Below are 72,089 nucleotides of genomic sequence, written 5' to 3' on the forward strand. Positions count from 1 at the left end.
GAATGGTTACTTAATTTCTCATGAGCGTTTTATTTCATATTTGTTTGGGACGACCAGATACGCCGTCCATTGACTCATGAGTGCATTTATATTTGTTTGATTTCTGGATTTTCGTATATATTGATATGCGAGTTATATATTTTCATTTTACTCATACGAGCTGTAAAGCTTACCGGGTTTGTGTTTACAATCCCGGTGCACCAATTTAATGGTGTAGGGGATACTTCCGCAGGTGCAGATTAGTGGTGGTTGGGGGACGACTCCGGAGACCTCGAAGTCGTTCGTATCCTGCTTGTGGTGAGGTTTCTAGCGTAGATTTGTGTGTGTGAGAATTTGAGTGGAGTTATTTGTGAGTTTTGTGAGAATTTGTGAAGATTATTATCATTCCGTCTTATGTAATGTTTAATTATAAATTTGGGTTGTAATAATTGGTTTTTCTGAGTTGTATTGAGAACTCAGTAATGATCTGTTGTGCATTTTAAATGATTTCGATTTCATTGAAATTATTTAGTGTTTAACGACTTTAAAATTTTGAGTTTTTATACTCGAAATTTTAGGGTGGTTACACAACATCAATTTATACTCCGGCTGGATTGAAGAGCTTAAGTACTATTTAAATTAATTAATTTATCATATCATGATTATCTCACTTCAATGAGTTCAATCAATTTGTCAGCAAATGTTAAGACCTCTGCAGTCTCACTGCCTCTATACTGGGTCAACTAGTATGATTGACACAGTGGCCCCGGCCGGCCGTACTAATCAGTAATCAGCGACCTATGGCCTGCATGCAGAAAGTTCTTCAATCTTCTTTGGCCAAGTCAGGATTGTTCAATACAGCTAGTTTAACTAGTACTCAGCATCTACTTGAATATTCGGTAATTAACAAGATATTAATTAAGTTGTAATTGGATGAGGAAGTTAATAAATATATTAGCTTTCCAGTTAATTATCATGGAAAACCCAAGAAACAAAATCCAAGCAGTATTTACGAATCAACTCAATCAAGTACTAAAAGGATCGATCACTGTGCCAGAGCCAGCTCCTCCTTCAATTCCTTAATTGGCACCTTGCAGTGAAACTCACTCTGCTAGTCGATCTCACCACGTACCCAATATGACGATCAAGCTAGCTCTAGCTATCTCATGTCATGCCATATATTTGGTATGATCGAATGACTTCAGTTGATCGATCCACTAGAAACACCCGCCACACTCATACTTCTACATTTCACAACGTACGTACAAATGTACAGTTATTGATATCACAGTTCACAGACTGACATACATATGCACTGAACACGAATAATTCATGCACTGTGACAGACATATTCACAGTTCACAACAAGGCTACCTACAACGATCACCGAAGTGCATGCATGCATGAATATTAATACTCAAGTTCTTAACACAAGCAAGAAAATTAAAGATAGAAAACTAAGACACCCAAAAAGCTAGGTACGTATGACAGATTAATAAGGCGCTAGCAACAGGAAGAAGGCAGCTAATTAATAAACCCAGCTGGGGTGCGCGCAGATGCTTAATTATTCACAAGTAAACCTCATGCTCGGAGAAAACCAACGCGTACAGCACCCCAGCTAACCTAATTATGGATCGCTACTGCATCAGATTACTAGACCTAAGTTTCTCCGAACGGCTGGGACATGTGCGAACAATAGTTAGCTTGCTAGTCAAGAAAGGCTTATTCTAAATTTTTTATGCATATATGTTGCTTCTCGAGTTTCTGTCTACTTTAGCTATATATTCATAAGTGAACATTTAAGATCAACAATTCTATCCCCATTAAACAAAAAACAAACAATTAGCTCCAACTTACAATTCAAGGGAAAATTACGCGCGCAATTAATGGCATCGACTATGTATATATAATATATAATGGCATAGTGTGCCCATGCATTTTTTTTTTTGAAATGGATTATCGGCTGCTCTCACGCCGTATCTATTAATGAAACCGCATAATATAAAAGGGAAGGGACATTGAGCCTAAACCCCATACTGTAAGAACATTCCGAAATAATATCAGATATCACTACATAACCTATGCATACTAGCAAGCACCAGTTACCAAGGGTTGCAACATTGACAACTCCATTTGCTTTATTATATCGGCGACATACCGGAAAGACAATGCTCATGCGGAGCCATAAAGTATTATGTCTATCAGCTTTCCCACTATGTTGCCATTGGAAACTAATACCAGTGACACCAAGTTTCATTATACCACTAGGAGGCTGCGACCATTTGACAAAGTAAGGAACTCGCAATCTCACTAGGGTAATCATGGCACGTTGAGTGCACCACAAGGACAAAACCCACTTCTCCCTATCAAACAATAACATGGAATTATTGCAACAATAGCTAGATAACAAAAATATCAAGCAAAAAACGAACAATAACCAATGAGCCCAGGACAAGCTCAAAACCAGAGCCCAATCCCAAACATCAATGCGGGAAGAAAGGGAGACACACGCCGCCAGCCAAGCCAGGTATATCCCGTCGCCGGTCTTTGTCCCCAATCTGTCACCAACTCCGTCAAACCAGCATCGCCGATCCACCACCCCCAACACACCATCCTCCTAAGCAACACCGCTACCAATCGGCGACAGCTCTAGATCCGAACGAACTGCCGTGATCCAGATGGGAACCACCAGATCAGAGGAGTGCAGCACCACCATGAAACAATCACCTCCAAACAGCCACCATATCTCCTAAATATATACCCATCGCCGACCCAACCAACTTCGATCAGACCAATCCCAAACCACCATCGCCGCATCACCCTTCCTCAATCCACACACCTCCACCGAAAACACTCCGCAAACCGCAGCTCGGCACATCACAAGGCCACATGAGGATGACGATCCCTGCCCGACGACGACATTAGGCACGCCTCCGAACATGAACACTAACCCTAACTTTCTCTCTCTAAAACTATTACAACAGAAGTAGGTAATTTGTATATCAAAAGAAACATGTGTGCCCATGCATATATAATTGCAAGTAGTATCTCTATATTCTCTCAGCGTGTTTTTCCTCATCTACGTACCATCCTTAGTTTATGGACATATTTAACAGTTATGATTTAGATGCATTTTGTTCTTACTGAGGTTCACATTCCTGCTTAGGAACACTTGTTTGGACCTGTCATAATAATGTCATAGTTTAACCGACTTTCTATTGAGATAGTACATACCTAGATACCAAATATTCTTGAGAATATCTAATTGATTAATAAGAATCCATATCTTTTTTAAAGGAGAAATTCATTTAATGAAAACGCACGCGCATGCCAAGATGATCATTACATATCCACCTACTAGGCAGGATAGATAATGATTTATGGTGAACACACCAAAGTGATACATATGATAGATTATCTATCTAAAAACAAAGCCCGATGCAAGGAGAAAATGAAAAGCTAACCCCAAACCAAACAAGGAAAGAGGTTAACCAAACACACAACTGACACAACCAAAAACTAAAAAAACAAGAAGAAAAAACAAACAAATAAAAAGACTCCTCCACAACCAAAAATAGGGATTAAGCATATTAAAAACCCAAAAAATATTTATACTTTTTCCTTGCCCTTAGAACTAGGGCTTAGAATCATCACTGACACCTGAAAGCTCAACTCTGAAGGCGTTGGCTTCTTCTTATCGGTTTAAGGCTTCTTATTTTGATTGCCAGGAGGGCGCTCCAGGTTAACAGTCTCAGGGCTCTTCACATGCTCCCCCACAGATGGTGAAGTCGCCCTCTCTCTTTTCAGGCTCAGGGGTGTCACCATCCCACCAAATGACTTCAAGAGCCTAGGGAAAGACTCAATTGTAGAAGCTTCATTTGATTTCATAAGCAGCCTAACTACCACCAGACCAGCACTAGTGATTGTCCCAGAAGTTGCCACTGACCTAGTAGCCATCCATTCCACTCCAAGCCCCAGTCAAATTCGGCTCGCCTTGACCCGCATTCAACACTGTTGATATGAGCATATAATGCGACAATTTTAATATGTTATATCTCTCATGTAGTTTAGTTATTCTCTTAATAATGTATATTTTAACTTAGTTTATTGTTTTTAGGTATATTGGAGCAAAATAAGAAGAATATATGTTTAAAGGACCAAAATCAGCAATAAAACCCGAAATTAGGATCCTACCTCTGTAAAATAGTCAACTTCGACAAGTCATAGCGGATAATCTACATAGAGGAAAATTACGAGTAATATATCGATAGAAAGCCCTGTATATAAGTCTAGTTTTTGGAGCAGTTGGAATCGCATCAATATTAATTTTCTTGAGAAAGTTATGCTGGATTTACTAAGTAGAGATTAAACTGTCCGAGAATGAAGAGAAAACCAATCATAATCAAAGAATGAAAGAAGGTGTCAACCACGAATTAGACTTATACTAGGGTTTTTCTGAGCATCAATTAAGGACAAAAAAATGAGTTATTTAAAGCCTTTGGATCAGTCTAACATCGTCTCAAAGAAGGGCCAAGATTAGTTCAACTTTGTAGGGTTTTCCCCCTATATATAGAAGACTTAATTAAGGAGTTGAGCACCTCATTTTTGCCGCACCAGTTACATCTTCTGTCTTTCCTTCTCTACTCCATAATAGTTTGTTTTAGGTTTTTCTTCTCCTTGTCTGTTGCCCTCTCTAGTAATCATAGTAACAAAGTATAACTCTATGAATTCTTTTTATTTTAATTCAATCTTTATGTCTTTCATCATCTTATTCTTCTTCTTTCTGTTTTGTTTTGATTATTAATCTATGTGTATGTATGTTTTATTGTTCTTACGTTATCATATGATGTTCTAGTTATTTGATTCATGCTTGCTTATTGGTTTTAAATCTATGATTCTTGTTCTTCATTCATATATACCTTGTTTGTGTTTGGATTGCGTTGATTAACATAAGTGGGTAGAGGAATCATAGATTGCATGTTAATATGGGGTATTGGGCTGCGTCGGCTATACTTTTGTATTAATGTATTCGACTTCATATTCTTTATGCTTAATGATTCATATAATTATTTGGCTGCATCGGTTGTTTTTATATGAAATATCTTTTGTATCTTGGCTGCGTCGGCTTATATTTAGGAGAGTTTAGAAGGGCTTAGATATTGACTTGGTTGTGTTGGTTGTCTTTATCTAATGAGTTGATTCAACGTTAAACTTGCATGTCTTTAGGTTGCTAGGATTGAGATAGCGTAATTCTGTTTCGTGTTCATGATGTGTGTGTGTGTACGCAATAAAGATGGTCGCATGTATATAATTATATTTTGTTCTCGTAGGAATTTAGAAACAAACTTCAACTCACTTAAACCTCTTGTATATATGTGAATATTGTAGATATTATTTATTAATGCTCTATCTTATAGAGTACTCTCAATTCCCGACCTATAACGATATCATTTCTTACTACTATTCTATCTTCTGCATGGTTTTATTAATGGCCTTAAAACGCCTCATCAAGAGTCAAACCCAACCTTGAAATATGGTTTCCCGCCAGAAATTTCGGAGAAGGATCCAATCCCAAAACTGGCGCCGTCGACTACACGGAACCTCATACCTTTGCTTCCGGCCATGTAATCTCTACAACCATCGTAGTCTTCACCCCCACAGTTGGGTTATCCTTCAAAATCCATGACTCCACTGTCACCGAACTCCTAGCCACCATCACACCACACATGGCTTGATCACAAACGCCTCCCACCATGTCCAAACAATCTGCACTTTTTGCATAAACCTTTGCATTTTTCATACAAAAGCTCCAGATCCACTGCTACCACCAATGCAAAATTGAAAGATCGCCGAAACAAGACCCGACGACGAACATCATGCAACAATCAAATACGTTGAACATGAGCCTGGTGCTTTAGAGCTGTGTGATCCGGCTTCATAAACTGACCGAGCACATTTCCGATACGGGTCAAAGATCATTCATTTCGCATACCCAGCCTCAATCATAAAATAGCAACGCACACCTCAAGAAAATTCATAGATATATCCTTCAAATCCCGAACTCCATCGTAATCTTCTAACAAATAGCATGCCATTGTTGAAAACCATGGCCCATCTCGAAGAACCCTATTCTTCTCCTCCGGATCTTTGAACTCGAACACATACACACCCTTCTCCTCCTCGTGAATCACCACCCTCTCCTTCAAACATCACACATCCGAAATAGCCATAGCTAGAGATGGAACCACCATCGGTTTGTTGTTTAGGAAGCGGCCACACAAAAAGAGCCTGGAGTCGATGAGATTTGCACCATCATTGAAAGTCACTACCGCCTCCTCCCCCAATGATAGACGACGCCATTGCCTTTCCACCAAAGTGCTCGAACAGGTTGACGGCTAGAAAACCCTAGAGCCAAGAGTTGACTATTTCTGTTTTTGCACTTACACTGAGATTAACCTACGTACTGCGGCATATAAGAATCCATATCTGGTAAATAGTGATACAAGAATTGTGACAAGGAAAACCTTTATAAGAGTATTATTAGGATAGTGATAATACTATAAATAAGGTATATTGCATGGCGCCTGCGCTCTCTACAACAAGCCATTCAACATCCATAAGCTCCTTCTTCCTCTCCAAAATCCAAGTATTCACAGCTCGATCGAGACGCGTAACAATTTCCGACAACACAAACTGAGTGGCATCATCAGCAATCAAAGCAAATCATAATATTGTGATGGAGGAGGTGACACTGGTAGACATTGCCTCTTTTCATCCTAGTAAGAAGAAGAAGAAAAAGCCAATTGAAACCAGTATTTTGAATGAGGACGAAGATGTAATAACCCGATTTTTCGGGACAATTTATTAGATTATTTCTAAAGTTATAAAGTTGTGAAAATTATAAATCGTGTTTGTTCCGTTTTGTGACGTCTGAAATCGAAAACGGAAATGTTATCGGAACGTTTATTTAGAAAAAACGTTACGTTACGCGACGTGAGAATCGATTTTTATTCCGTCGCTCGTTTGTGAAAACTTTCTTCATGAAAGGTGTAGAGCTCGTCGATACGAGTTTGTGGACGCATCACGCGTTCAAATCGAACGTCTGATGTGAAAGTTATTAATGTATTCGTTTCCGATTTCAGAAACGAGTATAAATAGAACATTTTAGGGCTTAGGGTTTCCATTTCAAGAAACCCTTCATCCGCCTCCCCCTTTTCTCTCTCTCCCCACGCGATTCTCTCTCTCCCGGATCTCACCTCTCCCTCAAATCGCCTCTGGGGATCTCCTCAGTTGGAGCGACGTGGTCCTCACCGCCACGCCCTACGGCCTCGCAAGGTCATCCGCAAGCGACCCCAAGCTCGCCGGACCGCGCCTCGCCGCCGTGAGCTTCCTCGAGACAACACGAAGATTAGAGGCTACCTCCGCCGCTCCACGCGTCTTCGAGGAATGATTGAGGTAAAGGATTGATTAATTGAGGATGTGTGATTAAAATTTGTTGGTTTTGAGTGATTTTTGTGGAGATCGGAGGAGGAGGGTGGATTACCGCCGCCTTAGGCGGCGCGTGTGAGAGTGTGAGGTGGCGTAGGGGCCGCCTTGGGCCGTGCAGGGTGGAGGAGGAAGAAAGGGAGAGGATTTGGGCGGCGGTGGCGTGCTACGCGCCGGCCTTAGGCTCGGCGTGTGGGCCCCAGGCGCTGCCACAGTGAGTGGCGCATGAGCGCCACGCGCGGTCTATCGGAGGTGGCGCGTGTACCCCATGCGCCGCCACGTGTGGCGGCGCGTGAATAGTGATTTCGAAAACAGAAATTTTGTAAAATTTATTTTTACGACGGTGATTGTAAAAAGGTGATTTACGTACTGTAAATGTAAATTTATTTTAAGTACGGTAAATGTAAATATAAATTACATTCTGTAAATGTAAAAAGTAAATTCAGAAGGGTAATTCAGTAATAATTATTTATGGAGACAATATTTACATTTGAATAGTATTCATACGTACAGAAATATATAAACAGTATGTACTCGTACATGAATACATAATGGATGTGTATTTGTACAGTAATACACGAATAGTAAATACGTGAATAGTAAATTCGTAAAACCAGAAATTGCTGAACAGTAACAGATTATTACTGTTTCGGCATTTAAGGTTTACGTAACGATTCTAAATTATTTTCTTATTTTTTCAAGGTGATCGCTAAATCAAGAAATTGATATACTTTCGGAATCGTGGAATTACGCTCGAAATTCTAAGGTGAGTAAAAATCTCACATATTTACGAATCTACCCTTGCGGAGATTCAAGATTATGCATAATTTTAAAGAATGAAATATGACATGTATATGATATAGTGGAATATATATATTTGTATAAATAGTAAATAGGTATATATATATATAGTTTGCTATATTATATACTGTTATGATTTCGTTGTGACTATGCCATTTTGATGGATGAGATTTATATATCGAGCATGTGATTTGTTTTGTACAATATGACATGATGATTATTGTACGTGGTTTTAACATGGAGATTGTTAAAACGTTTTTATCTTCGGACGTGATTTTGTCTACGGACGTGTGATGTCTTCGGACGTGATTGATGTCTTCGGACGAGTTTTTTTCTACGGACGTGTGATGTCTTCGGACGAGTTTTGTCTTTGGACGTGATTTATGTCTTCGGACGTGATTTATGTCTTCGGACGAGTTTTGTCTTCGAACGTGATTGATGTCTTCGAACGAGTTTTTGTCTTCGGACGTGTTTGGCATGTCGGAACCGATTTTTTGGCCAGGCGAAAGTTACGATACAGTTAGAGCTCTAGTCTGTCTGCCGGAGTACTGCATGTGAGGTAACAGATGGGTTATCGGCTCATGAGTACTCATATTTTTGGATGTTGGGTAGCAGGAGGTTGCCCAATGTCGGCGGTGTACTACATGAGGGGTAACAGAGGTGTACCAGCGCTCATGAGTACCCGTGTTATAAATGCATTTGGGTAAACAGAGGGGTTGCCCAATTTCTCATGATCACTTTCATTTTCATATTTTTGGACAACCAGATGGGCCGTCCATTGACTCATGAGTGCATTTATAATTGATATTTTGTGATTTTCGTATATATTGATATGCAGATGGTATTTGTTATTTTACTCATACGAGCTGCAAAGCTTACCGGGTTTGTGTTTACAATCCCGGTGCACCAATTCGATGGTGTATGGGATAACTTCGCAGGTGTGGATTAGCGGGAATCGACGGACCACTCAGAAGACTTGGAGTTATTTATTTACATCCTGTGATGAGGATTTTGTGTGGATTTCTTTGTGAGGATTATACATTTCTATTTGTTATAATGTCAAATTATAAATTTGGTTTGTAATAATCGGTTGACTGAGTTGTATTTTGAACTCAGAGATGATCCGATGTGGCATTTAAAATGGTTTCGATTCATTGAGAATTTTTTAGTGTTTTTCATGACTTCGAAATTTGAGTTTTTATGGTCGAAATTTTAGGGTCGTGACAAAAGAAGGAAAATGAAAAATACTGGAGGCCCCCAATCCCTGGGAGGCTAGCAATAGTAATTACGAATATGAGGTTCTTCTTGAAAGGGTGTACAACATCCTTAGCGAGAATAATCCGGAGCGAGTTGCAGACAAGCGTAATCTAACTTTAAGGCCTCCTCAAGTTCTACGTGAGGGGAAAAAAACTGTCTTGATGAATTTCATGGATTATTGCAAGACGATGCATAGGCAACAAGAGCATCTCCAGAATTTCTTGTTGGTCGAACTGGGGACAAGTGGATCACTCGATGGACAGCATAGGTTAGTTGTTAAGGGAAGATTTGCCTCCAAGAACTTTGAAAAAATTCTGCGGCAGTATGCCAATGAATATGTGATTTGTCTTGGGTGCAAAAGTGATGATAAAGGAAAATCGCCTGCATTTTCTCAGATGCGAGAAGTGTGGTTCTGGGCGCTCAGTTTCTCAGATCAAACAGGGTTTTGTTGCTCTTGTTGGGTGGAGGAATGCTAAGGCATTATCATATTCTTCATTTATCTTTTGGTAATGTATGCTAATATATCCTCTGTGTTATGAGAACCTTATTTTACAAATAGTTAATGAGTTTTGGATTGTCTATTTATTTCTATACCTAGAAGTTTAGTTAACCACAGAATAGTCAAGGGCAAGGTGATTAGGTTAAGGAGGGGATGAAATTAAATGTAGTTTCCTTTTGGCATTTTTGTTAAAATGTAGGTTGTTCTCTTCAAGTATCTGGTGGGATTTGATGGGCTTAAGCCTACAAATAATATATTATTTGTTAGGGTTTATGATTCAGCATACAAAGACCGTATCCTAATCCAGTTAATTTGTAAGTGAAAACTGAAAATTACTCAGGAATTTCTATTCATACCTCCTAAAACAACATTTGGAACTCTCTCTTTTCCCAAGTTAGTATTGACTTTTTCAATATATATGAAATTACCAAAAGGATATATAAGAGTGAACAAAAGAAAGAAAAAAAAGAATTCTAAACATACCTATTTTGCAGTAGTAAATATAAATGAATTTTTCTTTTTTCGTCAATTCTTTATTTATTACAAGAAAACTTCAATTTGGAAATTGGAATAAGATGACTTAGTTAATTACTTTTTTATTATTAAAAAATTACAATAAATAATATTATCAATTTTCATATATCAATTAAAAAACTATATGAGTTTTGATAAACTTCGTTTAGGATATGAGGGAAACAATTGTTCAATTGATGTTTGAATTGATGTTTGAATTTTTCATGTTGATTTTAATATTTGGTGAGTTCCAAATCAATGAATGAAAAAACAACAACATTATTAATTATAAATTTAGGAGTGAAAGTGAAAACAAATTTGAGATGGATTGTGTAATTATTAAGAATTTTTCGAGTTGTCTCTAATAATTGAATATTAGAATTTTAAAGAAATTAATGGATAGTAATTTGATTGGATTATGGGTATTTTCGGAAAACTAAGGATGTCTAAATAGCATTTTGAGCATTTATAAAAGTGAAATGGAAGTTTATTAAGTAAGAAGGTTCAAATACCATTTATGTCCTATATATGCAAAATTATACTTCTCGTAACCTGATGACAAATGAGCACAATATTCTCTTGCATAAGCATGTCGACGATCAACTTCACGCATTGCACCTAATATGATATAAATTGAAACTCATGTAAAACAAAGATATTTGTCGATGATTATTCCCTATGTGTATGTGAGTATAATTATGTTCCCTATACCTTAATTAAGGGAAATTACGCAATTAATGGTGATCGACTATGTATAACATATAGCTAGATGGTTATCGCCCGGCCATGCACAGGTACTGATGTACATGTATAGTTTATGTTTATGTACATATAGAGAAGATCGAGCAAGCTAATAATACACATATACATGTACCTACACACAAACACACGCGCACACATTAAAGGTGAATTAGAGCTGCTTGATTGTGTGTTTAACATTATTCACATACCTTGTACCGGGGTGGTGAGACAGGTGAGTTATGCATGTACTTTAAAAGTAAATTATGGATGAAGACAGTTAATGAAGTAATGCATGTACTATAAGTAGAAATTAATATTAATTCCCTCATAGCTCATACAATAGGAAATGTACGGGCTTAAATCCGAGCTGGCTAGGGTACTGAAAGGAGACGTTCAAAGGAGGAAAGAAAAAAACATGGATTGAAGAGTACGTTTCAGGCATAACCAAGAATACATGCATGATCAGTATAATCGATGATCGATCGCTAGTGTACGTAGAATGATAAACAAAAGTTAGGGCTGTATTCATGGATAAAACCAGTACCTTCTGAATTTGTAAATTCCTCGATCAGTCCTCACCGAAGTGGAAGCGAGCTAGCAAGGATAGTTATTCGATCTTCTCCCCTCCTCTTTGAATTCCTTGCCTTCAAACTATCGTAGCTAGTACAATCGCTATGAAAGAAGGCTTGAAAATCAGCAGTACCAATATTTATTATAATCGGGATTCAGAGTTTTCTAATAACTCTCTTCTTTCCCACAAAATTAGACAAATAACATGAGCAAAATGTACACGGAAAAGGATGTATATATATGAACAAAATGTATATGATGAACACTCCAATTAATATTCGGCAAAATAAATAAATACTACGGATCATGACCGAGTCGAAGCTCCAAATCCAATCCATCCCCTTCACTACTGCAGGCACCATTAACTCGTTCAGTTTCTTTTTTAAGATGATCACGACGTACATGATCTTCATCATCATCCTGAGCTGATGGCCCAATCCCCAAGCTCAGACCACTCCCCGATCTCCTATTCCGACAATCATCATCTGTAGCAAACAAATCCTGATGAAGTCGTAATGGATAATTCCTTGCACATAACTCCTCATGATCACCGTGAGCTTGTCCCACAACCCACATAGGTGCAGGAATAAACGTCCGGTAGTTCAGATCCACCTCCGGAGCTGTAGAAAAATGTGGACGCGTGTAGCTTTGCAACGAACGGTGGGATCTCATTAGATCACTCACATGTTCATCAGCTGCTTTGCTTGCAATTGAAGTAGGAGCAGAAGTAGGCCTTGGTTTTGCTCTCTCCTTGCGGTGAATATTCATGTGTCCACCCAAGGCCTGTGCTGTTGTAAATCCTCTCTTGCAAAACACACACTCATACGATCTCCCTGTTCCCAAGTCATCGTTGAGATCCTCGGCTTCTTCATCGCTAGAGCTCTTCGAAACGTCTTCGTCTTGACGATGGTTGGATTGAGATTGCATTAGAACTTTTTTTGATATGGAGTCTGAAAAAGAGAGTAGTAGTACGGTGTATTATAGAGAAGTAAGGGACAGGAGACAAAGAGGAGACATAGGTATTGTCTATGAACACTATGTGATCGAGGGTTTGAAAAGGAAGGTGGTGTGGGGAAGACGGATCTTAGAAGCTTGCGAAGAGCACTTATTCTGTTAGCCGGCTGAACTGGATTCGATCTTCTTGTTTAGCAGCGATCAACACGCTTTCGGTTTATGTTTTTATCTATTTTATATCCATCATTTGTCTCCCATTAATTTAGAGCTAGCGGTCTTCCTTTGTCTCTACGATTCCTTATACGATAAATATACCAAACTATATTTAAATACGAATACGTATGCTTGTAGCCCATTTGGTACACATAAATTTTCGTAATGCATGATGCTGATGCGCACTCGTTTTCATTTAACCATAACTTTTGTATGATCGGTGTTGCGGCTTTCCATATTTATTGTACTTTTCGAGTAGCTTATGATCTATTCTCAAAAAAAGGGAAAAAAACACAAAAAAGGAGCTTATGACCTTAATTATGTACAGGTTCTTGTTAAATTAGAGTAAAACCATCTCAAAATAAATACAATTTCAGCAACCATTTGAAATTACTCTAAGGTAAGCACGTTAAATTTTCAATATTCCTATATGTTCTTTCTCTACGAAATATATACCAAATGTAGGAGATACTGTTGTAATGTTGATTAGTTCGATCTTTGGTTGTTATATATATCTACATTAGCGTTCTTATTCAAGAGACAGCACCTGTTGTAGATAGATCATTTTCATCACATATATGAAAAGTTTATATTGAATAGACCTCTTCTTAAGTATCTTGGAACTCTGTCTTACCGGCCAGCTCTTCAATTTAGAATCTTCAGAAATTAAAGAAAATTAAAGATGAAAATGATGCCATGTCTTCAATCTTTCTAATGCCTTCTTTTTCTCCCCTTTAGTGTCTTCTATAAATATAAAATTGATCGAACAGTAACAGATTTCAGTTCTTCACACGTACTCAGTACTCTTGTTTATCATCTGCTTTGGGAGGAAATACGTAGGAACTTTCGCATATGATATGCAAGTAGAGCAAGAAAACAGTTCAGTTTTGGATCTTATAGTTGTAAGCGAGTGAACATTTTAATACCACATATATAAATAATTACAAATAACATATTAATCAGATTTGTGTCATCAATCAACATCATGCTAATTGCTAATTAAAGATATGGTCATCGATCTGATTGCATTCAATCAATTGTGAATAGGGGATATATAAATGAAGAACTAGATCTGCAAAAAATAAAAAATAAACATAGAAAACCCGGCCATCACATGCCAATTTCCTGAGCAAGCTTTTCATAATTTTCGTAGACAAGAAAACGATGATGCTACAGATACATAAAGAAGCTAGCTTTGAATGAAATTGTTATCTAATTTTGTCTCGGTCTATCATCTTATATCTAGCTTCTATATATAGTTTATGTATGCATACTCATCAGCTACTTAAGTAATTATATAATTAGTTAGATTAGCTCCAGCTTGTTAAATAGTTTGAAATATATTAGGTTATTGGTGCCGTTTGTACGAGAGATTTTACATGAAAATTGACTGGACTGATCGAGATATCGTTATGATCGATCACCAATTAACTCTTATTTTGTAATTAGGAGTTAATTAAATAGGACTTGGACGTCGGTGCGTCCTAATTAACGAGTGCTGAGTGCTCGTTATATTCTATGTGCCATATTGCAAAACCAACTCTTAAAACATCTTTGGGGTGGCATGTGTATGAGAAAAAAAATAGTATCAGAGTACCCTATTCGATCAATATTATTCCCCGCTCTTTTCTTGGTGTATGAATCAATGAACTAACATCCTTAAAAAGAATCAGTAAAATCAGTTAATAAGATAATTTTCCATATGAAAAGTAAAGCATATTTCTTATTGGGGCTAATTTGTATCAATTTTCTTTATGTAAAGATTCATACGTACTGCATATAACGTTATAATTTCATAGCCGTTAATTAATGAGTGAGCAACCCCGTTTGATCATACTTAATTACTTAAGTGTTGAATTCTGTCTTCAGGTAAATCAAATGAGCCGAGGAATTATAAAGAAAAAAATGATGACCAAGTCTGCAAGAAAACTCTAAGAGGAAAATATAGGAATTATGACACACGAGGACAATGGGAATGATCGATAATCAAACATGAAATGGGGTCAACAACAATAGCGATAACAATAACAATGTGATTCGAGCAGCTGCAACAACTTCCATTTTCCTCCAAATTTGTTATTTTTTCTAATGATTCTTTTGCTGCCTTTGATTTCTTAACCCGTGCTAGAACAATGAAGAGACGCCCAAAAAACTAAATCCAAAGTCACGATACGGCCTGCATGCAAGTCAAGACATACAAACAAGAAGTTGGAATTTTCTGATGAAGAAATTCATTTTTAGTACGTAAAAGCCCTTTCTTTCATCAATTAGCTAGTATCTGATAGAGTGATAGGACCAAAGTATTAATAGGACCTTGATGTTTGTAGTTTGGGGCATTCTAAGACAGTAGTGCGTTCATATTATAATATCTTCGTTTCCAAGTTCAAACTGAATCTTAAGAAAAGATCGAGAGCAACTTTTCTCGAGAAAATTATCAAGGAACTTGAGCTAATTAATATTTATTAAATTTTTGGATCGTGCTAATTACATTGAAACGTTATATAGGGTATACATACGTCTGAAACTCTGAATGTCAGGGCAAACTGATATAGACGTCTGAGTAGTTTAAGATAAGAAAGGTTGTGGCAAACTAAGGTGTTAACAATGTCAGGACGACTGCTTGAGTATTCACTACGCCAGATCCACTCTTGAGCGACGACATCTGACGACATTGGACAACGTCCGTCGCCCAAAACACTTTAAGCGACAGATAACTGAGTTCGTCACTTAAGGAAGATCTGGAGCGACGGACAGTGAACACTGCCGTCGCTTAAACTCTATAGAGACGAACATTGATTTATTCCGTCGCTTTAACGTTTTTAAATCTATTTAGGCAGTTGGCCTTAAAGACAAACAGAAACTGGATCTGAAATTGAAAAATGATGCTGCAGCTGCGATTTTGAAGAGATTTGGGAGAAAATTTGAAGTAAGTGGTGTAAACCTTCTTCTAGCTCTCTTCTCATTGATTTGTGAGGTTAGCATGAACTCTATATCATTTCTTCATCTTTTTTTACCATATTTTGTGTTTATTTGAGCATGAATTTAGTGTTTTATAGTTTAGTTTTAATGTACTCATGCAATTGGAGGTTTATTGTAGAGTTTAGTGTTAGGATATTACCCAATTTTAGACCTTGAATTTGGTGTTTTAGAGCTTGAATTTGGTTCATTTTAGAGCTTCAATTTAGTGTTTAAGAGTTTAGTATTAATTTACTCAATTTATGATAAAATCAGTGGATACATCCACCAGTTGGTATGATGATGACCCTTTTATTCTAGCGACACAAGCAAAACGAGTTTTCTACCTAGAAGATATGAAGGCCGGTGAGACTTGGAAGGTCGTCAATGAGATGTCACACAGAAATGTCTATAATGCAAGTACACTTGCAATATATGAGGAGATGAGACCTCTGATAGGAAATAATATTGAAGAACCCTATCAAGAACCTACAGTAGAAGCATTCACGGGACACAGTCTGATTGCTGGTTTTACCATTGATTTGGGTTTTCTTGTTCAAGATGAAGAAGTGGGGGATGATGATGATGTCGGCATGGGCGAAGAAGAGGAAGAAAGTGAAGAAGAAGATGAAAAAAGTGAAGAAGAAAGTGAAGAAGAAAGTGAAGAAGAAGAAGAAGAAGAAAGTGATGATGATAATGATGAAGAATACGACGGGCTTGGTTGGTCTCCATGATAATCGATAACAAACATGATTTCTATTTTCAAACTATGAAATCAAAACTTATGTTTTATGATATCGGAACATACCGAATGAATGTATGAATTTCTCTATTTTAATCTTGTGACTTGTAACTTATATCAATGCATCATGTTGTGTAAAACATATAATTGGAAGAAAATGGTCTGAAAACATTAGTTCTGTAACACCCCTTTAAGCGACGGCCTTTGCTTAATTCGTCACTAGAATTTTTCGCCTAAGGCGACGAGATATTAGTTTTACCGTCGCCTTAAGCTAAATAATTGGCGCGTTACTATCTCCCCCAAAAATTCACCAAAAGTTTGAACGAAATTCTAAAATGTACTTAGACGACGAGCGTTGATTAAGTTCGTCGAGAATGTGGGGGTGTATAAAAGTAAAGAACAGAACCTAAATCGATCTCTACAGAAGCCCTCGACCTCTCTCGCCGCCCTCAACCTCTCTCACCTAAATCGATCTCTAAATAAACCCTCGACCTCTCTCGCCGCCCTCAACCTCTCTCACCAAATCGCTCTCTCTCTGTCTCTTTCTCCACCCTCACTCTCTCTCTCTCTCTCTATCTCGATCTCTCTCTCTTTCTCTCTCACCAGCACAATCCTTGAATTCGATGGCTCCGGGTAAGCCCAGAGGGAAGCGCGGGCAAATCTTCGCGGCTCGTCGAGCAGCCTTGGCCGCCGCAACATCTGAGGCCGCCACCTCCGCGACCACAACCACTCCGACCACTCTGTCCTCTGCTCCTCCGCCGCCTCCCCCATTTGAAGACTTTGAAGACGAAGTCAATGAATCATCCCCGTCCATCAACTCCACCATGGAGGGTGGCTCCACCTCCTCTGAGCCGGTTTTGAGCATTAGGTGTAGACTGAGCATGGTGCCACTAAGTATATCATCGAATCTTTTGAGTTGATTTGTTTTGATTTTGTTTGGTTTATAGTGATTTGGATTTCTATGAATGCTTAATTGTTTAGATTTGGATTTCTGTGATTATCCTCCAGACTGCTTAACATTGATTATTGCTTTCTCTTGTTCAGTTATCGTGGATTGCTTCTGATTCGATGTGTTTCTCAATGTTTGATGCAGCTCCGCAGGAGCGGAGACGGGGTATTGTGGTCGGCCACAAAACGGGATACATCGTCAAGGCTATGGGACACAAGATCTTACTGCAATGGTCTGATTTCCACCAGGGCCCCTATTCAAAGGAAAACTGCAGCTTGTTGTCGAGGGACATCGGCAGTTGTGTCCGGTCCAATGTGCCGATGAAGAAGCATTCATATTTTCATCTGGACGATGTAGACAGGGCTGTAGTGCCTAATTTTCTGAAGGTAAGTGATTTTTCCCCAATCGTGTTTTTTTTCTGTGTTTTGATCCAAAAAATCAGCCAGTACTAATGTTACAAAATTTGTTTTTGTAGACAAACTATGAATTACCGAAAGACGAATTACAAATGTTGGAGTGGATTGACACTGAGGCAGGAGCAATATTCAAAGATTGGAAGTATGACTGCCGGAAACACTTCTTGGCTAACAAAGAGCACTATTTGGACAAGGGACCTGATGTTGTTCCTCTTGAGTTTTTGCAACGGCCAGAGCAGTGGCAGTGGTTGGTAAAAGAGTGGCAAAGGCCAGCATATGTTGTAAGTCATCTCACCTTATTGCTTTAAACTGTTCTATATTTTGATGTATTAACATTGTCAACTAGTGACTAACTCTTTGTTTTTCTTGTTTTGAGGCCGTGTGTGAGCGCAACAAAGCCAATCGAAACAACAAGGCGGATCCTATCAATCACCACTCCGGTTCACGGGCTATAAGCTACAGAGCTGAGGAGCATCTCAAGAAAGGGCATCTGGCGCCCTTTTGTGCTGCTGTGATGGACGTGTACGGACCAGAACCAAATGCAAGGGAAGCGTTGGTGAGCTTTTTCAACAGAATACTGCTAGTTGGTTGTATCATTGACTACTTGACTTGTTGAATTAATATTTTTGTTGCTTCAATATTAATCAATGTGCATGTATGGCAGGAAAAAATGAAAACAAAGTTTGACGAGAAAAAGAGAAAGCGAGATGAGTCAAATCCGGGAGCAGTGGAACCCATGTCACATCCAGATGAGATTGAAATCATTGAGGAGGGTTTCGGACAGAGGAGGGGCACAGCAGTAATATGTGAATTCCTATCTTATAAATGTCTATGAGATTATTATTAAACTGCTTCTGTATTTTGTAAAAGTCAATTTGCAGTTTTGTGCCATTACTTACTGCTAGGCTGCTATCTATATAATGATTAACATATTGCAAATATGTTTGTCAATCTTGTTATTAGTAATACTCATTGGGTTTGTGCCTAATGGTTGTTTCTTATTTGCACTTTGTTGTTCATTTAGGCTAATATAGGAGCAGTGGAAATGATAGGTAAATGCAGAAAATGTATCTATTGCTTTAAGGTTTCGCATTGTTTAAACTTGTTCTTGTTTACAGTTACTTGTATTGCCCAAATTAATTTACTGCATTGTTTACAATCTATTATTGTGTTGTTTTAATGACAGGTGCGGGAAGAGCCCTTAGAAGGCCTGCAAAGAAGAGTGGAGGACCACGCCAGTTTGGAAGCTACAATCAAGATACGCTGGAGGAATTGAGGATTGTAAGAGAGGAGTCTCAGGGCCACAAAGAAAGAGCCGATCGTCTATTTGCAGAATTGGCGGAGTGTAAGGCAACATTTGAAGCGCGTTTTGCACTCTTGGAGGCATTTTTGCCTGCTACACAAGCGCCGGGTCTGGTAGGTAGTACTTTATAGGTTCTAGACTGTTGTGTTTAGGGTGTCAAAGTACATATTTTTTGAACAAATGTGTATGGTTGTTAGTTTGTGGAAGTAAAGTACATATTTTGCACATTTGCGCTAGTTTTGTACTTCAAGCTTTGAACAAATGTGTTGAAATTCATGGTTCTATTTTCTTATTAAATTCATGCACACTTGGTAAATTGGTTGTGTAGACAGGGCTGCTGGGGCTGGGCACACTTGGTTGGTCAATTTTTTTTTATATAACAAAAAATGCTAAAGCGACGGAGTAACAACTTAGCCTCAATCCCAACTAAGCGACGGCCTTAGTACAGAAAAGGTCTGTCGCCTAAACACTCTACCGACACAGGGTCGTCGCCTAAACAAGGCAAGGGTCTCGTGGCCTAAAAGTTTCGCGCCATGAAATGTCGTCGCCTAGGATAGATATATTCGTCATGAGAACAAATGTGCGACGGATACTGGTGGCGTCGCCTGTGTCTATTAGGGCGACGAACAGTGGTCCTGTCGTCGCTTTAGATATGGAAGGACGGACTTTAGGCGACGGTCGTTAGGCGACGGAGATGGCGTCGCTGTAAGAGTCTAGCGACGCATATCGACTATAGGCGACGTCAATTGATCGTCACTTAAACGTATTATGGGCGTAGTGATTCTAACTTACAGAAAATCCACAATATTTTTAATTAAAGAAAGAAGATAATTAGGCCGAATAAAGGGACAGTCTGATTGCTCTTCAAATTTCTATAATGCTGATTATAAATCTAATCTGAAAGAATTAAGAAGAAATTAAAAGAAGCCTGAAAACAGGAATCATGCAAAATCTAGTTCGCAAAGACTTGTTGGACAACAACCCTCACCATTTTTGTCTATAACAAATAAAATTGATGTAATATTGCAACAAAGTGCATGCATACATAATATTGCAATTAGATCAAGAAAAGGAAACTAATTGATGTAAAACCATTAATTGCGCGCAGACACAATATATGCTTCTTTGGTCTATTCTTGCCGCCGGAAAGGTGTGAAGTAATTTAAGGAAGGCAAAAAAAAAAGTAGCAGATTATCACACCCCCGAAATTCGAATGATAAAAATTCGAATTCGAAGCCATGAAACTCTAAAACAATCTCAAATATATTGAAATCATCTTATCATAACAGTGTATCGAAACTGAGTCCACAACATGACTCAGTTGACTTGAATAATACACAACCAATAGAAATGTAAAATTTACTCAATTCTCACCACAAACAATAGAAAGAAATTTCGACAATCTTTAGAGAAAGCCCTCTAATTATGCTAATCCACACCTGCAAAACTATCCCCTACACCATCGAATAGGTGCACCGGGATTGTAAACACAAACCTGGTAAGCTTTGCAGCTCGTATGAGTAAACCAACAATATACAAGAGAAAATACTGAAAATATTTAATTATAAATGCACTCATCAGTCACAAGACGGCCCATCTGGATGTCTAATAATATCTAAAAATATAAGTGCTCATGAGACATTCGGCAACCCATATGTTTACCCAAATTACATTTATAATATGGGTACTCATGAGACCGAGGTACTCATCTATTACCACTCATGCAGTACGTCGTCAGACACTGGGCAACCCATCTGTTACCCAATATCCAAAAAATATGGGTACTCATAAGCAGGTAACTCATCTGTTACCCCTCATGCAGTACACCAGCAGACAGACTAGAGCTCTAACTGAATCGTAACTGTAACCCGACCAAGGCTTGGTTCTGATACTGCCAACAGGTCCGAATATAGGTGCGAAGACAGAAAAACATGTCCGAAAAAAGAAAAACATGTCCGAAGACAGAAAATGTTTTAACAAGACTCAATGTTAAAACCACGTATAATAACAATCTACCCATGTTAGTGTACTACAACAAAACTACTCTTGCTCAAATAAAATAAATATAGTTGCCACAGTGTAATTCATTTGAAAATAAGAACGTAACAATATATAATATAACAACTCATATATATGTATCGTATTTACCATTTTATACACATACACAACCCACCATATTATATACATGTCATAGTTCGATATTTTTAAGAAAATGTAAATATGAGTCACCGCCAATGGTAGACTCGTCATAGTGAGATTTACTCACATTCACCATAGTCAATAATCACTAAAACGTTTTTAAAATCATTTATTAAAATAGCGTTTCACTTACCCATGAACCGTAGACGATCAAGTTCACGTAATTTAAACCAAAACATATTTTTAAAATAATTTTTACAAACTAGTGATGCAACGACTATGGTGACAACTCAAACTAAATTCAATAATTATAATACTACTTCGATCATGATGATCATTGTGAGGTTTACTCACCTTAATTCCCACGTGAAACTTCCATGACACCGAAAGCGATTTTCTCACTCGTTTCGTCGGTCACCTAATAGCATGATAAAATGCTTAGAAAACGATACGTAAAATATCATGTGACAATTTCTGTCACGACCTCAAAATTTCGAGTATGAAACTCAAATTTCGAAGTCATGAAAAACACTAAAACAATCTCAATGAATCGAAAATCATTTAAATGTCACAACAGATCATCTCTGAGTTCAAAATACAACTCAGTCAAACCGATTATTACAAACCAAAATTTATAATTCAACATTATAACAAATGGAAATGAATAATCCTCACAATGAAATCCACACAAAGTACTCACCATAAGATGAAAATAAATAACTTCAAGTCCTCTGAGCGGTCCGTCGATTTCCGCTAATCCACACCTGCGGAGTTATCCCCTATACCATCGAATAAGTGCACCGGGATTGTAAACACAAACCCGGTAAGTTTTGCAGCTCGTATGAGTAAAACAACAATATAACTCGCATATCAATATATACGAAAATCCACAAATCAACAAATATAAATGTACTCATGACTCATTAGACGGCCCATCTGGTTGTCTAATAATGTGAAAATATATGTACTCATGAGAATTGGGCAACCCTTCTGTTTACCCAAATGCATTTATAATACGAGTACTCATGAGCGCTGGTACCCCTCTGTTACCCCTCATGTAATACGCCGCCGACATTGGACAACCATTTGTCATCCAATATCAAAAATATATTGGTACTCATAAGCCGATAACCCATCTGATACCTCATATGCAATACCTTGGCAGACAGACTAGAGCTCTAACTGTATCGTAACTTTCGCCCGGCCAAAAGCTAGGTTCCGACATGCCAACACGTCTGAAGAATGGTCCGAAAACATAAACATGTCCGAAGACAAAACACGTCCGAAGACATACACGTCCGAAGACAAACACGTCCGAATACATACACGTCCGAATACAAACACGTCCGAAGGCAAAACACGTCCGAAGACATAAACACGTTTTAACAAAACTCAATGTTAAAATAACGTACAATAACCATCACGTTATATTGTAGAATCAAATCAACAAGCTCAATATATACATCTCATCATCAAAATGATCTTATTCGCAACGAAATCATGACAGTATATAATATAGCAAACTATATATGTGTACATATTTACCATTTATACAAATATATATTCCACTATATCATATACATGTCATATTTCATTCTTTAAAATTCTGCATAATCTTGAATCTCCGTGATAGAGCGTTTTATTAAAACGTCTATAATAAACCCTGTAAAACATCATCGTTAGTATAGAATAAGCAGGGATCGTTCTTTCCGGTGAATTGAAAGGAACTCTAAACTTTTAGTGTTAACAAATAATGGGGGGTTTGAGATTGATTATTAACTACTAAAATAAAACATAAATTACTATTTACATGATCGACTTCTCTTTAACAAACTTAAATCAAATTTACCATTACACCACATAATTACAAGTTCGAACCTATCATGCATTCTAATTCGACCAATTACATACTTTTTAGACACCAATACAATTAGAGCCTTAGGGGATCATCTAATCGTGCAAGATTTCACTTAACATTTAGATTGACTTAGGGCCTAATCTAAATTTGCATGCAATCGAATTCAATAACACTTAGAGTAGAAATCAAACAAGATTACATTTAAGCACCAAATCTTTGTTGGAGACATGTTTCATGTGTGGCGTCACCCACCATGGTTTCACATGCAAATTTCCAGAATTTTTTACCACTTTTAATCAACACAAAACCGAACCTACTTAGGGCATGATTCGATTTGTGTCAATATGGTTGATGAATCTAGCACTCAAACACAATCTTAGGGATTGCATCCAACCACTAAATTCATATGCACATATCTGAAAATTATCTAAAAGTATGAGAAAGATGATTAGAACACAACAATAGAAATACAAACTCATTAATTATAAGAACATAGATTCGGCATAGTCTCAAAAAAATATCAAATACAATCTGAAAATTTTAAAACAAATACAAAACCAATATTTCCACATAAACAACAACTTACAATCTTCATAGACAAAGAATTGTAGATTAACACAAATAGACGAAGCCATGGAGATGAGTTGCGAGAATCACACGTTGTAGGAACCTTGGAGGTGTGTCTTCAATGGTGAAACTCGGTGGAGATGATGATGGTTTTGGGGTGGACGGCTTGGCTAATTTGTGAGGGAAGTTTATGGTGGTGTTTTGGTAGAGTTTTGGCTCTTGAATGCTAATGAGAAGTGATCCTATTTGAGAGGTGAAGCCATGTATATATAGAGGAAAGATGGAGGGTTTGAAATTGCTTCTTTCTTCCTATAAACATGCCATGCTTTAATCCCTAAAACATGGAAAGTCTTATTCCCTAAAACATGCCATGCTTTAATCCATAAAACATGGAAAGTTTTATTCCCTAAAACATGCCATGCTTTAATCCCTAAAACATGTCATGTTTTATTCCCTAAAACATGCCATGCTTTAATCCATAAAACATGGAAAGTTTTATTCCCTAAAACATGCCATGCTTTAATCCCTAAAACATGTCATGTTTTATTCCCTAAAACATGCCATGTTTTATGCCTTTAATGATCATCTTCTATTTAATTGTTGCATGACTTAGCTCCATCTTTTTTTTCTTTAATTATCTCTTCAATCCAATCTGAAAATAAGAAAATAAAATCATAAGTAAGAGATAATTAGTTTCAAAACCTAACAAGGATTCCTAGTCAAACTAGGACTCTAAACTAATTATGCGTTTTAACTCATATAAGCACAAAAATGCATCCAATACCGCTCAAGACTCTTACTACAACTCAATGACTCAATAGTACAACAATAAGGGCTAAGCAAAGTACAAATTGAGGTAAAAACATGTTAAAAACGTCGCACAAAGTGCTCCTATCACTCCGCAAGGGTAGATTCGTAAATGTGAGATTTTACTCACCTTATAATCTCGAGCGTAATTCCACGATTCCGAAAATAATTCTTTTACTTGAATTATCAATCACCTTAAAAAGATAAGAAAAGAATTTAGAATCGTTACGTAAACCTTAAATGCCGAAACAGTAATAATATGTTACTGTTCAGCAATTTCTGAGTTAACGAAATTACTGTTCACGGAGTTACTATTTACGTATGTACTATTCATGTATTTCTGTACAAATACACATCAATTACGTATTCATGTACGTGTACATACTGTTTACGTATTTTTTTATGTATGCATACTATTCAAATATAAATATTGTCTCAGTAAATAATAATTACCGATTTACCCTTCCGAAATTACTTTTATATTTACTTAAAGTAATTTACATTTACCATACGTAAATAAAATTTACATTTACTGTACGTAAATTACTTTTTACATTCACCGTACGTAAAAATAAATTTTACAAATTACTGTTTCGAAAATACTATTCACGCGCCGCAGTACGTGGCGTCGCGTGGGGTTCACGCGCCACCTCCGGCGACCGCGCGTGGGGCCCACGCACCAAGCCTAAGACCGGCGCGTAGGACGCCACCGCCGCCCCATTTCTCCTCCTCTCCTTCTCCTCTACCTTCCCACGGCCTCACGCCGCCCCTAGCCTCCTCCACGTTATCCCACGCGCCGCCTAAGGCGGCGGTATCCTCCCTCCTCTATTCCTCCTCCAATCTCCACAATTTCAAACCCAATTCATCCAAAAATCCACACCAAGCATCACAACTATCAAAATATGCAAACCCTCACCTCAATCGAAGCTTTGGACCGTCAGATTCGCCGGTGAAGCTCAAGAAATCACCGGCGTCGGGTTGGATTGAATAGTGTTGTGATTTGGCCCCCAATTCGCTTGTAGATGGTTCCAAGGGTGAGGATCGGAGTCGATGTACTCTCCTCCGAGCCCTTGCGTTGCCAGAGATGGTGGTTCGAGCGCGGCGAGTTGCAGGAGCTTGGTGACATCGTGCGGCAAGGCACGGTGCGGCGAGCTCAAGGGTTGCAGCGGAGGGTCGCGCGATGCTCTAGGGACCGGCGGTGAGAGGCACGGCGGCCTGGAGACGGAGATCGCCGGTGAAGATTCCAGAGGGAGAGAGAGAGGGCTCGGGGGAAAAAGAGAGAGGGAGGGAGGCGGGTGCGAGTGAGGAGAGAGAGGGGTTTCCAAAAATGGAAATCTTAATCTGAAAAATTCTCTTATTATACTCGTTTCCAGAATCGGAAACTAACTTCCAACGTTAATAACTTTCACGTCCAACGTCCGATTCGAACGCGTGACGCGTCCACGAACTTATATCGACTAGCTCTTCAACTTTCGTAAAGGGAGTTTTCGCAAACGAGCGACGAAATAAAAGTTGATTCCCACGTCGCGGAAACGTAACGTTTTCCTAGATAAACGTTCCGATAACATTTTCGTTTTCGATTTATCCGTCGTCGCAAGGTGACACAAACACGTTTAATGACTTTCACAAATTTTATAAATTTAAAAGCAATCCAAAAATCGTTTCGAAAAATCGGGTTATTACAATTTCAGTACAGCTAAATGTTGTTCATAAAACATTATTCACAGAACACTGTTCATATTTTAATGTTTCACTAAACACTGTTCGGTTTTACTGTTTCACAGTTACTGTTCATGAACACTGTTTATCGTACATGTTCATGAACATTGTTCACAGTACTGTTTATGTGTCGTCACTGTTCACCGACCGCCACCAATGACCACCAAATTTCATCAGCACAATCTAAATGTCATTCTTAACAAATTTCTAGTTCACCACAAAGTCTAATTCTGAGCCTACACACTTCAATTTAATAAAAACTAAAAAACCCCAATTTAAAACCTATGATTTCTTTCCTTCGATTCTCTTAGACACAATGATTTGGGTTAAATCTTTTGGAGGGTTTGTAGTATGGAAGGAGACATTCAAAATGAGACAAGAATCTTACCGATTGGTTGCCAGAGGAGGAAGATCCGACGAGTTGAATTACGGCGAAATATGCATTTTCAGGGGAACTTCTGGGCTTCACCGCTTCCAAACGGCGGCGAGATGGCGGGTAGCGCTGCCACCAATCGACAGGGGACGCAGCAACCTTTCAAACGTGACCAGTGCGCCACTCTATGGTGGCCGGGCGGCGGAGATCCGGCGGCCCAAAGTCAGCCGCTCGGGGAGAGAAAATCTGGGATTTTCGGGTGTGAACAGTACCCATGAACAGTACCGATCCAGATTTTTCTCCCCCTTTTTCTCTTTAATTCCCCTATTTATACTATTTTCTAAAAATGTCCAAATATCTTTTGATTCGTAACTTCTTCATACGAACTTCGATTTAGGCGTGCCGCGTGTTCACTAATTCGTATCGACGAGCTCTACGACTTTCATGTAAGAAGTTTTATATAAAACCCAGTGAGTTAAAAGTCAACTCTTAGATTCGTCAAATTGAACGTTCCCGTACAATTAATTTTTCGAACCCTTTCGTTTTCACCCTCATAAAATAAAATTGGACAATGACCAACTTAATAATATCAGGAAACTTATTGGAAATTAGATGTGAATTTTTGGTGTATTACATAGGTCGAATGCCACTATGCTAAGATTATTGCTATTTCGAATTGGCGACCCTGATATATGTCATCACCTTATTATCCATCATAATATGCATCATAATTTCCACTACAAGATTCATGTGTCATGTTCTTCTCCAAGTATTTGTTTAATTTGTTTATTTCAATTCAAATACATTACGACTATATAAATAGCTACCTACGTTAAGTATCGGTAGAGCCATAGAGGTGGCGGCAATGGTGGTGGAAGCGGCAAAGGCAGTTGCGTGAGGAAGAGACAAATAGGGTGAGTAGAGAGACGACGGAGATAGAGAGAAGCGGAAGTCATGGCTGGATAAAGTGAGAGAGAAAAATTGTTACACGGGTATATCAGACACTTCATTTTAAATGAGGGGATAAATTTGAACATTGGGGTCCCTGTCTCCTCCACATTCGGTTTTGACGTCATCATTAGAGAGCATTTGAAAATTTGTCTAATTTTGATCGATTTTGATACTACAAGCTACATCTGATAAAAATAAAAATAAAGACATATAACTACTGTGACCGAAAGTTTAAAGTAGTAATCTCTAATATTATAAAGTGAGTAAGAGAATAACATCAAATTACAAACTGATAAATTTATCATTTTGTCATCAGTTTCTCATAAACAAATATAGAGGCTATAAAATAAAAATAAAAATTGTGGAAAACAAACATGGGTAGTGAGGAGTCGGAAGTTATGATAAAAATTAACTTCCATGAAAATATTCACGGGTAAATACTAGTAAATTAAAATTAATCATATATATATAATTTGCCACATGAGTTAAAATTTTAAAAGCGTTTTCTCTAAAATTATCAGAAGCCCTAAAACGTTTTCTCTTGTAATCAAACCGGGACAACAATCTTGGACAATTAGCTTGTGCATGGGAAATTGGGGATCACTATTCATCAAACGAGACTAGTTAGCTACAATGAAACAAGTATATTTGAGCGAGCATCGGAAAATTACATTGCATTAAAGAGTATCCAAAAGGACCACTTGAGGATATGATTTTGCCATTTAGGATTTTAGGTGAGTGAACAGAGGCAAAGAGTGGAAAATTGGGGTGGGTGAATGGGTGATGGTGACATTCGCCGACTCAGACTAGCTAGGTTAACTTTACCCCATACCTTCATCTTTCTGCTTTCACGAAAACTATTATTCTGGCAGGTTCTGCTTTGGAGACTCAGACGTCAATTTTCCTTTTGCGCTAGAATTCGCTTCCTGGCTCCATAGTTTAATTTGCAATTCTCACAAGGAATCCCATACATTCATTTGATCATTTCAAAAATCTAGCTAGCTAGAGAGAGTGTGAGACTGACCAAGCAAGCAAGTGCAAGTGTATGTACGTATGGGTTTCGCTTATATCGTTTGGGAATGCAGTGACCGAATTATGTGTTTCTTAATGCCTTTCTTAATAAGGAAAGACCATCATGCTCCTGATTAATGAGAGAAAGAGAGAGATCTGAATCCATCATAATGATTAGGTACTATTATGATTTGCATTTTGGATTCTTCTTCTGATATAAATGTTTGCATGTTCCCAAGAATCTGCAGTAGTTCTCATGATCTCTCTCTCTCTCTCTCTCAGGATAGTCTCTGCATCATTGGACAAGGCAACACAAGACATCGAGTAGTACTATAGTACTCTGCATAGATGATGTAATAAAGAATGTATGTCAAACGAAAATGAGTCCTTGACTTCAGTAGTGTAATATTTTGCTAAGCTGCAGGAAACCTTTGATAGAAAACAGATGCATTTCTTTTTTAGTTCGTTTTTTCTCATCAGAAAACATCACATAACCTCCTGATGCACATAAAATTCACATATATAGAAGGATATGCAGTTTGCAATTACTCTTTAACCAAAAGAAAACTACAGAAGTTAGCTACGTACATATGCTGTGAAAACTTGCATTGCTTTTCAATTTGGAATATTTCGTGTATAAACTATAAAGTATGCGTGATGATAATTCTCTGTCACTGTCATTTTTGTTTCCAACATGCAGTTTCAATTTCGAGAAGAAAAAAGCAACAGCTAGAGCTAGGGTCAGAGAAATGGAATTGATCATTCACAAGAATAATGGTCTGCATTTCTCAGAGAACAATCACAAGAGTATCAACTATACAAAACATCCTAGCTTTTCCTTTAGAAAAGTTGATCACATATTCATATTTCACTGATGATGGCAATATAGGAAAAAACTTGCGTACAAACTAATATGTACGCGTGCGTCCAAACTCTCGTTTATTTGCACACTTTGGGAATATAAATATATGATTTTAACCGTTCAAAAGTTTAGTTTATTACTAAAGATCATTTATGTAAAAGATCAACATAAACAAAAATCATCTTCATAGTCGATTGCATCAAACAAATTAACGGTTATGGTGAAAGTTAGTAGTCTCATGATCAACCGTCAATTTGTTTGATGCAATCGACTATGAAGACGATTTTTGTTTATGTTGATCTTTTACATAAATGATCTTTAGTAATAAACTAAACTTTTGAACGGTTAAAATCATGTATTTATATTCTCAAAGTGTCAAAATAAATGAGAGTTTGGACGCACGTGTACATACTAGTTTGTACGCAAGTTTTTCTCGGCAATATATATCTCAAAGACTGAAACAGCTATAGATCAACAAATTCAAAGTATGAGACAGCTGCAAATTCAAGTTTGTTGTACGCTCAAATCAAAAGGAACAGTACCCCCACACTTCCATTGACAACAGATAACAGATGATGAACATGATCAATTAGAAGTATATAACAATAAAAAGTGAAACGGATGATGACCAACTGATTTGCAATTCATATAGTAAAGAGATTAACAACATCAAATGACAAAGGAAAGAGCTATGCTAGTTGGGATTTTCATAAGCTTAGTACGTGAACCATCATAAAAAACCGTTTTACTAAACCAGTTCTCTCTCTCTCATTCACATATCGAGATTAGAGATTAGTGAAGAAATTCTGCTAATATGCCGAGCTGACATATCACAAATTTCATTTTTGTTGGAAAGTGAAGTGCAGATTTTGAAAATAGTGAAGCTAATTATATATGAGATCTGAATTAACTTACTGGATATAAAATTCCCACTTAGCATATAAGCAGTGAAAATCATTCACTTATCTAGCTCGTTAGAGATGCCCGAGTCGAAGTTCCAAATCCACTTCCTCTTTAGTTGGATTTTTAAGCAGCAATCCCAAATCAAAATCCTCCCTAATCATGTTGATATGCTTCTCATCTTTCTTCAAAACCTCGAAATCATCACCGAGATGACGTTTTTGTGCAAACCCAGCAGAGCCCTTGAGTTGATCTCCAAGCTCATAATCAAGAGCACTGCTTCTCTTGATGACTTTCTTAGGATTAAGGAAAGCAGGAACCTGATGTTGATGAGAACCGCTGTTTAATATCATCAGCTTCTTATTTGCATGATCTAAAGTAGCTGAGGAAGGTATGGACACATGAGTGCTCCAAGGAGAGACCAATTGCGGTCGGTAGTTATTAGCACCTGAAAGAGATGATGATGATGATGATGGCGACGAAGAGAGGTAAGACTTAGGGTTAGGGTTAGGGCTAGGGTTCGGATTAGGGTAGGGAGAAAATTCGGAAGAAGAGAGGATCGAGTTAGGTGGTAGGAGTCGCAGCCTAGCTCTGTCTCTCCTATGGACATTCATATGACCCCCAAGAGCTTGAGCAGACCTGAATTCTCTCTTGCAAAAGCTACATGTAAAGTTCTTTGCAGTCCATGGAGAAATATCGCTTAGATCTTCTTCTCTTCCAAACCTCAGGTTTACACAATCCATAGCACGATCTTGATGGATCTTTCGGCAATTAAGTACGTACTACTCAGAATGTTCACTAGAACCTACCTGCAAGCTAGGATCGATTTCAACACCATGAAAGAAAATTTTAAAACGAGAGAGAGAGAGAGAGAGAGAGAGAGAGAGAGAGAGAGAGAGAGAGAGAGGAAGAAACACTCACAGGCACTGATCTGAGATCGAACTAGCTAGCACTACTTGTGATGAAGAAAATAAAGCTAGCTAGCTAGCAAGTTCTAACTTCGATTCGAAGGGACTGAATAATGAAAATCAGATCGATGATTTTGGAAGTCTGCTAACTGCTGATAGCACGTCTTGTACTGTAGTGCTCGTTAACCGATCACTGGTCTGCAAAATGTGCTACTATATATCCGGAAATGACTAAGCCATGGAATTGTGAAAAGCTGCTAGTGCGTTTTCTTTTTGCCGATTATAACTAAGGGGCAAGCGGGGAGATCTAGCTAGCAAATGTGCCTTACGTTTCAAACATATTAATACGTACATGATGACGATGATGACATGGTCTCATAGTCAGAGGGTACTTTGTGGGATCACCACTCATTGCTGAGTAGGAATCAAAGAAAATAGATATATACAAGAAATTGTGAATGTGAGAAAAGGTTTGTTTGATATTAAAAAGGCAAAATACACCCTAAATTTGGCTTAAATTATCAATTTACACCTTGAACTTGCATTTAAGTCAATTTACTTCCTAAATTTGGTAAAAATTACTGATTTGCACCACATCCGTTAAATTTAACTGTTTCTATCCAATTTTGCATTACATGTCATGCACATGAGGGGTAATGTTGTCATTTTCTATGTAATACCCCGAATTTTTGGCTTCGAATTGTATGAATTATTGGAAATTATTAAATTTAGAAAATTGAATAAATCACATTTTTCACTTTCTCGATGATGTCAAACGAAACGGAACCGTCTTCGGAAATTTAAATTGGAAAAATGTTACGTTTTGTGACTTGAGAGTTGACTTCTATTTTCGTAGTTCGTTTTCGCAAAACATCATTCACTAAAGTTGTAGAGCTCGTCGATACGAGTTCATAGACACATCACGCACCTTAATCAGACGTCGTATGTGGAAGTTATCGTCGACGGAAGTTGGTTTCCGATTTTGAAAAAAGTATAAAAGGGGTTTTTAGGAAACTAGGGTTTCCTAAAATAGAAACCCTTCTCTCTCTCTCTCTCTCTCTCTCTCTCTCTCTCTCTCTTCCCCGCATCCCTCTCTCCCTCTCGACCTCGACCCCCCTATCGACACCATGGCCCTCACCGTCGACCCCAAAGGCACTGCGCGGTCCTCAGCATCAACCTCTGGACTCGACACGCCACCTCACGCCACATTCAAGATCGACCGTCGATTTGAAGATTTTGCAGAAACCTGCCGTCATCCAAGCTTCTTCTCCGGTGACACTAGAGCACGGGGCTAGCTCATCTTCGGCGATCCTCACCACTGATGCGACCTGCATGCCATTAGGAGCTCAAATCACGCCGCCACCTCACCCTTCACGAATTCGATGGCCGTCGGCATTCAAGCTTCTTGGGCGACTTCTCGACAGTTCTAGGGTTCAATATAGGTATGAAAATGTTTTAAATCGTTTGATGTACATGTTGTGTGAAGATTGTGGTGATTTGTGGAGTTTTGGAGGAGGAGGAGGCAGAGCTCTGCTGCCACCTAGGGCGGCGCGTGAGGGCGAGTGGAGTGGTGCAAGAGGCGGCATTAGGCCGTGGAAGGGAGGAGGAGAGGAAATGAGTGGGTGTTGGGTTGTTGTAGGCAGGCCACACGCGCAATTGGAGGAGGCGTGTGAGCCCCATGCGCTGCTACGTGGATGGCGCATGAGCTCGTGTGGCGGCGCGTGAACAGTAATTTTTATATAAAAGTAATTTATGTACATTAAATGGTAAAAGTAATTCATGTACAGTAAAAATGTAAAAATAATTCTATATAGTAAATTTCTAAATAGTAAATCGGTGATTAGTATTTACGTGAACAGTAATTATAATGAAACAGTCCATTTTGTGTACAGTAATACGTAAACAGCATTTATATGAACAGTAATATGTGAACAGTAATTGCGTAAAAACCGTAATTTGCTGAACAGTAAACAGTAGTACTGGTCCGGTAATATCTGAGGTTTTACGTAACGTTTCTAATCACTTTATTATACAACTAGGTGATCGACAAAACAAGTGAATGAATTGTTTTCGGTATTGTGGAAATTACGCTCAGAAAAATAAGGTGAGTAAATCTCACTATGACGGATCTACCCTTGGCGGTGATTCATATTTACGTTTTATTTAAAAGACCGAACTATGACATGTATATGATATAGTGGGTTGTGTATGTGTATAAATGGTGAATACAATACATATATATGGGTTTCTATATTATATATTCTCACATTCTTATTTCCAAATGAGTTTTATTATAGCACCAATATTTATTTTATTTGAGCATGAGTCGCTTGGTTGTTGTACAATAACATGTGAGGATTGTATTGCACATGGTTTTAACTTTAAGTCATGTTAAAACGTTTTTTCGTCTTCGGACGTGTTAGCAGTATCGGAACCAAGCCTTGGCCGAGTGACAGTTACGATTCAGTTAGAGCTCTAGTTTGTCTGCCGGTGTACAGCATGAGGAGTAACAGATGGGTTACTTGGGTCTCATGAGTACCCATATTTTTGTGATATTGGGTAACAAATGGGTTGCCCAGTATCAGACGGCGTACTGCATGAGAGGTAACAGATGAGTACCTGTATTATAAATGTAATTTGGGTAAATAGATGGGTTGCCCAATGTCTCATGAGTACACATATATTCAGATATTATTGGACATCCACATGGGTCGTCATGTGTCTTATGAGTGCATTTATATTTAAATGTCATCTAAATCTCATTTTGTTTACTATGTGTATTATACTGTTGATTTACTCATACGAGCTGCAAAGCTTACCGGGTTTCTGTTTACAATCCCGGTGTATCTATTCAATGGTGTATGTGATAGCTCTACAGATGTGGATTAGCAGAATTGGAGGGCTACTCTGAAGATTTCAAAGTTTATTATTTCTATTTTTGGTGAGGATTGTAAGGATTTTACATTTCCATTTGTTATAATGCTTGAATTATAAACTGGTTTTGTAATAATCAAATCGACTGAGATGTACTACAAACTCATTTGTGATACACTGTGACTATAAGATGATTTCAATATTTTGAGATTGTCTTAGAGTTTTCATGGCTTTGATTTCAAGTTTATCACTTGAAATTTAGGAGCTGTGACAGTTGGTATCAGAGTGCAGGTTGCGTCTTTGGTGATTTATCAATATCATCCAGGAGCGATGACCCGACTACAGCGGATCCCCATCACATGCTCTTCGGTATTGATATGTCAGTGGGTACGCAAGAGTGTTAGGAGCCACACCTTAGGTTTGGTCCTCTAAGTAAAAGTGTTGTGATAATACTTTGATGATTCACATTCTCTCTAAATATCTTAGTTAATATATGTTGGATCTAGTTTATTTGGGTTCAAGATTTTACATGTATTGACTAAGTGTTTAAATGTTTCAAGGTGATGAATCCAGAGAAGGGCCGTGCACAAGGTCGTGGACGGGCAAGAGGCCGAGGCCGAACAAGGGATGGAGGCCGAGTCCGCAATGTGGAGAACCTCTATGAGGAAGTAGCACCACAGGTTGAGCATGTTGACCATGAGGCTGTCATTAGAGACGAGGGTCGTGTGCTAAAGATGATCAAGGACATAAGTAGTCTGTCAGCGCCATCGTTTCATAGGGGCCTAGATCATATGGTGACGGATCATTGGATCGAGAGTATGTAAACCTACTTTGAGATGGTGATGTGCTCGGAGATTGAGAAGAGTATGATAGCCACATTTTTTCTTAAAGGATGATGTTATGGATTGGTGGAAGAGTACAAGACGGACTGGGGATGTGTCCACTCTGACTTGGGAGGGTTTTGTGGCACTCTTTCGAGAAAAGTATTTCCCAACTACAGTGCATGAGGAATTAGAACTCGAGTTCCTTGATCTAGTACAAGGAGATATGACCGTCAGGGAGTATGAGGCCCGTTTTGCACAGTTGTATCGGTTTGTCAGGCCAATAGGTGCAACCTCCTTAGCTCAGAAATTCCTACGGGGACTTAAGAAAGAGTACAAGACCATCATATCAGCACTTTGTCTGTCTACGAAGGAATTGATGTATGAAAGTGCCCTGAATTTGGAACAGGCGAATAAGACTCGAGGAGGAGATGTGGAAGTTAGGGATACTCAAGGAAAAAGAAAGGCAATTAGTTCAGGAGAAAAACTTGCGTACAAACTAGTATGTACACGTGCGTCCAAACTCTCGTTTATTTGGACATTTTGGGAATATAAATACATGATTTTAACCGTTCAAAAGTTTAGTTTATTACTAAAGATCATTTATGTAAAAGATCAATATAAACAAAAATCATCTTCATAGTCGATTGCATCAAACAAATTGACAGTTGATCATGAGACTACTAACTTTCACCATAACCGTTAATTTGTTTGATGCAATCGACTATGAAGATGATTTTTGTTTATGTTGATCTTTTACATAAATGATCTTTAGTAATAAACTAAACTTTTGAACGGTTAAAATCATATATTTATATTCCCAAAGTGTGCAAATAAACGAGAGTTTGGACGCACGCGTAAATACTAGTTTGTACGCAAGTTTTTTCCTTAGTTCAGGCAGCAGGTTGCGGGACCGAAAGCTGGATCTTGGAAGAGGCCGATGACATAGTACCAGACTCCAGCTAAGGCGGCATCTCCATCTGTTAGGACTGCACCTGTTAGGCAGTTAGCATCAGTAAGGTGTTTCGTTTTGCAACGAAATGTGTGACTACGCCACAACTTGTCCGAAACCGAAGAAGGCATGCTACTTTAAGTGTCGGCTAGTGGGACATATGGCTAGAAAAAATAAAATAAAACATAGTAGCAAGTGTTCCTCTAAAGTAATTTTATTAATTTATTTCATTATTAAATATGAATAAATATATAATGTTATAATGCCTCTCAAATGCATGACATGTGACTTAAAATTGGATGAAAAACATTAAATTTAACATATAGGGTGCAAATCGGTAATTTTTACCAAGTTTATGAGGTAAATTGATTCAAATGCAAGTTCGGGGTACAAACTGACAATTATGGCCAAATTTAGGAGTGCAAATTGGTATTTTTGTCTATTAAAAAGGCAAAGTGTAACAAAAAAGAGAGGGTAAAGTTAAAAAAAAACATTAGGATTGTGATACCAATTGAGCTATTAACGATCCACCCGGTTAATTTGGTTTAGTAAATTGTCTATTACTAGCTTATATCAAGCATATAATAGACAATTTATTATTTCAATATAAGCTTATTACTAAAGAATAATTCTTTGTCGCATACTAGTTTTGAGTTTAGCCTCATAACCTCTTGTCTGATTGATGTATGTCATAACGGAGTGGCATGTAATTGTTATTTACGACACATTAATTTATAGAACCTATGATTTATAGTCCAAACAGAAAAAAAAAAAAAAAAAGATTCACCTGGTTATTAGATTAGACCAGGTGGACATTTGTTGTTAGTAAATAGATTCGAATTTATGTTGATTCACATTAAATCCAATCGGTCTCGTTATAGTTATGAGCAAACATGTACTAGTCTTTTCATAAAAAGTGACATTTCGAATTTACTGACATGTGAAAATACTATAGGTCTGTAGAAATTACATTTTTTTTAGAATTGGTCTGTAGAAATAATAAAGCTTATTTATTTTTGCAAAAATGTTATAGCAATTTTTAACATATCATAACCTGCACTGTGAAAAGGGCATGTAATTCGATTCGTACAAGCATTAATAGGTATGAGAACTTTGTGGAGGCCGTTAAGTGTCATTTCTATTGCAATGTTCAACTGTTCAAGAAAGGACACGTCTATATTCATGACAACAATATATTTACGTACGTTTGCATAGACTTGAATACTGCGGACAGTGCGGAGGATACAAATCCGGCCAATGTGTCAATGTTAAGCCTTTATTGATGCATACAGCCTCCTACTTCGTTACTGATCGACAACAAAAGTAGGATGCTCAATCGATCGGAACTCCAATATCCGACTTCACTTGTGATCGAAGTTCAATTCCATTTGGTATCAAATTTACCACCAAACCTTTATTTAAAAGACTTGGTTAAGTCTTTGTTAGCGTGAATCACGAGAGTAATTTATTCTTGTTAGATTATATATAGAACCAATCTGTATATGAAAATATATAGCAATATAATTCAACTTGGCATCAGAGCCATTTTTTTCTTCTCTTTTTCGTCTTACTCTGTTTTCCCTGGGTTTTTTTTCTTCACAGCCGGTCGCCGCAGCCCTCCGCCTCCTCCCGTCTGGCTTCGGTCTGCGCGTCTAAGTCACCGCTGCCCTCCGACGGTCCCCGACGTCGCCGTCACTCCTCTGCATTGCCGCTGCCCTCTGAAGTCGCCGTAGCACTCCTCTGATGTCACCACTGCCCTTCGACATCGTTGTCGCTCCTCCGGCGTTGCTGCTGCCCTCCTCTCTGACGCCATCATTCTCGACCTACGGCCCTCCTACACCGTTGCCCCTCTCCGCCCATTTTTTCGGCTCTTTTGGCTACTCTTCGCACCGCCCGACCCGGCACGGATTCAATTGACCCGGCCCGGCCCCGATTCGACCCGACCCGACTCGGCCAGATTTGACCCGGCCCGGCCTAGATTCACCCCAACCTGGCCCGGCCCAGATTCAATGCAGGTCCACTGACAGTGCAAGTGCACCGAAGACAGATTCTTCTCCTTTTTTTTGTGATTTTGCTGCATAATTCCTGATTTTTTAAATTGTTTTTCAATGGGTTCTGGACACGAAGCAGAGAGTTCTCATATCCCTGATGTTCTGACATTTGAAGTATCTATTAAGGATTCTGACAGTGGTTCATTTTGGGGCGCCAAACTCAATGGTCATTTACTTGATATGGTTCGGTGTATTCACTTAGCAAGTTGGGCATGGTTGATATATATGCGTCAACTTGAGGGGAGTGTTAGGGTGAATCGCGGAAGTAATTTATGCTTGTTAGATTATATATAAAGTCAATCTGTGTATGAAAATATATAGCAATATAATTCAACTCCTTGCCTTTATAAACATATTCTATCTCGTTAGTGAATATTGACAACAAAAGTAGGATGCAGAAATGGCCTTATAGATACCTCCAATCTCCGACATCAGTTGTACTCGGGATTCAAATTATTATCTTTTCCATTTGGGCATCCTACTTCTCATGTCAATATTCAGGATTGCTTCCTTATTTTTTCTCCGGGTTTTTCTATTGGACAAGAGACAATGAATATATTCCAATGAAGAGCTGGATTCAAACTGTATAAAAGATGTGGGAAACAGTATTATGAAACAAAAAACTGGGGTGCTAATTCAATATTTCGGCCAAATTCGCAGTGCAATGCACCATATGGGAGTTTAAGTCGATTTCGAATTTGGAAGGCTAGCTCGGAGTTCACTTTCATCATTTGGCAAAAAATCAGCAACGCAGCAACAAACTAACAAACAACAAGGAATCTGGAAAGTAGTTAATAAAAGGCAAAAATGCCAATTTATACTGAAAACTTGATAATAATTATCAGTTTGCACCACAAATTTGCATTTGAATCAATTTACCTCTTAAATTTGGTAAAAATTACCGATTTGCACCCTCATCCATTAAATTTAATGTTTTTCATCCAATTTTAAGTCATATGTCATGCATTTGAGGGAGAATATTATCATAAAATAAATTAATAAAATTACTTAAGAGGAACACTTGCTACTATGTTTTTTTTGTTTTTTTTCGAAACATGTTATTGATTCATATATTTATTATTTTATGTGATATGGTATGTTAAAAGATATTAGAAAAATATAAATAAATACATAGAAAATTAAAAATAAATGTGTACATATAAATATATATATATATATATATACACAACACACTATATTTGAATGTGTTGGTATATTAAATATATAATTCGAAGTAGGGTTAAGTATGAAGAAAAAAGATGTAAATAAATAATTTAATAAAAAAAATAATCATCATTTTAAAAAAAATTTTATTTGTTTTAAAGAAAAATATAAATTGAAAAATGACAACATTACCCCTCATGTGCATGACATGTGACGCAAAATTGGATAAAAACAGTTAAATTTAACGGATGTGATGAAAATTGACAATTTCAATTAAATTTAGGAAATAAATTGACTCAAATGTAAGTTCATAGTGCAAATTGACAATTTCAGCCAAAATTTGAGGTGTATTTTGACAATTTTACCTTAATAAAATGATCTGACATCCGTCTGTATCAACTAGGCACCACAATTTTCATCAGAACAAAAATCCTCCTGGTCTTCTACGGATCATATCTTTAAGCTTTCAGCTGCCTTTACTTAATAGAGCAAAGTACTGTACTGTGTATTTTAGCTTAGAGATATCAACAGGTATTCATTTAGGCAACTAAATCAATTACAGACAGCCGACTAGAGCACCCGAATCAGGACTTAAAAGTGTCCTGGCCGAATTAAAGGAGGCCCTCTTATAGAGCCAGGTGCTGTGCATCACAATGATACTCCTCATAAGCTTGCTGCCTTTAGTTAAGTGGTTGTGTCTGACTACCCATTCATGATGTTTCACTAAATTGATATAGATCAGATGTCGATGACGAAGATAAAAGTCCAGAACCAATGTAGAGGAAAAATGAACTGAAGGAGGATTTTATGTGTGTTAACATTATGCAGGTTAAGTTGATGGCTAGTTATCAGGGAAAAGTGATATCACAAAGGAGGCTAGTGAATGAACTCAGACTAAGAGCAAGTTCACCCGTTAAGTCAATAGGTCAGGATCATTGGGTCACCAGGTTATTATGTCAGTGCACTGTTCACTGCCACTAGACATTTAGTTCCAAGTTCCAACTGTTGGGTCAAGATCACTAGGTCAGTTCATGTTCTTCCATTATTATATTGATATCAAACGAAAAATATATATGATGTAAATAAATTATAGTGAAGCCAAACCCTTGTGTAACACAAGAACTTTTTTTTGGTGTAAAATATATATTGTAAAATTTTGTTCGAAAGAAATGAAAGAGAACAACTATAAATTTTCTAATTATTATGACTTATTTTTAATAAAGCTTGTAATATAACTTTTTCTTTGGAGAAAATAATTACGAGTTGCTTGTCTCTTTCAAAATAACTAGACTCATACCCCCGTGCGATACACGTGTTAATTCATCGCATATATTTATTGTGTAAAGATGAAAAAAAACAGATTTTATTTGTTGTTACATGTTCTATTTTGTTTTTATAAGTCTTATCCGTTTTGATTTTTTTAACACAATCATTTTGTGTAATTGTGTTTAATAAAAAATGTATTTTAAGTAAAATATAATTTGGCAATTTTTGAAAGGTTCCCACATTATAGTAATAGAGATATGAAGCTGGTATCTTTTTATTAATTACAAGCCATTAGATTTAGTGTTAATTCAAAAATATAGCTCTTCAATTTTCAAAGCAGCCAATGGCTACAAACCATGTCTGTAAAAGCATGCCCACTAAAAGATAAAAAGGTTGGGTCACGCTGGAAGCCTAAGTTAGTTTGGAGAGACATGGGTCAGCAACTTGACCTGGGTCATGGATTTTTGGCCCTTGGGTCATTTACTGTTGGCTTGACCCAACACCAGTGGAAGGTCAATACAAGACGATACATGGACAAAGTTCTACTCAGGAAGGTCAAAATGAAAAATTCTCTGACCTGGGTCAGAAAATGACGTGGTGTCATGGCAAAAGAAGTCCCGGTGAACTTGCTCTAAGTACTACACAACTCTCTACATCTGACCCTTTACTGACACTACCCGACTAATTTGACCTACAGCTTCCTGAGTAGAACTTTGTCCATGTATCGTCTTGTATTGAAGCGTACGGTGAAGATGTGTTCAAGTCTGGTGTTGTATATACAATGCCAAAAGTATGATGTCTACGAAACCCGTGACTAAGAAAGCAAGAAAGAAAAGTTATTAGTGCAAGCTCCATCAGAAGAAGTCATCAAAAGCCCCTTCCTTCCTCACCTTTTCATTGTTCTGACTTTCATTTCCTGCAAAATGTATCATCAAGAGGGAAAGAAAACATAAAAAAATAAAACTGAAACTTCAAAACAAAAACCATTATAGTCCAAGTTGTAACGAGAAAAAAGATGTGCAGGGAAGCTTCTGAATGATGATCTCTTTGGGAAACTCAAAAGAATCAGGCTGATTATGAGCTTTTATAGCATAAATTTAGTAGAATGTAACTCTACAAAAAGTGGGAACAGGATGATCTAGATTGTCCTCAATACAAATAATTTGGTACAATCACTTGCACATTACCAAACTCAAGTCAAAAACTTAAAAAAGCGTTCTGATTTATGAGGTGCATATGGCCAGAAAATCAGAACACAGCTAAACTAACCTGAAACTTCTTCAGCAGAAATGTCCTGAACTACAAGTGGGACAGAATCGGGGCCTGGCGAAGATAAGTCGGTTGAAGTTGAAACTGGAGCTGGGAAAGTAAAATCTGAGTCAGTGGATGAACATTCAGAGTTACTGGAAATGCTATCAACTCCTTGATGTCTAACAAGAGGCCCAAAAGCTGAACTCGATTTTGATGCAGTACACAATATTGTTTTGAGCTCCGAAACTTGGTTTGACATGCAAAATATCATCCTGAAACACACTAAATCATATTTAGTATTAGTCATGATTTATAAGCAGCATTACAAACATAACCATAACGATCATTATTCCATAAATGCTGAAATTTGGAGCATTGGAAGAAATGTTTACATCACCAGAAATCTCTCTCTCTCTCTCTCTCTCTCTCTCTCTCTCTCTCTCTCTCTCTCCTAACATATTTTTTATAATCCTATCAATGGGGAGAAACAAAAAAAGCATTTAAGAATTGATCATTGCTTTCCATTTGCAAGTCATATCAAAGATTCCAAGTTTGTCGGGGAACACAACCAAGCCTCTTTCAATCAATGCAAAGCATATTTAGCTCTATGTATTACATATACGAGTTGTAAAGGGAAAACTGAAAGCTGATACACAAATAATATATAAAGAACATTAACTAGTACTACCTGTTCAAAGAGTCCTGAAGTTGATGTACTATTCTCTCAGTTTCCTCTAATTTTTTATGTCCTTGCTCGCTTGATACCCGAGCTTCTAGGTATTTCCTTTCAAACTCATTGGCTCTCTTTTTTTCTGCTTGCAACATGACCTAAGTGAGAGAAAAAAAAATTCATCAGTCATAAGATGCTATATTTCTGAAGCTGTAGGTTAAAAATGGATACCTTTAAATTTTCAACTTCTGCAGTAAGAATCTCAATTTCATCAGCTTCTTGATCTGGACCTGGTACTTTTTTGGTCGTAATGCATGTTTCATCAATTTCTAATTCTGCAGCCCGACTCTCAACCAATACACTTTTTTCATCAACTTCCATGGAGGACTCCAACTCTGTTAACTCTTCTCCTTCTGCTTCTTGGCCATTCTGAACAAAAGAATCTAAATTATGCAGTGAAAGACTTCCTAGCAGTTGGTGGACGACATATCATGCCTTTTCAATGTTTATGAGTTCAATCTGACATTCATAGAAAACAACTGTTCATTAACTTTTTACCTACCTTATTTTTCACAGGGGACTCCAACTCTGTTGCCTCTTCTATATTCACTTCTTCCAAGTCAGTCTGCACAGATTATCTTTCAGTCAAAAGACTTGAGAGTTCTATGATACTAAATTATAGCATATGCTTCTTCGCGTTTAACAAGTGCAACCTGACAGTCAGATAATAATCTGTTTCATTGAAATGGCTTACTTTGGCTACCTTAGAGGGCTCTGACTTTGTTGATTCTAATTCATTTGTTTCTTCCAAGTCAGTCTGCAAAAAATATGGTAATCATTCAGTTATAAGAATTTAATTGCATTATCTACATGATGCTTCGGCTCTTTTAGAAAGTATAAGACTAGGCAGTTGGCTTACTTCCAATTGTTTACTAGTCTTTTAACAGTTAGGTTATTAAGAACTTCAAAAGTACGGAAAATTAGGTTTTTCGTAACGGTTGATGCTTCTGACAAGACGCTACTGCAAGGCTAGTATCAGTATTCAGTAGTATGTGTCAATGTTTTGTATAGTCATTCCATGAGGATGAGAAAATGGCACCAAGCTACACGATATAGGAGCATAGGATTATAGGAATTTAACTAATCACCTGAGTAATAACTGCTGCATTGGATTTAACTCTTTCTCTAAAGGCATCACGAGCAGCCATTGCCCTTAAAGCTGTCTATAAGATAATTGAAGAGAGCTCAATCATGAAATAGTCTCACAAGGCATCTACTTAATCCTTGTAGAACATGAATACTACAAAACTGATGTAATATAGCAACACATGCAGCAAGGTACCCACCTGAATGACAACTGCTGACTCAGTTTTAGATCTTAAATCATCACGAGCAGCCATGGCACGTAAACCTGACTGTAAGACAATAAGGGAGAACATTATGTAGAGCCTTTTCATGCAGGCATTTACAAAAGTTCTCTGAGAATGCGAAAAGCAACAAACAGTGCATTATAGAAACAAATGAAGGATTAATCACCTGAATAGTGACTGCCGCTGAACATTTTGATTTATACTCAACAGAAGCAACTTTTGCCCGTAGATGTGATTGCAATACGACTGAAGAGAAGATCATTCTAAGATAATCATTTCTTGCCAGGCGTGTTCGTGAGGTCTTCTGAATTTTAACTGCAGCAACCTCCTGTATCTTCAGCTTATATAACTTGCGAGCCAATTCACCTGGAATCCTAACAATTAAATTCCTTAAACTCTTTTCTCAACAAAAAAAAAACTTGAAATTGTATATATATAAAGTTGTATAGTCTATGTATGTGCGGTCAAATCTAAAGATATCTAGTAGACCCCATAAAAACACTAACTGCTAGAGTAAGCAAAACTACATAATTGAATCAAAGGTTTTGCACAAATCCATCGAAACATAGACATTTTCAGCCATGTTCAAGAATCACAAGAGGTACATCCTCCAATATAAAGACCTATTCTTCTTCTCATGTTCTTACCTCTACAAATTGATTGTATGCAAATAGAAGCTATCTGTGTACTAACAAACTTTTTACGAGTAACAAGAGTTCTGCCTCGTGTTTGAATCACTGTCGCTGAGTTTCCATGCATGAGTGTTATCCGTGCGTCAAGCACAGCCATCTGACCAACTCTCAAAAAAACCTTTGTTTTTCCTATCTGAAACAGAAAAGAAGAAAGAAAGAGAAACATCATTTTACGCTGATTGAATGTGTACACACAAACCATATATGCATTATGTACTGCAAATAAAGACATAATAGGTTATGATTTTCAGATTGATTCTTTTCATTAGGGCAGGCTATATAATTGAGTTCCTTCTCCCTTCTCTTCACTTTTATCAATTTATTCCATTGAGTCTGCATTACAGCTACCAAAGTGTACATGATTATCAATTTTTTTATGTAAGCACCATGGCAAAGATAATAATATCTGGAGCTGCAGAACTAATGTGCACGACAACTAGGGTGATTGACACATGACTGGTTCTTATTACCTGATAGCCTTCTAGCCCCATCTTCTCCAAAATCTTTTTACAGGCTTCATCCTCAGGACACCTAATAATGAAGTTCAGAATTGAAACACATCCCGAAAACCATGAAAACCACAACACCCAATTATATGAAAATAAAAATAAAAATATCGAAAAATGAAAGATTAAGGTGACACTCACTCCATTTTCAAGACCTCTGGTGCCAGGATACGAAAGCGTGTTAAGAATTCCGAAAAATTCCTGTAAGTAGGGAATCCAGCACATTTTATTCTGACTGCCTCTAAAACACCCTACAGAAATGACAAAGTATGAATGCCACCAATCTAAAATAAGTAACCTGCTCAAGTACGATTCTTATTATACTTACACCAGAACGCAGTTGCTGGATGACATTGACATTCTCAAATACTGCAGGTTTTCGGAGATTATTTGGCTTTATACATCTTATGTAGTGGGGCTCTGTAGAATTTAGAGTTTCCATCAACTGTTGCAGTTGTAGCTGCATAAGAAAGGTCAAATAATTAGCTAGGTTCACCTTTTCTGCAGCAATTCATCTCATGCAAGGGAATTAATTGATACTAGTGTATATTCCAATGGCATTCCAAAGAAAAAATGCAACATTATTAGTCTAATGGTTATTTCTGTTAGGTCATGGTTTCCTTGATCACTCAAGAATGATACACAATAAAAGTGAACAACTGGTCCACCGCAGACAAACCAATTGTAACCATAACTTTGGGTTAAGTTCCCACACATATATAACAATATTCTTTTCCTGACAACTCAATTGGGAACAGAACCAGAATGGAATTTACCCTAAAACGAGAACTGATAGAAGAGAACTTGGAAGATTTGGCTGCCTCCTCAGAAACCGAAGGGAAAAGACCCGCTACAAAGGAGCATTTTGAAGCAGTCAACAAATCTCGATGTTCAGGAACAACATAATCTTTATTTTTGTCTAAAAATTGATCAGATTGATATTGTACCTGAAGAATATGTCAAAGAAAAGAAGCAAGAAAAATTAAATTCCAAAAATATTAGGGACAATGAAATTAAGAGAAAAGGACAGGATTCGAGCTCACTTCTCCTGCGTAATGAACAATGGTGAAATCGGACCGGGTCAGCTTTGGCTTGATGAAGCGTTTGTTATCTTTAAACGTCTGATAAAGCTTTGTTGAAAATGTTTCATGAGTCGATTTTGGAAACATACTGTGAAGAGAAAAATTTATGAGAATCCTGATCTTAAATAAGAAACGAACCAAAGATTAGCAGCTCTCCAATTGTGCAAAAAGATTTAAAAAAAGTTCTACAATAACCTTTTATTCAAGGGCATATAATTTCTATTCAAAAAAAAAATTAGATCCTTTTAGATTTCACACAACATCAAATATATGAGGATACTACTTTGTGTGCATGTTTGTGTTGATGAAAGTGTTATAAGCTGCACCCTAGAATAAAGTGATGTTATCATACCAGGCTTCATCGAGCAGAGCAATTATCCCACCTTTTTTCTGTGCACAAACATATCATTTAGTAATGTATGGATAACAAATAATTCAGCATGATCATCAAATGTATGATTAATTCAAAATGAACGGACCAATAATACAGTAAACTAATTAGGAGGGGTGATTCTTTGTAACATTAAAAAAAACAAGCAGAATTTTATAATCTGATAGCATGGCTAAAAAAATACTTTAAGGCTATGCAACCAAGCGGATGAAGATTTTATAATCTGAAAGCATGGCTTAAAAAAAAACTTCTGGGCTATGCAACCAAACAGATGAAAACGATTAACGAAATGAAAGGAAAAAGGCACTGATTTAGAATAATGTCCTTAGAATAGTTTCTGATTTTGGCTACTTAAAGGCTACAATGCAACAGCGGAGAGATGCAGAGCCAGAGACATAAACCTGTTCAATGAGATCTAGGACATCTTTGTTATCAACAAATTCTATGTAGCTCCAGTCAATTTCCTCTTTGGTATATTCCTCTTGTTCCGACATGAAGACATGCTGAATGACATTATAACACTTCATAATCTACAATGAAAACACTGACTTACAACTCAAGTTTTTAGTATGACTAACCTCATACCTTGTTGAAATGTTGTTGCAGCTTCTCATTAGTATAATTAATACAAAACTGCTCAAAACTGCATTTATGAAATATAGGTCAGTTTTCAAAATGATAAAGTGGACTCTAACTCAATATAAATAGAAATTGTTTTTTCAAATTCATCATGGGGTGAATATAATTCCATTGATGGATGGATTTCCGAAGTACCTAAGTGCAAGTTGGAAGTTTAATGCGCATCATAGGTAATGTTAGATTTTGATATGCAAACCCATGTAAAATCGTATGTAGACACATATTTACATATAGATATCAGTATATCTATTGTATATATGTTTTCATTTATGTCACATGCATAACTGAAATCAAACACATCCATGTATCCACATATTTTGTATTGAAGCATTAAACAATACCTGTTTGTTTTGAAGCTTTCAAAACCATATATATCAAGAACCCCAATCAAACATTTTGAGCTAGGGTCTTGTCCAATTGAGACATTGATTTTATCCACCAACCTGTATATAAAGAACGGAAAAAAGAAAATAAACAACAATAATGACTGTTAACTGCTTCATTTTCACACCAAACATTCAAGAGAATGATTCATAAGCATCTGACCAGCTAAACAATAGAGAATATATTGTCTTAGCCAAGCCATCCCTGCTAACTGCTGCACCAAGTGGATCAAGACTTCTTTTGATAATTTCTTCTGGAGTAATCATTACACGCTTACAGAATGCATCTTCCAGTGCACGAGAATCACACCTAAAATATGAAATGTGGATAAACACCAAACTTTAGTCTGTTAGACAAATAAAAAAAAGTTTAAAATAGAAATCTAAAAGGAAAAGCTTGAGACACACATGAGAAGCTCTGCTGCCATTTGAAGATGAAAAAGGGATTGGTCATCTTTTATGACAGATGAATCATTGTCTTCTCCATTGGCAAAATCAATATTTCCAAGATGAAGAATTGCTGCCACAACTCTGAAAATAGCTTCCTGTATTGGGAAATTAGAGATAGAGGTTACTCCAAGGTATATACATACATTTATATATAAAGCTTAACTTCACACAATAAGCAGGTGCTTTTATTCAGATCAAAAGAGCATGCCTGTTCTTCTTTGCTTATTCCAATGACATCCATGGCTCTCCTAGTGGAGAGATAAAACTGAGCATCATCAATATCAGCCAATTCATAGCAATTTGATTGATTGAGATAGTGATATGATTGAGGATCCACCAACTTATATTTTTCCCGATCCTGATAAGTCACAAGGATTGTCAGCTCAAAAGTAGTGTGGAATATCAAAATATGCACTGAAGTACAATATTAAATGATTAACCTTCTCTGGAGCGGCACACAAGAGATAAAAACAATGATAGTTACGCTCAAAGTCAGATATTTGGCAAACACGAGATCTCTCTAATAGATAAGTTCTGATGGCCGCCCCTGATATTCTACCACGATTGTCAAATTGAATCTCTACGAACTTCCCAAAACGGCTGCAGCAGCGTATTCAAGATAACATCAGTGCGTACAGACTGACCTAGTTAGGACATTTCAATCTGTCTGGTAAAGAAGAGTTGAAATAGATTATGTTGTCTATTTTTTATTTTTTCTGAGAAAAAAAATTGTATTGTACATTGAATGTGCATTGTTTCAGTTAGGAAGGAATGACAAGACAAATCAACTAACGTCCTCTTCTTGGAATGTATCATAGTGAGCAGGCAAACCCATACATGATTTATATACTTCCATGTATCTAAGAGTGAAGAATGCATAGTAAATTTCAAAAATAGAGCACTAAGGAATTTCTCAAAGAACTTAAGAGTTTCTCACCTGGAATTGTTATTTTTAACAGTCTTGGCATTACCAAATGCTTCGAGAACTGGATTTGACTGCAACACGTTGATAAAAAAATGACTTTTAAGCGTGGTACAAGCTTAAAACAAAGAAACCAATATGAGATCATAATTCAACAGCATTTTCTTCAGTCATGGGAAGGGATAGTTATAGTGTGATTCAGACTTAGTTTTACTAAAAAGGGAGAACTACGAGGTACCCTGAGATAGTGCAAGCAAACTGACTTACTTCTAAAACTTGTTGTTCAACAGTCCGTCCTTCGGCTGCAGCATTGCCACCCAAGTAGGCAAGGTAGCGCATTAGCATTTTAGTTGTTTCAGTCTTACCAGCTCCACTTTCTCCGCTAACCAGAATAGAGTTGCTCTTTCCCTCATTAACCATTTCCCTGGTCAGAATTAATTTGATAAACTCATTTAAGTAACTCATCATCTTTTAAAAAGAAACAAAGGCAGGACACTAAAGAAACACAGATCACCTGTATGCAGCATCAGCTATTGCAAAAACATGAGGGCTGAGTTCTCCAAATGGCGTTTGATTGTACCGTTTCATCATAGAATCATCATATAGATGTGAGAGATTTCGGAATGGATTGACCGCAATGAGAATATTTCCACTGTATGTCTGCAAAATTATTGAAGTATTGTAATAAAAGACCAAGACCTGCAGTGGTTATCATTTCGACACCAAGGTATGCATAAATTGGGCAAAACTCAAGATGAGAGAAACCGTACATAGATTTCATCAATCTCATATCTGGTTGCCAAATTGTAGAGCACGCCAGGTTCATGCAAGTATGACAACTTAGTCATGTCATCAACTCCACCATCAGGAGTTTCTGTATCTTTTGGGTGTAATTTTGACACCTTTGCAGTAGTAACCTGAGGAGATATAAAAGTAGGTCATTTTTATAACAAGTAAACAGAAATATAGAATTAAATGGCATCGGAATGAAGCTGCTTATTAGCTGATATGTGACACACTGACACTAAAGCTAACCTAGTCCTTTTCTAGTCAAAAGGAAACTTATTGAGAAAAAAAAATCTATAGAAGATCAGCCAACGAAAAAGAGATAATGACGGTCTAGTTACTACCAAAATATTGAAATACAAAACAAGAATGGTGCATAATAGTTCTTTCGAAGATTCTCATAGTACTAATCTAACTATCTCTTACTTTGTTTCCCTTATGAAAATTAAACATGTACAAAGCAGTGAAGACGCCAACAGGTTCACACCCCAAAACCCCCTTTGAAACAGACAAGAAAACAACAGATTATCACAAAACCAAAGTAATAATAAGTGCACTACCTTATTCTCATCGCTAAGTTGAATCTCAGCTTCCTCTCCATTAATCTTCACTACTTCTCCATCAGTCCAAATTAATTCCGCGTTCTCCACCCACACATGAGACCCAACAACAATGGTCACTGGCTTGCTCTGCAGCAGCAGTTGAAATTTTCATTACATTAGCACATTAGACAACCATTCAAATCCCTTCTATATAAGTAAAAGGACCTGACATCTGGTTTCCACATTACATTACATTTCTTCAAGCTCATGTGATCTCATTATTTACTCTAGAGATTCCCAAGTCAAAACCATTCAATTTTAAATTTTCAGAACATCAAATGCTTTCTAGAATGGAATACACAAGCAGCATTGTAATATACTTCATATGTTTTTTCTTATCAAAGTCACATGCATAAAAGAACATGTAACAATAGAGTTGGGGAATTGACGTACCATTGTGATCGATTCAGACCCAGAAACGTAGAGGGCGTGGTGTATATGGATCGCAATCCATTTAGATTTGGGTCGGATGTGTGATCATGGAGGAGGATGAAGATTTAGAGTGGGAATTGAAACAAGGAGACGTTGCAGAAGTTGAGTCGTTTGGTTGATTAATGTTGTTGTTGTTGTTGGTTGATGGGGTGTTGATGATGTGGTCGTGTCTCTTGGTTTGTGGGAGTGGCGGTCTTCGAACGTCCCGGAGTTTCGCCATTCTTGTGGTTATCTCTCACTTTCTTCGCGCCTTACTCTCACTCACTGGAGAAGTCGTCTTTGTAATTACACTCTTGGATTCACGTACTTCTGACACATGGGTTAATTAAAGGGTTGCTAAGCTAAAATCATAATGATATATATATATATATATATATATATATATATATATATATATATATATATATATATATATAGTCCGTATTCAGAGTGAAGTTTCAATTTTGGCACACTTTTTGGCCAAATTTTTTCATCATAAGCAATTCAATATTTAGATATGTTATTCAAGATCATCTATCCAAAATTTCATCCAATTCGGACATCGTTAAGGTATTGAAATTAGATTAAATCAATGAATGAATTAAAACTGTTCAATGTGAACCGTTCGTGTAAATCTCAATTTTGAAAGCTCAAATCATTGTCAAATTGGATGAAATTTTGTAGAGATGATCTTGAATAGTATACCTAAATATTGAATCGCTTATGCTGAAAATATTTGACCGAAAAGTGTGCCAAAATTGGAACTTCACTCTGAAATTTCAGAGTGAAGCTTCACTCTGGATAGGGACTATATATATATATATATATATATATATTCTCCACAACTTCACTCTAAAATTAAATAGTGAAGTTCTAATTTTAGAACATTTTTCGGTAAAATGTTTTCACCATAAGTAATTAAATATTTAGGTATACGGTCATCGTTAAGGTATTGAAATTAGATTAAATCAATGAATGAATTAAAACTGTTCAACATGAACCGTTCGTGTAAATCTGAATTTCAAAAGCTCAAACCATTGTCGAATTAGATAAACTTTGTAGAGATGATCTTGAATAACATACCTAAATATTGAATCACTTATGGTGAAAATATTTGACCGAAAAGTGTGTTAAAATTGAAACTTCACTCTGTAATTTCAAAGTGAAGTTTCACTCTGGATAGGAACTGTATATATATACACTGTCCCTCCCCAGAGTGAAGCTTCACTCTGAAATTACAGAGTGGAGTTCCAATTTTAACACACTTTACAGTTAAATTTTTTTAGCATAAATGATTCAATATTAATGTATGCTTTTAAAGATCATCTCTACAAAGTTTCATCCAATTTGACATTGGTTTGAGCTTTCAAAGTTGAGATTTACACGAACGGTTCACGTTGAACAGTTTTAATTCATTCATTGATTTAATCTAATTTCAATACCTTAACGATGTCCGAATTAGATGAAATTTTGTAGAGATGATCTTGAATAGCATACCTAAATATTAAATCGCTTATGGTGAAAATTATAATTGACCGAAAAGTGTGTCAAAATTGAAACTTCACTATGTAATTTCATATTGAAACTTCAATCTAAATAGGGACTGTATATATATATAGGAGAATTTTCAGGTGCGGACGTCTGTAACTTAAGCGGACGTCTGTACCTTACGTAAGGTACGGATTCGCCAATTCCGGCGACGGTAAGCTGCAACGGCGGGACGAACCACGACAGCTGCACTCCCTACCTTTCGGCGGTCATGTCTGTGCTGGTCGGAGCTCCATCGGCGACCCACGGCGGCCGAAATCGCGAAATCGCCAGAATCTGCCCAGAAACTTGATTTTTGCAGATTTCGACCGACATGGGTCGCCGATCGAGCTCCGGTCGGTATAGACGGGATTGCCGGGAGGTGGGTAGTGCGGCTGTGCTAGTTCACCGCGCCGTTACAACCTGCCATCGCCGAAATCGGGATGTCCGCACGGTGTTGACGTCCACACCTGAAACGACAAGTATATATATATAGTCTCATTCGAGAGCGGAGCTCCGTTTTAAAATTAAAGTGCAGAGTTTCTTATTTGACTCACTTTTTCACATCTCCGTCATTTAGTTGTTAGGTATGTATGCCTAGATCATCAATACAAAGTTTCACCCAATTTAGTGATCGTTAAGGTATCGAAACACTATTAAATCTATGAACCAACCGAATTTGTCCAACCACAACCGTTATTGTAAATTACAATTGTGAAAACTTAAACGGTCACCAAATTGGGTGAAATTTTGTATGGATGATCTAGACATACATACTTAACTACTTAATGGTGGAGATGTGAAAAAGTGACAAAACAATTAGTCAAACAAAAGAACTCTGCACTTTAATTTCAAAATGAGACTCCGCTCTGGAGGAGACTATATATATAATGTATATATATATATATATAACATTGTACATATTTCTAAGAAATAAATAAATGAAAAGGAGTATGAGTGCGCCGTCAAACCCTCTAGGGTTTCTTGGATGCTGCTTCACATCTTTGGCCGGCAAACTTGGATGTCCAAGTCTTAGTCAAGTAGAGGAACCCTACGGTGGTGAAGTGATCTATCATCTTCATGTTTTGGCAATCGACGAGTCTTTCTTCGCCTTTCTTCTCCTCATTTTGTTGGAGGACTTGGGTTAGCGGCGGTGGGGGATAAGTCTCCATCTTATGTCATGGTGGCACCTTTGGCGGGAATTTGGGTTTTCCCCTCCCCTTATCAGGCATGGGACGTTGGTGAGGACAATCTCCAATCCTCACGTTTCAAAATCATGTGTCAGATCGGCAAGTGTGGGTAAAGCTGAGGGTATTGGTTGTTCGAGATTGAATTGTATTTCAGCATTGTGACTAGAGAGAAGATGTTGTTGGCGATGATGCGCACAGTACCTAGGTTCAGCCGATCTATGGTGTGGGTGCCCTTTACTCTGGGTGTCCTTAGCATGTGGACCTGGGCTCGGGCTTGGTGTAGAGTTCTTACTTGGGCTTTGTTTGTTGCTAAGTTGGATGGTAAGATGGTTGTTCCTTTGGTAGTGGCACCAGCCAATTTGACGGCACATGAGGGTGCCCCCGGCGATGCTGTTTTTGCGGTCCCTATAAAAGGGGACCCCTTAGGAGTTACCTCGAACCACTCTAAATATCAAACATGGTAACTAAAATTAGAGAAGTATTGGAAAACCCTCACATCTAATAGTATGTTTAACAGCTTATTTAAAACCCAAATAATCTATATTATAAAAGAAAAATATTAATTTTTAGCTCTAATAGCTCCTCTAAACCGTCTTCTATAATAGAGAAAGTGAGAACATAGAAAAATAAAATCTCTAAATTTGTAGAATTTTTAATATCTATATAAAATTAGTGTAGAATTTTTATAAACTAACACAAGTGGTAATATCACTTGTAGTCTTATAAATTGTGAAAAAATGACATCACATCTCTATTAATTAAGACAATTTGTTATACGTAATCATCAAACTCTATATTCCTATAATGTCCTTGATTTATAAAATTGCCAACATAGGATATTTATGTAGACAAAGGATAAGAATGTAAAAAGATAACAAATGAATATCACTTTCTCCTATAAACTCTTTCATTCAAAATAAAATATAGGATACACAATTAATATTAGTTGAGTGGTAAATAAATTGGTTTATGAGGTAAACATGAGGTTTATTTTTTATGAGAACACGTCATTCCGTATGCGCTTTGGCGCGTACAAGAAGGTTATGATCATATTATCTATATTATAACAAAGTAAACTCACTTTGATAAATAAAAAAGTTGTGAAAAGACATGAGAACCCTTCAATTAAACATACGCTTATAGTTACAAGTTACGTTTAGACATTTGACAAAATGATCGATTAAACATAAACAACAACAAATATTACCCTTCAGCTGATGCGGATCAAAGTTGAAAAAAAAGGAAACCTTTTAGTATACTTTCGTGTATTAATCACATCTGTTTAATCAACCGCCAAATCCACGTGTCAGAAAACTGTAGCCTCAGGACACAGTAAAGAAGAAGAAGAAGAAGAAGAAGAAGACAACTCGGTAGTTCTCCTCTGACAGAGACAGAGCCATGACCCAACAACCTTCCTCTCCCTCTTCTTCTTCTCCGCCTCTAATCCCGGGCCTCCCAAACGACGTCGCATCAATCATCCTCTCCTCCCTCCCCTTCTCCCACCACGCCCGCCTCAAGCCGGTGAGCAAATCCTGGCGCCTCTTCCTCTCCTCCAAAACCCTCTTCTCCTCCCGCCAATCCCACCCCGCCGCCTCTCCCACCTCCTCTGCATCTTCCCCGACGACCCCTCCGTCGCCTCCCCCTTCCTCTTCGACCCCCTCCACCTCGCCTGGTCCCCCCTCCCCCTTATGCCCTGCCACCCCCAGCTCTACGGCCGCTGCTACTTCTCCTCCCTCTCCCTCGGCCCCCAGCTCTATGCCCTCGGCGGCTCCCTCTTCGACGCCCGCTCCTTCCCCATCGACCGCCCCATCCCCTCCTCCTCCGTCTTCCGCTTCGACTTCGCCTCCGCCGCGTGGGAGCCATGCGCGCCGATGCTCTCCCCGCGGGGGAGCTTCGCCTGCGCTAGTGTTCCGGACTCCGACCAGATCGTCGTCGCCGGAGGGGGATCCAGGCACGCCGTGTTCGGCGCCGGCGGGAGCAGGATGAGCATGGTGGAGAGGTACGACGTGTGCAAAGACGAGTGGGCGGCCATGGAGGGGCTGCCGAGCTTTCGGGCCGGCTGCGTGGGGTTCATTGCCGGCGAGGAGGATGAGAGGGAGTTTTGGGTGATGGGAGGGTATGGGGAGGCGAGGACTATATCGGAGGTGGTGCCGGTGGACGAGTATTATCGGAATGTGGCGGTGATGGAAATGGAGAGTGGTGGTGGTGGTGGTGGTGGAGGGAGACTGGTGATATGTGGGAAGGAGGGGAGAGGATGAGGCTTGGGAAGATTGTGGTGGTTGAGACTGAGGCTGATCCGGCGCAGCCTGGTGTGTTCATGCTTGATGGGAATGACATATTCAGGTCACTTTGCTCAACTCTAGCTGGTATTTATTTGCTATTTGATTTCGATGAAGTTCGGTTTGGTGTGTAGTGTGTACAGTTTCTTTTTGTTGAAATGTGTGGTTTAGTAGATAGAAAATACTTGCTGCAGATTGTTGGCGCTGTCATGGATGATAAATGAGAGATGTTACTGAGAATTATGCCACAGACATTGTGTTCGATCATTGCGGTAAACAATTGAGTATATTGGATTTGAAATGTTGCTGCGAGTAGGTTGAAGGCAGTGTAAGCAATCTGTGCTATCACAATAAAAACTAGATTACAAAAAAAAGGGAAACCAGGACGACATTCTCTGTATATGGAGCATTGGGAAAGTAGCTAGTACTCGGAACGTAGATTGAACGACTATTACCTATCCTGCACCCATGATTCAATTATTTCTACAGTATGTAAAACTTGTGAATGAGAGAAGGATATATGAATGCAAGACATAGAGATGTTGTTTAGAGCTTAATGTGCTAGTATTAGCTCTTGATGGTTGGGTAGAATGTCTAAGCTTATTGAATATCTCAGGTATACATAGCGTGAAGGGTGGGAAACAATGCTGTAATTTTTCTGATTCCACTGAATCCTATTATGCTCATCTTTATAATATGCCCTCACATGCTTCATCTGTTGTCTGATATTAAGATGACCAAACTTATATCAGTTGATTAATGCGAACAAAATATTTCTCCATTGTGTCATTGAGATGTTATGTAATGATTAAAATTGATAGCCCTGCCAATTTAGAGTAATGAGAGGTCGGTCATCTCCATGGTACTTATAGATCTGATGTTTAGTTTCTCCTCGTCTAGTCTGGTTCTAGTTCTTAATTTTACATGTAGGAATATCTATCTATTCTTTTGGGTTTGTAGAATTGAGAAAGGGGACAGACACATGGCTTAGGGACTATTCTACAGGTTGTGGTTTTACAACTATACTGGCGGGAATATCTTGCTTGCTATTATTTATTGTTATATCACACAAGAGATGAAAGATGCTGCATAGTTCAGGGGACAATTTGTAACTAGCATCTTTCACCTCTACATGCAGGATTAACTTGCTTATCATTATTTCTAGTAATATAAAGAGAAAGGTTCTAGTTATGTCACATGACATGAGAGGTGAAAGATGAGGCATAGTTCAGGGGGCAATTTGTACTTGCATCTTTCACCTCTACATGCAGGATTATCTAGCTTATCATTTTATCCAGTAAAACGAAAAAGGTGAATTCTGCATAATTTAGGGGACAACATAGTGTCATGACTCATGAGCTTGCTTTCATGCATAGTTACTGATGTACTGTGGTTGGTAGTATGTCATGTAGCACCTGTTCATTTGTATTTTGTCCCTTCAAGTCTTGCCTTCCTATTTGAGTGTTTGATGCTATTCTCACCTTTGAGGACGTCATTCACTCATATATGATAATAAACTTGGGGACCTAGTTTGCCATGCAGCCATTTTAGGAATTAGTCTTCTGCATTGGGTGTTTGAATGAATATATTGAAAGATTGTTGTTGGCTTAGATCTTTAGATAAAAGTTTTCTCAGACACTTGAAAACATCACTGTAAATATTCTATCTTCTTACTGCACTGCAGATATGACCTGGCATCAAATAACTGGAGTTTGGAGTCGCATATACCAAGGAAGCCTCCTTGCAACTCATCATTCGCGTTTGTTGTATTGGACGGAGAGTTGTATGTTATAACTTTCTGGAAGTCTGCTGAGCGATTGGACAAGAGGGCCGGAAGGCTTTTCATCCAAATCTACGATCCTCAGCAGAAGACTTGGAGATCTCTCGTGACCAAGTTACCTTTCCGTTATCACTTGGATTTCAACGCAGCAGTTATGAGCACTGTTCGCTTGTGAACTGCAACTCTAATTGTTTGTACCTGTGTGAATGTGACCGATAATACCAATTGATGTGCAGATTGTTGTGTACTGATTCACTCGTTCGTCATTGCTACTAGCATATTTGTAATTGTGCAGCATAGTGGAGTCATTGGAGTGTACATGTTAAATAGATGATGGATGTCAGATTCAGAGTTTTATATATCAATATAGGAAATTTACATATCCACCCTGCATTTATCATTTTTTGCATTTTTTTTTCAGTTATGTATTTATCAGAGGAACAACATGATTTTGCAGCAGGAATAGCAATGACGTCGAACATTTCAAAAAGGAAGAAGATAACAAAATCCAAAGAACAAGAAAACATGAAAAATCCAGAAAACATGGGTATTCTGGACCTTGTTCTTTCAAGCGCACATCGCTCCACAAACATGGTTGAATCCACAGATGGGATTCTCTGGTTTCATCAAACCCGGTTTTGAAAAATTTGTTAAAGCCTCGCTCGATTGTGCCATCCTCCATATGAAAAATTCCAATATCAAAGTCGACATATGAGAAGACTAGTTTGTTGTTCATGAAATATATGCAATTGGCCTTGCATAGAAACCTCAACACAGAAGGAGCTGCTTTTACTCAAGAAGACAAATTTTTTAGGGCAAAATATAAAAAGGTACAATCTCCCAATTTATATTAGAAAAATGTCACTACTTGTGAATTAATTATAAAAAAAAGTCATCACATTTAAGTGGAAATTAGAAAAATGTCAACAATATTAAAAAAAAGTCACTTTTAAAATATTTTCTGGACTGTTTTGTAATTTCTCACTATTTTTCTTCTTTTTTTCATTCTTTTTTCTAATTTGGCCATAATTTTTCCGTCCGGCGATAGATTTTGACGAAATTGCTACCGTTAGAAAGATCTTGCTCCCCTCTTTCATTTGATATACTACCCAATCCGAATCAACCAACCGTACAAGGCGCACCAACCATCGCAAATGGTTGCTGCCATCGATGGCGGTGCTCAAAACAATTCTAGCGAAATTGAAGCTCAATGTTCCCTAATTCTAGCTATTCTCTTCCATTTGAGCATACTTATACCAATCTCATTTGAATTTTAACAAAATTTCGCATATTTCCACATTTCCTCTCGGCATGTCATACATGCTGTCACAACCACTATCACATACACGGTCACATTACCTCTTACACTAACTATCACACCTACTGTCATAACCGCTATCATACCCACCGTCACAAAAGCTGTCACACTATCTATTTACATTAATTGTCACACCCACTATCACAACCTCTGTCACACTATATGTCACAACCACTATCACACTACATATTACACTAATTGTCACACCCACTGTCACACATACTATCACAACCACTGTCACACACATTGCCCCTGCCCCTGTCACACTACCTATCACAACTCCTGTCACAACTCCTATCACAACTTCTATCTCACTACCACTCACACCCCCTTGTCACAACTCATGTCACACTACCTGTCACAACCTCTGTCACAACCTCTGTTACAACTCCTATCACACTACTTTTCAGATCCACCATCTCACCTCCTCTTTAGCCTCTCGTTTCCAACCCTCCCACGCTTTCCAGATCCATGAGTTCAGAGACTCAGACGCCTCAACCTCACTGTCACTGGATTCACACTCAAAATCATTCCAAGATCGATTCAAGCTCCTCCTTGATCCCTGTACAACTTTGACATTGAGAAAGTTCGAACCATAATCATGGACGGTAAGAAAAAGAAGAAGAAGAAGAAGAAGAAGAAGCGAGGTGATCTCTTAATCTCCAAGCCGGCAAGCCCGCCTACAAGAAGGCCTACATCACGCTCCGGTCACCGCTCTCAGTGAACCTGATGATGTAACTGATCGGGGTCGTGGAGAGGAAAAGAAGGTGGCGCTGAGGAAGAAGGGCTAGAAGAGCAGCATGATGGATTTGAGAGAGAGAGAGAGAGAGAGAGAGAGAGAGAGAGAGAGAGAGTTCTTGCCGTCACCGATCGGAGGCATACGGCGGTTTTGTCATCGAATAAGTGATTAGGCATGCGTGTTTTGTCAGAATCGGGATTGGGAACGAAACTCTACTAGTGGCATGTTTTGTAATTTTTATGAAAAACAGGGGTAACAGTTTAAGAAATTTAATTAGGCGATTTGTTTATAATTTTGAAATCTTGTTTGATTGTTTTCTAATTTCAAGTGTTAAAAGTGACTATTTTATAAGAAGCCCAATTTTTACCTATGAGTTGGACTGTGAATTGCCATTACCAAATGAGACCTTGAAAACCTCTGTATTGAATGTGCTAATTTTTAACATATGACATTGAAACGGGTACAAAATTAGCCAAATTTGTACTAATAGACATTTTTTGTATTAAATAAACAAAAAACTTGTTGTCATGTGTAATAACCCTAATTTTTCAAACAACATTTGAGTTTGATTTGAATTCCATAAAATTGTGAAATTTAATTAGAATGAGTGTGAGTGGTTGCGACGTTATGAAACGAGAAACAGGAACGTTCTCAGAACGTTTAATTCGAAAAACGTTATGTTTCCGAACGAATTTATCGACTTTTATTCCGTCACTCGGTTGCGAAAACTTTCTTCACGAAAGTTGTAGAGCTCGTCGATACGAGTTCGTGAGTATGTGACGCGTTCAAATCGGACGTCGTACGTAAAAGTTATTAACGACGGAAGTTAGTTTCCGATTTTAGAGGGGGGTATAAAAGGAAACTTTGTGAAGTAGGGTTTCCATTTTCAGAAACCCACTTCCTTCATTCACCCCGCGCCTCCTTTCTCTCCCTCTCACCCGATTCTTCCTCTCCCCTCTCGGCTTCACCATCGATCTCCCATCTCAGGGAGACGTGGTCCTCACCGCCGGCCTAGGAGGCACCGCACCACCCCCCGCAGGCAACCCCAAGCTCCACCAACATCTCCAAGTTTCTGCTTTTCTCACCGCCGCACCTAAGCTCGTCTCCGGTGGTTTTCGAGCTCAAATCGAGGTGAGGATAGCCTAGGTTGGTTGTTGTTGAATTATTGTGTGGATTTGTGATGTTTTGGTGGAGATCGGAGGTTGGAGATGATGGGGAGGTACCACCGCCTTTGGCGGCGGCGTGAACAGTGTTTCCGGAAGGGTAATTTTGTAATTTATTTACGTACGGTAAATGTAAATGTAAATTTTATTTATGTACGGTAAAGGTAAATGTAAATTTTATTTACGTACGGTAAATGTAAATTTTATTTACGTACGGTAACTATAAATATAAATTACTTTTAGTAAAGGTAAAAAGTAATTTTAGAAGGGTAATTCGGTAATTTTTATTTACTGAGACAGTACGTACATTTGAATAGTATTTATACGTACAGAAATACGTAAACAGTATATACTCGTACAGAGATACGTATTGGATGTGTATTTGTACAGTAATACACAAATAGTAAATACGTGAACAGTGAATAGTGAATAGTAACAGTAAATTCGTAAAACCGAAAATTCTGAACAGTAACCGATTATTACTGTTTCGCCATTTAAAGGTTTACGAAACATTTCTAAATTCTTTTCTTATCTTTTCAAGGTGATCGATAAATCAAGGAAATGAATTATCTTCGGAAATTGTGGAATTACGCTCGAGTCGATAAGGTGAGTAAAATCTCACATATTTATGAATCCACCCTTGCGGTGATTTCAAGATTTTTGCAAGAGATTAAATATTGAAATACGACATGTATACGATATAGTGGATTACATATATATTGTATAAATGGTAATAAGTACATATATATATATATAGTTTGCTATATTATATACTGTTAGGAATTCATTTGAAATTAGTCATTTCGATGACGAGCATGTGAATTAGTTGGTACATGACTTTAATATGAAGTTTGTTAAACGTTTTGTCTTCGGACGTGTTTATAAATTATGACGTGTATAGGATATAGTGGAGTATATATGTATTGTAATAATGGTAAATAAATACATATATATAGTTTGCTATATAATATACTGTTATGATTTTATCGTGATGATGTCATATTGATGACAAGATTTTATCGAGCATGTGATTTTGATTTGTACAATATGATGTGAGATTATTGTACGTGATTTAACATGGAGATTGTTAAAATGTGATTTGTCTTTGGACCTGATGTTTGGTACAATATGATGTGAGATTATTGTATGTGTTTGGCAAGTCGGAACTTAGCCTTTGGCCGGGCGAAAGTTACGATACAGTTAGAGCTCTAGTCTGTCAGCCTGAGTCCTGCATGTGAGGTAACGGGTGGTTATCTGCTCATGAGCACTCATATTGTTTTGATATTGGGTAGCGGGTGGTTGCCCAATATCGGCGGTGTAAACGAGAGGGGTAACAGATGTGTACCAGCGTTCTTGGTACCCGTAATATAAATGCATTTGGGTAACCAGAAGGGTTACTTAATTTCTCATGAGCGTTTTATTTCATATTTATTTGGGACGACCAGATGGGCCGTCCATTGACTCATGAGTGCATTTATATTTGTTTGATTTCTGGATTTTCGTATATATTGATATGCGAGTTATATATTTTCATTTTACTCATACGAGCTGTAAAGCTTACCGAGTTTGTGTTTACAATCCCGGTGCACCAATTCAATGGTGTAGGGGATACTTCCGCAGGTGCAGATTAGTGGTGGTTGAGGGACGACTCCGGAGACCTCGAAGTCGTTCGTATCCTGCTTGTGGTGAGGTTTCTAGTGTGGATTTGTGTGTGTGAGAATTTGAGTGGAGTTATATGTGAGTTTTGTGAGAGTTTGTGAGGATTATTACCATTCCATCTTATGTAATGTTGAATTATAAATTTGGGTTGTAATAATTGGTTTTTCTGAGTTGTATTGAGAACTCAGTAATGATCCGCTGTGCATTTTAAATGATTTCGATTTCATTGAAATTGTTTAGTGTTTAACGACTTTGAAATTTTGAGTTTTTTTTTTAGCTTGAAATTTTAGGGTCGTTCCATCATGTATGTTCGAACATACATGAAGGACAAGTACTGCATGTAAAATTTCTTTTAAAAACATGCCAATTCAGTCCCAGCCAGTTTCACCAGCCAATAAAACTAAGGTGTAGCTGTGTCCGAGCATTTTAGTGTTTTACTGTGTGGTACAAAATGCAAATTCAGTCAAATTAAGTTCACCAGTACGTACAATAAGTCTCTTAATGGAAAATGATAAATCATAGCAGCCCAGCAACCACACCAAATGGGAATTACATAAAAGAAAAAACCACCAAACAAGTAAAAGGCGCGCATTCAATAGCTTTTAGACTCGTTCTCACCAAAAAGATGACACAAGTATATGTAGTTCTTCTGTAATTAACAAGAATCATAAACAATACTGTTCATATTTGTATACAAATTAATATGTGAATATCATGAACGATATTCTTTACAACTTAATGAAAAAAAATTAGCGGCGTGACCGCGTGATCGAACTAGCTAGCTAGCTAGTTGTAACCATGTTGACCTATTGAGGAAGGAAACTTGAGCATTTGAGCTCAGGGATCAATTACCGATCGGATTTCCCCCAGAGGGCGGCGGAGGACCTTTCTGCAATCTTTGGCGGATTATTAGAGGAAGGTAGCTGCCCTGGTTAGAAACATAGCGCACTCCTCTGCCCCCGGTATTGAGTGGCTGGACTTTAGTCCTTTCTGCAGTTTGCTTGATAACCATAGGGAAATGAGGAGGATTAACAACGTCGCTCTTTTGCTGGATATCTTTGTTTAACACTCTGCACGCCTCATTTGAGGTCATGTTCAGAAGCACGACCACCAATATAGCCATCAACACCATTTGCATGAACAACTTCATTTCGTTTTTTCTTTCTCTTGGACAAGGAAATTTAAAACTTTACTGTTTAAACTTTAAACCCTTTGGCTTTGTTTTTATGCTTCTCTGTATGCAAGTAATGATGCACGATAAAATGAATGAATTAAGAGATGAGGTGTTAGAGGAGTACTAGAGGCAGTGTTTTTATATGCATCAATAAGATGCATTGGTCGTATATATGACTTGAAATTTCCAATATATGTACGTGTAGCTCTATTCGTTGCTTTGACTATTGACGATTTTGTTAAAATGGTCAGAATTATCGAATGAGTCGCATGTACCGCAAGAAACTAGGATCGATGTATCTTGAGCTTGAAGATCACGTACTTCGCCGTTATATTTATTTCATTTCATTTCCTTTAATATGACTAATAACCATTTGTCCATGTTTTGCCTAGAATCATGCATGAGAGCATGAGACTTGCTATATATCCTGCTTTCTTTTCCGTCTAAGTTCAACCTAATTAAATAGATATTTTTTGCATTTTAGTTACGACAGTATAAATGTAGCCAGAACTTGTCTCTCTTTTAGTGTATATATGTAGGTATAGCCGTGTATGATATTGTCCATCTAGCCCATGCTGAGTTTTATTTTCTTTCCACAAATTTGTTGCAACTCGATCGGGTTTAGACTTTAGAGCTTTGGTATTGTTATGGCTAGCTCAAGATCTTGAACGTTGAATGTCTTAACGTGTTTGGTGGTTGCTAACCTTGTACACGACAAGAGCGCTTATATTTCTTTGACAAAAAGAATGTTCACGTACTTTTATTCATTGACATTACTGATGAAACACATTATATATCTTGGCGATGACCGAACAAACTAAATTAAGTCGATCTGGAGTTCGTTTTAACTTGTGAAAATGGAAGGCTTACGTACTCTTTTACCTTAAATTACCAATGATTGAGGTTTACCCAGCTCTAATATGAAAACAAATGAAATAACTATTGCAACTATATATTGCATGGAATCCTTATATGTGAATGGGTCGTCTAGTTAATGTTCCCTTGTATCGATTTAAAATGGGAGGCAGCTCTGGGAGTCATATAGGGCAAAACCCGAAAGACCAATAAGTCAAAGGACCAAATTTGTGTGTGTATATATATATAACTTCTCAGTTGCGGACGTCCGCACCGTTCGTATGGTGCGGATTCAGTGATTCTGACCACCGACGACGCGCAACGACGGCACCAACTAGCACAACTGCACTCTTCTCCTCCCAGCGCTCATGTCTGTGCCAGCCGGAGCTGCAGCGCCGGCCTATGGCGGCCGAAATCTCAAATTTTCCGCACAGTGCCCAGAAATTTGAAATTTCAAGATTCCGGCCGGCCCACGCTGACGTTGCAGCTCTGGCCGGCACATACATGAGCTCCAGGAGGAGGGGAGTGCGGCTGTGCTGGCCGGCGCCATCGTTGCGCGTTGCCTGTGGTCGGAATCGTTGAATCCGTACCATGCGGACGGTGCGAACGTCCGCAACTGAGAAGCTATATATATATATATATATCTATATCTATCCAAGGTCGTTCTTCTAGATATGCATGGTCAAACAACCTTCTGCTCGAGTATCTTAAGTTTTTAATGCATTGGTCTATCAATATATGTTTTTCGTATATTAGTAATTAGAGTACGTGTAATTTCTTCTGCCCGAAATGCATGCAATCGTAGAAATGTGATTGCCCTAGCTGCACAACTAGCTACGTGTGCATTGCTATTCAATTGATGAACACAACCGTTGTATGTTAACGCTGCCAGAATTCTCAGTCTACATTTTTTGGGACAGAAGTTTTCTTTATTCTTAATCTAAGACGTTTTCCATACTCCTAAACCCTTACTACATTCTACAATAGTTGAATATAGACCATGTTTAGAGTACGAAATAAGTTGAAATACTTGCATTTATATATGTTGTTGATAATAATGTACGTACTCATGCACTTTGTTCTTCATATATATAACAAAACCGTATTCATCGTTTTAGATAAATTATACGTACGAACCCTCCCGTATTCAGATATCCATCCTAGCTAGCTACTACGTACACTACTAGCACAATTTCATCGATCAATATGGATTCTCGGAGTGTTTTCATCGCAGTTACAGCAGTGTTCTTGCTATTTTCCATGACCGTGCAACTTTCTGAGGCCGTCAGGGTGTTGCTTTCTGGGGAAGAAAGCCTCACCATGAACAACCTTTTCGTTTTAATGGGGTCGAAGCAGCAGGGTCCCGTCCCTCCCAATAGAGGTAATCCGCCCACCAATCTCCCTGGTCCTAGGAGTACTCCTCAGAGTCGTGCCGCATCAACGTTCGACGAAAGAAACTTTGCAGGCCACATTACAATGCGGCCTTCAAGTCTCCGGTACTGATTAGCGTGGCCAATCGTGTATAAGTTGGATCAAAATAAAAATATAGTATCAACAGAAGTTCTGATCTAGATATAAAAATAAATATTGTAATACATTTTTGTTGTTGTACTCTTATTTTACATAGAGATCGATATATTTGAATAAGAAGAATAAAACGTTAATTGATCGATTTGAAATAGCTGATAGACATGTACCTGCTTATTATTATGCACATCTTGATTAAGTAATACGTGTACATGGGATGGTCGTATGATTAGATTAGGTTTTCTTTACTACGCCTCGGCAAATATGATAGTGTTGATAAACACCAATTTTGAACACGTCTGCACATTTTGCCATACTTTTATGATTGATTAACTATGAGGTCCGTTAATCGAGTAATTATTATGTGTATCTGGAACATCATGTGGCAATGTCATGTAGTGTACTCAGCCAATCATATTAGTCTGATTTGGTAGACATGCACGCGGTAAAAGAGAAAAAAATTATTTAAATATGAGTAATCAATTAGAAACAATCACAGTAAAAAATGGATCAATAATATTAAAAAAATACGTCACGTAGACTATATACTGGATAAATATAATAATTTTCTCCGTCAGTACTCAATAGTATCACTCTGCCCAAAAATAAAGGGGTCAAGTATCTTGTCAAATGTTGTAAAGTTTCCGATCGCGAGCTTAAAAGATCTCATTTCATGCATCGATTAATTCTATTGATCCGTAATTAGGAATTACATGCATGCAAGATATGGATATGATATTCGTACGTAGATAGCATGACCGAATTAAAAACTGAAGTATAAGGAGAAAAATAAATTTATTTAATATTTATCACTGTTTAACACCTATTAATCTTGTCCAAACAACGAATTCAAGAAAAGACTCATTCTGCGCGAACTATGAACTTCAATGTTTGGTAGTACCCTTATTACCGCCAGAAGGGACAGGACCTTTATGCAATCTTTGGCGGATAATTGAGGGAATGAAGATCCCTCCGTCCGAAACATAGTGCAGTCCATTCTCAGTTGATGAAGGGATAAAAGTTGCCCCCTATTATGACCAGAACTAGGCGATTGGACTAGAGTCTTCCCCACTGTTTGGTTAATAACCAGAGGGAACTGGTAAAACTCAACTGTAGCTCCCTTCTCAGAATATCCTTGTATGGAGAGAGTTGAGGGGTTTTCATATGCATCATACGAGTTTGAATTGTATTACACGATGACGTAGTCTTGAATATTTCAAGTACTTGGGCAGCTATTCGCTATTTTGACTGTCATCATCGATTTTGGTAAAACGTGAAACTTTGAATTCCTTGGCAAGATGTTTCAAATTCCATGTATTTTGAAAATCACGCGCCCTGTAGTTGTTTAAAATTCATAAACTCTAACTTGTTTTTCTTCGAACAACAGCATTGATTTCTTTCATGGAATTAGTCATGCATGAGAAATTTGTAATTTATAGGACAAAGCAGAACCTCGAAAAGACGTATCAATATTGTAGGCTAAAATTTTACGCTCTTAATTACTAGCTAGGTGTAATATAAAATAAAAGTTGACTTGATTTTACTAGAGGGGCGAGCATATGTCTTTTACAGTTTTACTAACTTGTTTATCAATATTTTTTAAAGACGTTTATCAATTTTTTTTATATGACACGATTTGGTTGCTGCGTAGTTTTCTACTGAAGTTTTGGAGCTCAATTGATTTGGTAGCGACTAGCGAAGCGTGTGGAAAGGTCTGAAAGTTGGATGTTTGAAGTCGTTGGTATAAGCTACTCTTTGACATGACAAGAACATATATGCTACTTTGACACACGAGCAAATTCAAATCAATTTATTTGTGTAAGCTACCCGCGTATTTTATGGTGATGACGTGAAGTTTATCAGATCATAAACATAGATGACTCGAGTTTAGAGTCTGAAAGTCTCAGTGGACTGGAAAAACTTTTCCCCAACTCTCATATATATAGTAGTCAGTACGTAGTACGTACAAATTAATGCTTACTTACATTTTCCATGCCAGTGAAAAATGCTACAATTCAATCAGGCAGAGGCTATTTAAAATTATTTTCACATAATTATATTCCATAATACTTATTTGCTTAATTATATGGTTGGTAAGTTGGTCGTATTGGCTATGTATGGCAACTGATCTTCTATTCCCATTTCCTAATAGCATGGACACGCTACCTTGGTCATGTATCACGTGTCCATAGCGTGTCCATGTCGGACACGCGCAAACACGATCAAATATGGGCCGACACGTGAATTGAATTTCTGACACAGATGTATCTGCATATGACTCGTTATTAAAGGGACACATCGGGTTATCCTTGCGTCTTCTCTATCAGAATCGCTATGCATCTTACTGTTACGGACCCATGCGGCGCACCATCCCAATGGAGCCAACCTTATTTAACGGGGCAATGCACTAGTCTCGCCTTGCCTTGGGCTCATCAGGGGATCGGCTCCAGACCTCGACCAGTGTGTAGGGCGGCCTACTCCTTTCTTCGATGTTAAGTCCCCGACTAGCGTCAAGCTCCCCATAGAAAAGGGGTGGCCATAAATCTCCCACACTTCTAATCTTGGAGCAATCCCACATATGCATGAAGCTCATATAACCAGCGATGCCCACGATAGACACTCCCGAAAATAGGACGTGACATCCTCTCCCACTAAAGAAGGTGTACATCCTCGTACACGACATCCCCATTGTGGCGCGGGTAATCCTCATACGCCCACGATGGCTGAGAGACGAAAGGAGTTCCTGTCACGACCCTGAAATTTCAAGTATGAACTCGAATTTCGAAGTCATGAAAAACTCGGAAACAATCTCAATAAATCGAAATCATTTTAATGTCACAGCGGATCATTACTGAGTTCATGGTACAACTCAGTATAAATTGATTATTACAAACCAAATTTATAATTTCAAGCATTATATCAAATGGAAATGTAAAATCCTCTCACAATCCTTACTACAAGATAAAATAAAACAACTTCAAGTTTTCAAAGTTGTCTGTCGAATTCCGCTAATCCACACCTGCGGAATTATCCCCTACACCATCGAATAGGTGCACCGGGATTGTAAACACAAACCCGGTAAGATTTGCAGCTCGTATGAGTAAAACAACAATATAACTCGCATAAAAATATATATGAAAATACAATAAGCATTAATCATAAATGCACTCATGAGTCATTGGATGACCCATCTGGTTGTCCAATATTATCTGAAAATATATATGCTCATGAGAAATCTGGCAACCCCTATGTTTACCCAAATGCATTTATAATACGGATAGTCATGAGCGATGGTACACCTATGTTACCCCTTATGTTAGTACGCCGCCCGACATTGGGCAACCTCTCGCCACCCAATATCCAAAAATATGAGTACTCATAAGCGCTGGTACACCTCTGTTACCGCTCATGTTAGTACCCGGCAAACAGACTAGAGCTCTAATTGAATCGTAACTGTCGCCCGGCTAATGCTAGGTTCCGACATGCCAACACGTCCGAAGACTAGTCCACATACCACAAAAATGTTTTAACATAACTCAAGTTAAAACTACGTACAAACAATCATCACATGATATTGTACAAATCAAATTGACATGTTCAAATAAATAAATATCAACGCTATAATGAACTCATTCGCAAATGGAAATCATGACAGTATATATTATAGCAAAGCATATATATGTACTTATTTTACCAATTATACACATACACAATCTACTATATCGTAGTTCATTCTTTTTAATTAAGCATAATTATGAATCTCCACAATGGTAGATTCGTCATTGTGAGATTTTACTCACCTTACAATCTTGAGTGTAAATTCCACGATTCCGCCAGTGAATCTTTTACTTGTTGTGTCAATCACCTAGAATAGATAAGAAGTGAATTTAGAAGCGTTACGTCAAACCTTAAATGCCGAAACAGTAATAATGTGTTTACTGTTCAGCAATTTTTTGTTTTTACGAAATTAATGTTCACATAATTACTATTCACGTAGTACTGTACACATACATATTAATTACGTATTTCTGTACGAGTACATACTATTTACGTATTTATGTATGAGTACATACTATTTACGTATTCCTGTACGTCCATGTACCATTTCATCGTAAATACTGTTTCAATAAATAATAGTTACCGATTTATCATTCAGGAATTTTTTTTACAAGTACTGTACGTAAAATAATTTTACATTCACCGTACGTAAAATAAATTTACATTTACTGTACGTAAATTATTTTTTTACATTCACCGTACGTAAAAATAATTTTACAAAAATTACTGTTTAAAAATCACTGTTCACGCGCCGCCGCACGTGGGGTTCACGCGCCATCTCCAGCGACAGCTCGTGGCGCTCACACGCCGCTCATTGTGGCAGCGCGTGGGAACCACGTGCCACTTCTGAACTCGGCGCGTAGCTCGCCACCGCCGCCCCAAACCCTTCCATTTTCTCTCCTCTTCCCATCCACAGCCCAAGGCCGCCCAATGCACTCCTCACCTTCCCTCACGCTTCGCCTAAGGTGGCGGTATTCTCCCCTCCTCCTCCTCCTCCGATCCTTCAGCAAAACGACCCAAAATCCATCAACAATCAATCTCAACCATCAATTACAACAATTCTTACCTAGATCGTACGTTGTGCCACCGGAACGTCGCCAAAGAGGGTTAGATCACCGATCGTGGTCGATTTCTCGAAGGATGAGGAGCGGCGCGATTCTGAGTTCAAATCTTCTAGCAGGTGGCTTCGGCGACGAGGATAGGTGATGGTGAGCCGGTCTCCATGCTCTGGTCTCACCGGCGACGAAGCTAGGACGGCGGAGGAAGACCCAAAAGCTTGGTGGCGTCGCGCACGCTTCACGGCGGCGCGAGAAGAAGCGTCGCGCTCAGGGTTTGGAGAGGTGGACTGTGCAATGCTAATGGGCGGGGCAATGTGAGCCACGACGGTCCGGCTGGTGAGATTGCCGGAGGCGATGTAGAGAGAGAGAGGGAGAGGGTCGGGGAGGCTGCGGGGAGAGGAGAGAGAGGGTTTCCGAAAAATTGGAAACCCTAATTTCAAATTTTTCCTTTTTATACCATTTTTTAAAATCGGAAACTAACTTCCGTCATTAATAACTTTCACGTACGACGTCCGATTAGAACGCATGACGTGTCCACAAACTCGTATCGACGAGTTCTACAACTTTCGTGAAGGGAGTTTTTGCAAACAAGCGACGGAGTAAAAGTCGATTCTCGCTCGCGGAAACGTAACGTTTTTCTAAATAAAATTTCCGATAATGGTTCCGTTTTCGATTTTACAACGTCGCAAAGCGAAACAACGCGTTTTAATAAATTTTATAAACTTAATAAATTCAAAAAATTCAATAATTGGTTTTCAAAAAAATTGGGTTATTACAGTTCCCAAAGATCTCTCAACAATGCTTCGTGCCAGATCTCTCGTCTTTGACTTTGCCATAGACCCTCATCTGGTCCTCCTCCTGGAGGCACCCTGCCTACTCGACTCCCCCGTGGAGCCCCTCGTATCTTGGGAACACGGCGACACAACGGCAGCGATGCCAAGATGGTTCTAATACCACTTGTCATGGACCTAGCCATTCGGCTGTCACACTTAGTCAATGTTGCGCACCATTTCCATGGAGCTAGTCTTATCCAACGAGGTAATGTACTTGTTTTGCCATGTCTTGGGCTCATCAGGGGATCGGCTTCAGACCCCGACCAGTGTGTAGGGCGGCCTACTCTCTTCTTTGACGTTAAGTCCCCGACTAGCGACAAGCTCCCCAAAGTTAATCGGGTCGGCCTGTCTGAACTCCTAGGAAGGGGCGGTCATATATCTCTTACACTTCTGATCTTGGAGCAATCTCACATATGCATGAAACTCATATAACCAGTGATGCCCACGATAGACACTCCAAAAAACGGGACGTGACACTACGCCATAACCTTAACAAGTTTGACCTTCGACCACTGACCTCCAACTTCAACCGCACCGTCGTCGTCACCGAACCTCTTTCTCCGGTCGTCACCGCTGCTAGCGACGATCTCGTCGGCAAGGCGAAGTCTCTCTCCTCCTTCTGTTTTTCTTTCTAATTTCTACCTTGCTTAAATCATATCTCGATTTCTAGATTT

The 72,089-nt window shown here is 38.1% G+C and overlaps 4 protein-coding genes and 1 pseudogene across 7 annotated transcripts; 2 read left to right on the top strand and 3 right to left on the bottom strand.

Moving 5' to 3' along the window:
• The first annotated feature begins 6,715 nt into the window (after window positions 1-6,715).
• On the top strand, window positions 6,716-10,343 carry LOC126784122 (eukaryotic translation initiation factor 2 subunit beta-like; annotated as a pseudogene).
• Window positions 10,344-12,062: 1,719 nt separating this feature from the next.
• On the bottom strand, window positions 12,063-12,976 carry LOC126785187 (transcriptional regulator SUPERMAN-like). Its single transcript, XM_050510801.1, has one exon. The coding sequence runs from the start codon at window positions 12,770-12,772 to the stop codon at window positions 12,143-12,145; it is 630 nt and encodes a 209-aa protein (XP_050366758.1). The 5' UTR covers window positions 12,773-12,976; the 3' UTR covers window positions 12,063-12,142.
• Window positions 12,977-30,638: 17,662 nt separating this feature from the next.
• Window positions 30,639-31,307, bottom strand: LOC126785185 (transcriptional regulator SUPERMAN-like). The gene has a single exon (XM_050510799.1). It carries the CDS (start codon window positions 31,305-31,307, stop codon window positions 30,639-30,641), a length of 669 nt encoding a protein of 222 aa, XP_050366756.1.
• A 9,986-nt stretch (window positions 31,308-41,293) lies between these two features.
• LOC126785160 (myosin-11) lies at window positions 41,294-51,031 on the bottom strand. 4 transcript variants are annotated; one of them, XM_050510769.1, is made up of 30 exons: window positions 50,738-51,005; window positions 50,303-50,431; window positions 49,727-49,873; window positions 49,471-49,616; window positions 49,224-49,380; window positions 48,972-49,030; window positions 48,475-48,634; window positions 48,243-48,392; window positions 47,993-48,129; window positions 47,748-47,894; window positions 47,543-47,644; window positions 47,148-47,205; window positions 46,964-47,065; window positions 46,524-46,561; window positions 46,133-46,259; window positions 45,866-46,036; window positions 45,418-45,549; window positions 45,231-45,340; window positions 45,054-45,114; window positions 44,539-44,716; window positions 44,058-44,257; window positions 43,868-43,936; window positions 43,670-43,744; window positions 43,276-43,338; window positions 43,084-43,146; window positions 42,753-42,950; window positions 42,540-42,679; window positions 41,870-42,123; window positions 41,491-41,516; window positions 41,294-41,414 (listed from the first exon to the last, which is right to left on the bottom strand). In XM_050510769.1, the coding sequence occupies exons 1-30, from the start codon at window positions 50,738-50,740 to the stop codon at window positions 41,400-41,402; spliced, it is 3,417 nt and encodes a 1,138-aa protein (XP_050366726.1). In that variant the 5' UTR covers window positions 50,741-51,005; the 3' UTR covers window positions 41,294-41,399. The 4 variants fall into 4 exon arrangements, with proteins under 4 accessions (XP_050366726.1, XP_050366724.1, XP_050366725.1 ...); XM_050510767.1 differs by having other exon boundaries at window positions 41,401-41,516; window positions 50,738-51,004; XM_050510768.1 differs by having other exon boundaries at window positions 41,401-41,516; window positions 43,285-43,338; window positions 50,738-51,003.
• Window positions 51,032-54,863: 3,832 nt separating this feature from the next.
• On the top strand, window positions 54,864-57,858 carry LOC126785172 (F-box/kelch-repeat protein OR23). Its single transcript, XM_050510785.1, is given in 4 exon segments — window positions 54,864-55,056; window positions 55,059-55,683; window positions 55,686-55,815; window positions 57,436-57,858. Coding segments are annotated over 4 exon segments (1,212 nt in total). The 5' UTR covers window positions 54,864-54,870; the 3' UTR covers window positions 57,707-57,858.
• Window positions 57,859-72,089: the final 14,231 nt, after the last annotated feature.

The sequence above is a fragment of the Argentina anserina genome, chromosome 2, assembly GCF_933775445.1.
Source record: "Argentina anserina chromosome 2, drPotAnse1.1, whole genome shotgun sequence".
NCBI classification, from domain to species: domain Eukaryota; kingdom Viridiplantae; phylum Streptophyta; class Magnoliopsida; order Rosales; family Rosaceae; genus Argentina; species Argentina anserina.

Excerpts from the sequence above, each read along its gene's own strand:
- LOC126785187 (XM_050510801.1), bottom strand. The coding sequence starts at position 12,772 with ATGCAATCTCAATCCAACCATCGTCAAGACGAAGACGTTTCGAAGAGC.
- LOC126785185 (XM_050510799.1), bottom strand. The coding sequence starts at position 31,307 with ATGGATTGTGTAAACCTGAGGTTTGGAAGAGAAGAAGATCTAAGCGAT.
- LOC126785160 (XM_050510767.1), bottom strand. Across the intron at positions 46,562-46,963 it reads TCCTAGATCTCATTGAACAG|AAAAAAGGTGGGATAATTGC; the intron begins GTTTATGTCTCT and ends GTTTGTGCACAG. Across the intron at positions 42,680-42,752 it reads CAGAAGTTGAAAATTTAAAG|GTCATGTTGCAAGCAGAAAA; the intron begins GTATCCATTTTT and ends TCTCTCACTTAG.